The sequence below is a fragment of the Arvicola amphibius genome, chromosome 4 (assembly GCF_903992535.2).
Source record: "Arvicola amphibius chromosome 4, mArvAmp1.2, whole genome shotgun sequence".
NCBI classification, from domain to species: Eukaryota; Metazoa; Chordata; class Mammalia; order Rodentia; family Cricetidae; genus Arvicola; species Arvicola amphibius.
In genome coordinates, this window is record NC_052050.1 from 51,661,150 (window position 1) to 51,730,943 (window position 69,794).

The window sequence follows — 69,794 nt, forward strand, 5'->3', positions numbered from 1 at the left end:
GCTGAGACTTTATTTACAGTTCCCTGGGAAGTCTTACAGCAGAGGGGCCATCTTTATTGCTTTAGGTTTATTGCCAGGAAGAAGACTGTAGTCCTCTGATGCTGCTTCCTAAATCCAGTTCAAGCCCGTGTTTGCCCCCAGCCCTTGACAACCACACGTTTCTACATCCCCCAATCACTTTGTTTTCTAAGGACCACCTTGCCATTTCTGCGATACAGCCATCAATTTTCTTTCAACCTTCGGCAACATTGTCTTCCCCACCTTTATCCCCTCTCTGCAAGCACAAAGTGTGGCTCTAGTTCCAGATTTAAGTCCTCCACCTCCAGGCAGGAGGCAGGATTCTGGTTTTCCCAAAGATTATCATTTACTTTCTGCCAGGACCAGCCCGGCTTCTATTGAACAAATACTACGAAGTATGGCCCATTTCCCGTGTTCCAGTTAACACAATAACTCACTAGGTTCTTGCCACCTTGATGACATTTCAAGGCCCATTTTTGAAGTACTCTCAATGTTTCTTTTTTTCTGCTGGACATTTTCTGGGTTTCGGCAATAGGGAAAAGAAACGAGCGAGGCCAAAAGGCTGAGAGAAGACAGCTCATGCCCGGGATTAGCGAGAAGGCCTAGCCCTAGGACACACAGCAGGGGCGTAGAGGGTGGGTGGGAGATCTACTTTCTCTCTCAAGGCGAAAGGATATGGCTTTGTTCATGCGAATCGGTACTCGAAGCCGGGACTCGTAGCCGGGACTCGTTGGTGGGCGGGGCTACCCTGATTCTGCCGCTGCGTGGGAGCAGGGTTGGGGGCTGGGAGGAGAGATCCGGCACTAGAGGGCCCGTTGCTCGAAAGTGGTTTTCCGGCAGGTGCAATCATTCCGCGTGGGGACCCCGCGCCCCCAAAGAACTATTTCTTGGAATGCGACTTGTTCCCCAAAAGCGCATCTATTTCCATCACCGTTTGCGGCGTCAGCTGACTCAGCACCTTGAGAATGGGTAGTGGAGAGGACAGTTTTTGCTGGGACACTGAGGAAGGGCATGATGAAGGCCACAGTGGGACCCAATGAGAAAGTTTCCAGCGGTTTGGCCCTGTCTCCCTGGACTTTGCAGGGACAGCTCTGTAATCACTTCAGTCCATTCAGAGATAGGCACTATGTATGGCCTTGACTCTAAGGTGAGGGGAGTCTGAATCGCCAACTCACCTGTAGGGAGCCCAGATGTTCCATCAGCTGCTCTGCACTGGACACCCCCAATAAGACTGAGCTGACACCCTCACTTCGGAGACACCAGGCTGGGACCAGAGGAGGAAAAAGAAAAGGAACTGATGTGGATCAGTGTGGGCACTCAGAGTCCAGAAGTGTCTGAAGGGGGTCCTGTCCTGGGACACACTTGTCTAGAAATAGGTGTAGGAAGCCTCACGGGGAGGCAGGCCCCTGCAGGGTCTCACCTATCGCAAGCTGGGCCACGGTGCAGTCTAACTGGTGAGCGATGGGGAGAAGGTCCATGACTCTGGCTTGTTGCTTCTTGCCATCCTCACTCCGCACTTTTTCCTTGAGCCACTGGTGCCCCTGGAGACCAAGGAGAATCAGTCAAGACCCGACTCTCTTCTTGACCATACAGCAGCCTAGACAGCCCAGACCTGCCTCCCTGAGCCACCAAATCTCACCTTGACAGTGGCCTTGCAAATATCTGGAACTCGCCCATCATACTTGCTAGTAATGAGGCCACACGCCAGGGGAGACCAAGTAACGGAGCCAACACCTAAGAGCAAGAGGATTTGGTGTGGGACGGGGACCTATGTCATGGGTGAAACGGGAAAGGTGGGGATGAGGGTTTGCACACCAATCTTGTGGTAGAGCTCAGGCAGCTGCATCTCCACCTTCTCCCTCTGAAAGAAGTGGTTGTCTGCTTGCTCACACACAGGCGGGATCAGGTTGAACTGTCGGGCCATGGAGTAGGCCTCCTGGGTTGGTGTGGAAAGGAGACAGGGTCACAGCAACCCTTCCATTGTCTGCCTTCTCAGAACAGTGAGGTTTGGGCTGGTCCCAAGAAAAGGGAAGCCGGTGTGGGGTGGGGAGTCAGAGTCACATACCATGATCTCTGCAGCACTCCATCTGGATGTCCCCCAGTATAGGGCCAGGCCCTGGTTGATGACATAGGTCATGGCTCTCACAATTTCTAGGTGCACAGGAGAGAAAAGGCCTCAATGTCTGATCCATGGAACCCTAAATTCTGTCCACCCCACCAAGACCCGGGCAGGTCTGTAGTTGTATCTATTCTTCACCTCCTTCCTTGTTTAGGTCCTAGGGTCTGAGCCTCTGCTATGGAGATTGGGAGACTTTTGAGTGGGGGAGGCTGGCTTCCCAATGCCAGTTTGAGAAAGTGCCCAGTTTTGAAGGGCTGTCAGGTTTAGGGATTCCTGTTTTACCCTCCATAGGACTGTTAGGGTCTGAACGATTGGCGAAGACTATGTCAACGTATTCCAGCTGAAGGCGGTCCAGGGATCCTTGCAAGCCTAGAAGTGTGGGGGGGGGGGGAAGGTAAATATCTCCCCTTCAATTTTCTAAAAATTCAGACCATACCTCCTGGTTATGGTCAACTTCTCTGGCTTCCGTGCCCACCCACGTCAGCTTGCCAGTCACCAATCCTCACCTTCAATGATGTGTTTGCGACTCAAGCCTCGCTCAGTTTCTGCCCTGTATGAAAAGGCTACTGTCAAGGATGAGGGTTATCTGAAACTATGAGAAACTGGGATGGCATGAATCCTCACGGGCAGATGGGGGGGGCAGGGGATGACATGGGAGAACAACCCCTACTCCTATCCCATATACCACATATTCTTTGTAAGTTTTCTCCCCAGTTACTTACTGTCCTCCCCAAAAGATCTTAGTGGTGATAACATAGCTTGATCTCCTGGAGAAGACAGAAGGAGAGTGCCAGCGGGAATACTTGGTTGATCATGTCTCCAGAAACCCACAAAACCAGTCTCACCTCCAGCCTTTGCTCTTGAGGATGCTCCCTAGGGTTCTTTCAGCCCTGAAACAAAGACAAGGTAAGGACACTGATCTCTGCAGGACAGACCGACTCCTTCCCCTTCTCCCAGCTTGTCCCCTCTAATAGAGAGAAAGGGGAGTGGGGAAACAGGAGCCAATTTGGAGTCTCAGATTCGTCTTGGACAAAGGGAAGGGGCTTCTGAGCTAGCAGTGTAGCCATATAATTTTTTATTCATTCATCCATGTTGTCTATCAACTATGTACCAATCCCTATTGTGGGTGCTTAAGGGGTAGACTATAATGGGGCAAGAGAAATAGACTTGAGTCAGGGAGGACACTGCCTTTTCTGGTTCCAGTCATCTGGGCTGTTCTCTCCTTCCTCTGCCTCTGTAAAACACCAGGTGTCCTTCTAAGCCCAGCTCTGATTCTGCCAGCGAATGCCAGGCTATGATGAACCCTTCTCACCAGCTTCCATAGCCTCTTCCCTCCCCCTTTGGGAAAGAGGGTCTCAGTTTGTAGCCATGTTGGCCTCAAATTCTCAACGCTCTTCCCCTAGCCATCCAATGCTGGAACTGCAGGCGTGTGCCATCACGGCCAGCCGACACAGTTCCCATTAGCACACAATTACGGGCCAACTTGTGACAAGTCTTAAAGTATTGAAACACTCTACAGCATTGGGGCTCTCACGTGCCCCTTGTTCATCTAATCACTTAGGCTGAATCCTTTTTAAGGTTATGTTGACCTCGTCCCTGAAACTGTGAGTGCTTTGGTGATGGCCTCTCTGGAGAGTCTTGGGAAGATGGGTTCTGTGGAGGTGGAAGCCGCTGAGTTGAGCAGCAAATGTTGTATAAAGCGGTTGTTCACTTTATGTGAGAAGGTAGTACGGAGTGTCATGGATGCTCACAGAAGGTTATGACTCTGGGCAGCTGGGGAAATGCTGCTCAAAGGATTTGACATTTGACTTAAATCTTGAAGAAGAATGTTTCTCAAATAAAGAGGCAGAGTAGGCCATCCTGGATTCTGGCTACAAAGTCAAGTCATAGGCATGACGTGATGTGGTGTGTTTGAAAATACAGCTTTGTAATCTTAAGGACAGAATCGTTGGCTTTATGTTAAAGTGGCTGCACAGTATGTCTGCTGACCTCTGGAGAGGGAAGCATTGTGAGAACTATGAACTACAACTCCCATAATACATGGTGGTGGTGTTATGAGCCTGAAAGTTGAACTTTAGTATTCCCAGAATTCCTAGTTTTTTTTTTTTTGAAGGAAACAAGAATCCCTGATTTTCTCCCTGACTTCCAACTCTAACTTGACTCTTTCACCCTGGTTCTTACTTTCCAGCTGCGTACACTTCAGCAGTGTCAAACAGGTTTACACCGTGTTCATAGGCTGCTGTCAGCACATCTTCTGCTGTCTAGGTAGGCGAGAAAACATCACAGATGAACGGCTGCCCCCAGTTACTTCCCTCCCTGCACCCTAGCCCAGCACTTCAGTCCTGGTACCCCCACTTTCTCTCCTTTGCCCATCCTCCAACCTCAGATCTCATACCCCCCCAAGCTTGTCCAAACCCTATCCAGATCCACTTCTTCCTCTTCTTACCCCCTCTTCACAACCACCTCTACCCATCACTTATACCTCATCTGAGATCTGAGAGCCAAATGTGACCCAGGTACCTGCAAGACAGAAGTCGGACACATGAGAACTGCGGGAGTCGGACTATAAAACAATGCCCCTTTTCTTTAATGTCTCTCCTAACTTACCAAGGCCAAGACAGGACACCCGGAGACCAGACTTTCCTAGGTTCCTGCAGGATACAGAAGCAGCGGGGAAGGGGTGAAGCCTCCACTGGGGACTTGGATTATCAGTCCCCAGCTCCTGTCCTTCCGAACTGAGAAGCCCTCAAGGGTCCCAGTCCAAAGACAGCAGACCCAGTGGGCTGATGGAATAGGCAGTGTTACCCCCATAGCAGAGGCCCTAGGGTATTATTGAAAGAACAGTGAACAAATAGTGTGATCGATTATAACTCGAGGGCCACTGTCTGGCACCTCCGTTCCTATCGTCTGTTCCTTCTGGGTGAAGTCCTGTCTGTGTCTGAGCCATCTCTGGGATGTGTGGAGTAGTGGGCTTTGAAAAGTGTGGCTGATTGTGGTGAGTTTGAGAATAAGCCCTCCGTCAAAGAATGCCACTCTAACGGGTGACGATAGAAAGATGCAAACCAACTCCAGTTCAGGCGCTTGACTAGGCACATAGATGAACTCAGCCCCAGAAAAGGCTGATGTGGGTGGGGACTGGTAAGGATTTGATGGGAAAGTCTCTTCCTCTCTTCATTGACTTCTGAGGCTTGAACTAGAAATCCTCCTCCTCCTCCTCCTCTCAAGGCACAGAAGGCACAGATCAAACAGTCACCGTTACTTCCTAATCAGGGCTGCTACAGGGGAGGGCTGAATACTTCTGGGACAAAGGCAGGTCACATCAATGACCTCAGCATATTCCCAAGAAGTGCCCCCCAACCCCATTTGAGTTCTGAGAGTCTCTAGCCAGCAGTCCCCCAGCCCTTCTCACCCAACTCTTGCCTTACAGCACGGGATGAAAGATGTGGTCTATCCCCCTTCCCCTCTCCTGTTCTGACCTCACCCTAGAAAGGTTGAGTGAGACTGGCCTCAGGGCTGATGGGGGCAATATCTGGGTCAGGCGCCCCAACTGGCCAGAGTGAGCTGCTATTTCCTTCCCTCCTCTCCCCAGGACGCCAACCCAAGGACACTCCATTGGATGGGGGGGGGGGAAGCAGCCTGGAGAGTCAGGCGTTCCCCGTTTTTTTACGGATAAGGAGGGCAGTTCAGGAACACTGTTTAGGTACGACAGGACTCTGTCAACCTTAGTAAACTTGGTCTCATAGTTAGAGACCGAGTGAGGGAAAGAAAGACCAGTGACAGAAAGAAGAGGGGAAATGAATAGTGGCCTTTTAAGCTAAGTTTGAAGGGGTCGTGGCGACTAACCCAGAAAGCCTCAGGAATCCCGAAAGGGAAGCGAATAGGTAGGCTGCCTGGCCATCCCATACCTGTATTTCATGCCAGTGCCTCGGCCGGTGCTCTCTCGAAGGGCCCCAGCGGGTGCTGGGGGTCGGGGGACCAGCGCAGCTCGTGACTTGGGTCCACCCCCCGGAGGGTTCCCATGCCCTCCGCCCACTGGCCCTCCATTACCGCCCCCAGGACCCGGCCGGGGTCCACACAGACGGTCCTCACTGCTCCGGCTGCGAAGGTTCTGCTCGGTACACGCGATAGACACCTGCATACCGGCTGGCCAGCCAGGGCGGGGGAGGGGGCTCTGGGGGAGGGAGGAGGGAACTGGGAAGTCCGAGGGCAGACACTGGTGTGGTAGTAGCGCGACCCTGAGAGAGCGGGAAGGTTGAGGAGGCTGCAGCGAAAGCAGCCAACCCGGATGGGGCCGCGGGGGTGGGCTGCTGGAGGTCGCGGGGGTTTGCGGCGGGAAAGGAAAACCGTGCGGGGTGCCAGGAGTGGTGGGTATTCAGATGCCGGGGGCTGTGATGCAGGGAGCAGGAGGATAAACGGATAAGGATAAAGATAAAGTCGAGGATGGTCTTCAAGGATAGAGACCCAGGAACAAGGGGTGGCGAAAGACGGGTGCCACTTCAGCTGGAACCGCTGCGGGACCGCTGTGCTCCCAGCCGAGTCGGCAGCGAGCCCAGCTCATCAACATGCAGGCCCCGCCCCTTCATCTGCATGGAACCACCCGCCTCCCAGCCGAACACGCTGCCTTATCTGCATAAGCTCCGCCCGAGGAAGGCTTCTGAACAATCAGGGTGCCTTGGTCAGAACTCCTGTTTTAGGAACGTGCTTCTCACTTTCTGTACTTGAAATATGTCAACATTCCTCCCGGTCAGTGGTGTGCATTCGAAAGGGGCTTTTTGGTCCCTCAAAAACCAAGGTTTGGAGACACTGATGCTGACAACTAGAGGTGAGGCAGGATGCGTGGACTACACCTAGCAAGTGGTAGCAAAGGTTGCCGCTAAAATCCTAAAATGCAACGAAGAATTATCCAGCTGATAAGATGTGAGCAGTAAGAGAGTGGCGAAATCTGCTGGGAAAACCTCTTACTGCTCACATCTGGGGATGTGTGGCTACCCGAGGTCTCATCTTTGTGTGAATCACACTTGGAGGGGCTACAGGAACTCACACGCAGGCAGCAGAGGGTGACAGAAAGTTTATTCTGTTTCTCGTGGAGTCAAGCAGGGGATAAAACTGTCAAGGACTCCTTCGGGCTTCACTCTTATGACTTGAAGGCAGTGGGCGGTGGTCCTTCAGGTTGAAGGGGAGACAGGGAGGTGGAAGGGCTCACAGTGCCACAAGTCACAAGGGTCCAGACAGTCACAGGTTCTTCTGAGGGGTGAGGTAGATGTTTCAGCCAGCTCGGGCAGAGAAGAAGGGCAAAGATCGGACATAGGAGTCTAGCCGGGAGCGAAAGAGCTCACTTTGCACAGTCTGTCCCAGCGGGCACAGAGGATTCTTCACGACCAACTCCACGTACAGCTGTGGAGAGGAGGGTGTGTGAGCCAGATCTGGGACACGTCTCACTTTCAGTCTCAAACCTGGTATAACCCCAGGGATGTAAGAATACACAAGAGGGGGCTGGAGAGATGGCTCCACAGTTAAGAAGGCACACTGCTTTTGCAGAGGGTAGCCAGTGCCCAGCACTCATGGTGAGCGGCTCACAACTACCTGTAATCCAGCTCCAGAGAATCTGTTACTCTCTTCCACCCTCCACAAATACCTGTGCTCACACGCACACACCTCCTCTACACAATACATATAATGAAAATTAAAAATAAATCGTTAAGAGCACTCAACCTCTCCCTTAGGAAAGCTATCACAGTTAAAGGAGCTGAGGCGCTGAAGAAAACAGTTCAATAGGGATACAACACAGAAGGGTTGGAACTCCTAGGACTCTGGGAGAAGGGTTCCTGGCTGACACTGACCGCACTGTAGATGTGGTGCAGCACATCGCGGATAGGGCCCACGCCCAAGTCAGTGTTCATGACAACCTTGATTCCAGTGGGCGTCTCGTAGTAATGGAGTTTGTATCGGCTAGTTTGGAAAGACAGAAAGCCATCCTTCCTGCAGAAACGGGTATTGAAACAGGAGTGGAATCGCTCCCAAAGAAATATTTGTGATCCCCTCAAGGCCAACTCCTTCCTATTCATTATAAACAGGTGGTTTGTAGCAGCCTCATTGAATAAAACACTTAACATAATCTCCATCATCCCTCGACTTAGTTGCTGCTCCTTCGCCGGCCCCTACTCTCAGACTCTCCCTGCAGACGCTCCTGCCAGCTTCAGGACTCTAGTTCCAGATTCAGCCCCCCCCCTCTAATATTCCCCTCCCCTCTCTGGGGCCACATGCCACTTCCATTTCAATGCAGTATCTCCCACACTCAAGGCTAGTTAGCCTTCCCTTCAACACCCCCTCTAACAGGACCGTACATGTCTAGCGGGGACATCTTGCTGACAAACGAACGAATGGAGAAGAGCATCCCATACATCAGCTTGTACTCCTGGAGGAAGAGGGGGTAGAGTTAGAACTCGGCTATGGAAGGAGACAGGATGGGAGTGGGAAGGAACCTGGATTTGGAGAAAAGGGACTGGGATGGGATCATGTGCGTTTGGGGGTATGCCGGGACTGTCCGGTCACCTCTTCCTTAGGGATCCCCGCTTGCTTCTTGCGGTGCCACTCGCTGTAGTGGAGACACACTCCATTCCGGTCAAATAGGTACAGATTGTGGACAGTCATCTGCAAGATAAAGAGCCTCGCTCAATGGCATGCACCCAACTCTGCAGAAACGGGTCCTTCAGTTAGGTGGGAACCCCACCTCCGGACTCACCGGAATTGCTGCGAGTGAGGGTGACAAGCTACTTCCGGTTTCCACAGCCCAGCTGGGTCGCAAGCCTCACCAGCCGAGCATTAACTCCGCCCCGATAATCTTACCAGACTCCGCCTCTCTCCCGCAGCCAATCCCTGCTCAGCGACGCCACGCGCATGCGCGCCTAGGCCTCTGAAGCCCTGGGAGGTGTGGGGAAGCGTGGTCTCGCGGGCGGGTGACGTAACTCGTGAGAGGCGGAGTTGCAGGCGGTGGGCGGGAGGTTGCCAACGGTTTTGGGAGCCGAGTGTCGCGTCAGGAAGGGGGGCTGGTCTTTGGTTTTTCTCTGTCGATGTTATGGGGTAGGGAGACAGCTCTCTTCATCTTGGCAAACTAGGGGCCAACTTGCTCAGAGCAGTCAGAACCAGGTGGTCGCGGTAGAGGATCCCATGCGGGCCGTGCGGGGTGGGGGGTTGCGTGTTTTCTAGGACCTTTTATAGAGCTGTCTTAGGGTAGGCTAGGGAAGAATTCTTGCGGCCCTCTGCTGTGGCTTTCTTTCCTGGCAGGGTTGGAGGAGTGGAGCAGGTGAAGTAGGGGCGGGAGGGTGGTGTGGCAATGAAGTCTTGCCTCTTTCTGCACTAAAACCAACCGAGGAACAAACATTGTGCCCGATTTGGTTTGGGGTTTGTGTTTAAACATTTTGAGTGTGAAAAAGAATTATCCAGTTAGCTGTTGCTGAAGCTGATCCGCCGCCTCCACCACTCGCTCAGGAAGGAACTTTAGCGGTGCCCTTGCGCAGCAGGTCTTCTGTCCACTACCTCGAAAGCCTTGCACATCCTCTTTACGCGACTTCCAGAAGGGATGTGTTTGCCCTCTCCATGGCCTCTGGAGCCAGTGGACACTCCTCTAACCAGAAAGCCCTGATACCCTTATTTACTGAGGCTCCACCACGGGGTCGTCTTACAAATCTCCCTTCTCCGTGAACTTATCCACAAGTTCAGTCAGGAGTTCCCAGTTTCCTGCTGTGTCCAGTTGTCTCTTCACTGCACATGGCTACAGCAGCTCCCAGCCCCAGTTCACCTCTCCAGCCGGAGGACCTCCTGAGCGATTCATCAGAGCCTCCCGGGTTGAACCAGGTGTCCTCTGAGGTCACCTCCCAGCTCTATACCTCTTTGCATCTCAGCCGACAGGCGGAGGCGACAGCCCGAGCCCAGCTGTATTTAGCTTCTGCTTCCTCGCCTCCTAATGAGGGCATAGACAGCTTGGCTCAAGAACTGAGCCGCAGCTTGTCCGTTGGACTGGAGAACAACCTGAAGAAAAAGGTGAGAGAGGTAGGTCTTAGAGATCGGGGTATTAGAGAGCATTAGCTCTGCTGTTTCAGGTTAGCTTTGCTGTGGCTTGAATCTATTATTAGATGTAAATTATCTCCTAAGTACACAGGTTTTCTTGCTCTCATCTCCTAGAAGATGCATTTGAGGGAATGGCGTGAAACAACAGATTTAGAAATTGCCATGGTTTCTAGTGTTTTGTTTTTACGTGGTCAGACATCTGCACTGTACAGTGGTTGGTGCCCTGGAAGTGGAGATTAGGTTTCTTGAACTCAAGTGAGAGCTGGGGCAATTTAAGGACAGCAGCAAAATATAAAGGTCCTCTCAGCTGGAACATTCCAGTGTGTGGCATACGAGTCATTAAACATGCCTGTTCTAGAGAAGGCAGTTGTACCAATGGGAAAGGTACCCTGATGGGCAGATAGCTTAGGTCTTCCCGGGTTGGAATCCAGTAGGGAAGCTGCGCCAGGCTTCAGTCAAGGCCTTTGCTCTACAGTTGACAGCAGTCCCCCCCGCCCCAGCTTTGTGTGCTGGCTGCTGCTTTATTCACTGGCTCTCCTTTCTGGCTTCTGTAAACGTTTGAGTTTTGGGTTCAAGGTTAAGATCTTTTTTGTTGTGTCTTAACTGCTTTCCTCAATTTTCTAAGGCCTATTGGAAAATTCTGCCCTGGCAGTATGAAGACTATAGATTACACGGGTTAAATGTGACTTCTGTGGGCTTTGCTTTTTCTCCCCTAGGATGGGTCCAAGCATATCTTTGAGATGGAAAGTGTTCGGGGTCAGCTCCAGACCATGCTCCATACCGCACGTGATACTGCCTATCGTAAGTCAGCTCCTGCCTTAGAGCTCTGGAGGAAACTGAGGTGTAGGGGCAGGAGACGGGATAGTAAGGACACAGGCCTCTGAGGCAAGACTCGAGACAAGAGAAAGCACCCATTCTCTGGGAAGGGGTTTGGGGAATGGAGGCCCACTTTTCTTCAAATGGCCTCTGTTCCTGTTCCTACTTGATCCTTACTTTGGGGTCTCTTGGGCTGCAAGCAGGGGATCCCCTCATTCCAGGAGCTGGCTCAGAGAGACGGGAAGAGGACTCCTTTGACAGCGACAGCACGGCTACCTTGCTCAAGTGAGTGCTCCTTGGAGGGTCCCTGGCCTTGGAGTTCTTGTGGCTCACTTGCTTTGTTCCACCCCCTTGTTCCCTCTCACCACTTACTTTCTAGGGAAGCCAGAAGCTCGCCCTGAGTTCTCATCTTTTTCTGTCTATTCCTTCTGGAACCTGAGCAGTAGCTATCTAGTACTTAGCTCTCTCTATCCTTAGCTCATCTTCCCCTTGAAGAATATTCTTGTTTCTGCTGTTATTAGCCCTCACTGTAGGAGCTGTGATACGGAGGAAGGAACATAGGAGCAGATCACAGGCCTCTGTGCTGCGGATAGCTCTACTTAGCACTAGCTTTATGTCTTTGGGCAAGTTCTGATGTATAAAATACCACAGTAGGATCAGTGAGTTTTGACATTATCTGTTTTGCTCAGCACCCGGCCTCTGCAAGACCTCTCTCCAGCCAGCTCAGCCCAGGCACTGGAAGAGCTGTTTCCCCGCTATACCAGCCTTCGACCAGGGCTCCCCACCAACCCTCCAGATTTTCAGGGACTGAGAGATGCGCTGGACTCAGAACTTACACGCCGCAAGGTGAGAAGCAAAGGTTTTCTTCTTTAGAAATTAGGATTCTTGGGTGGAAAAGTGGGCATGATGGTTTATAAACCTGAAGGGTGGGTCTTCAGCAAGGCCCTCAGTGACTGTCCTGTGGAGTGTGTGCCACCTTCCCTGACTCCCTCCGTAAGCTTATCACACATACACATCTTGTTGGTTTTCTTCCCTTTAAATCTAAGCTCTTCAAAGGTCAGTACTTGTCCTATTCAGCACTGGCTCTCTAAGGTCTAGAATACACCTAACACAGAAAGAAATCCCCTGTTTGTTGAATGGTCAAGAACGTCATTGGCTTGCACGGAGCTCTAGGGCTATGGGTGCCGTGGTGCTCTTTCCCTCCTTGGCTGTCGGCCTTCATGTCTGGAGGATCAGAGAGATGAACAGGAATGAAGAAAAGGCAGAATCACTGGTTGTCAGTTTTGGAACTCCCCCCATCATTTTAAATGCTGGGCTATGAATGAAAGGCTTTCTGCTTTGTGATCAGTGAGCTCCTTGGAACAGGAGTAACGTCCCACACTTTACAGTGTAGGTTGATGCTGCACCTCTGCCAAATGGTTTATAGAAATTCCAGGAAAGGGAAGAGCGTGGAAGTTAACAACCATTTCCTGAGCTAGTAGAAGAAAGTGTTTGGAGGTCTTGGGTCTTAAGATTCCTGCTCCAAAATTCCTGATTCTTTCTTTTCAAACAGTTCTGTTTTGGGGATCCAAGCTTCCTGCCTCTGGCCCATTGCTCCTTACGGATCTGAACTGTCTAGTGCTCTGTTCAGAATAAGAATGAGCAGCATCCACAGATCTCATGTTTCTTTCCAGCATTGTGAGCGCCACATTCAGGGCCTGCAGTCTCGCGTGCTAGAGTTGCAACAACAGCTAGCGGTGGCTGTGGCTGCTGACCGAAAGAAAGATATCATGATTGAACAACTAGATAAGGTGACAGGGTAGCGAGCATTGGTGGGTCTCCCCATGGAGGGCACTGTGGAGGTATAAATGGGGTAGTGGGATCTCGTTATATAGTCTTCCTTTGAGCTTTTCATGGCCATCCCTGCTCAGCCTCCCAAGTGTTGGGATTACAGGTATGAACTATAATACTCTGCTTAACCACTGAGTGTGCATGCTAACAGCAGGGAGAGATGGACAGGCTTTCTGACTTGGGAGAAGGATGTGGCTAATGACTTATAGAAAAGAGGGCAAAAGACAATTCTGAAATTCCATTTTACTTGCCTTTCTTGAGACCCTGGCTCGAGTGGTCGAGGGCTGGAATCGGCATGAGGCTGAGCGGACAGAGGTGCTGCGGGGACTTCAGGAGGAGCGCCAGGCAGCAGAACTCACCAGAAACAAGCAGCAGGAGGTGCGTGACTGGCTCATGTGGCATTAGAGCCTAGGTCTTAGACATCTAGCTGGGGAGAAATGGCTTTGGTATTAGAGTTCCCAAAAGTCTGGCCTCTGATTGTCGTTGCTGATCATCCTCCCCTCCTCTTTCCTCTACTATTACTGCATCTACTATCAGATTTATATTAGAGGTGGCTTCCCGGTTTTCCCTTCCTCATACCGTCTTCTCTTTGGTGCCATAGGTTGGTTAGTTAACACTGTGGCTTCAAGTTTACATTGCTGAAGTAGAGGCATTTTCCTCATTTTCATTGTTCTATGTTTTTCTCTCCTGAAAGACAGTAGCCCGGCTGGAACAAAGCCTGTCCGAGGCCATGGAAGCCCTGAATCGTGAGCAGGAGGGCACTAGACTGCAGCAGAGGGAAAGAGAGGCACTGGTGAGAAGGCAGCTGGCTGGTTGCAGTGGAGGAGGTGATCGTGTCTAGGGGCCTTTGGGTTGTCTGGGCGATCTAGAGGAATGTACAGTTGAGTGGCCCTGGGCGGTGCTGCTCAGGTGCATCCTCAGAACACAGTTCTGCTGGCATCCGCTAGATAGTCTACTGAGAGCAGCCCTGCCGCCAGGCCAATTGGAGAGACTGAAAATTATATCCTTATTAAAACAGTAAACCCATCTGAGGACCTGGGTGTGGTGTCTCAGGTCTTTAATCTTAGCACTCTGGAGGTAGACAGAGGCAGGTAGATCTCCATGAGTCTGAGGCCAGCCTGGTCTACATAGAGAATTCCAGGCCAGCCAGGACTATACACATACATTCTCTCTCTCTCTCTCTCTCTCTCTCTCTCTCTCTCTCTCTCTCTCTCTCTCTCTCTTTCTCTCTCTCTCTCTCTGTCTCTCTCTCTCTTTCACACACACACACACACACACACACACACTTTCCCTAGAACACTTCCCCCACTTTTTAAAAATAGTTTATTTTATGTGCATTGGTATGAATGAGTGTGTCAGAACCCCTGGAACTGGAATTATAAACAATTGTGAGCTGTCATGCTGAGAATTGAACCCCAGTCCTCTGGAAGATCAGCCAGTGCTCTTAACTGCCGAACTATCTCTCCAGCCCCATTCTCCCCACTTTTAAAAGCTAGAGGACCCTGGAATCTTAGAGCCTTACACATGGTAGACAAGAGTTCTACCGCTGAGCTACACCCTCAGTTTCTTACCCCTGAGACTCAACAGATACGTTGTGGGTTTCAGAAATTTTCTAGGTGATTTTGTTCAGTCAGGTATGGAACTCTGATCTAGGTTACATAGCCTAAAACTGTAGGATGAGACTCATTTGGGATTCCTAGAGCTGGAGTGGTCACGTGAATACCTGTGTGAGTTAGTAGCCAGCCTTGGAACGTGTTGCTTTCATGACACATGCTTACTACATGCAGATGGGTACTTGTGTTCTTACCAACTATGTCTGGCGGTGCGGGTGATGGAGCCCCTCGGCCAGCTTCTGAGGAGGCTGGACTTTTGGTTTTTTTTTGATAATGATAGTGGTAGCTATTCATTAAGTACTTGCTAGGTGCCAGACACTGCTAAATGCTTTATATACACTTTTTACTCTAGTCCTCACAAGGCAAACGATGTGATTATCTTCCTTTTACAGGTAATGGTGTGTATCTGAGGACACACAGTATGCTGGGCATGGTGGGATACACCTGTAAACACAACAGCACATCTGGGAGGCTAAGGCAAGAGGGTTGTGAGTTTAAACTCAGCCTGGCTATATAGCCAAACTGACTCAAAACCACAGAGTAAACACACATGAAAAGTAGGATTCAGGCTGAGATTTGAACCCAGGTCTACCTAATATACTTATTATTTTTATCTAAAAAAATGTCAGCCAGCACTTGAGAGGCAGAGGCAGACAGATCTCTGTGGGTTTAAGACTAGACTGGTCTACCTGCTTCCAGGACATCTAGAGCTACATAATAAGATTCTGTCTGAAAAGAAAATTAAAATTGTATTGAAGATTTCATAAAAAGCAGGGTGTTTGTATCACTGCCCACAATATGTTGTCTTCCCTTGTCCTTGTGTTCCCTTTGCAAGCTGCATGAGGTCTTCCAGCTCCTTCCACACACACCTGCATTAGTGTACTCAGTCTCAGTGTGGAAGGCCGCTGACTGGGGCATTATATAAGTTTCTCTCAAGCTGTGAGGCTACATGCCAGGAGCAACGTGCTGGGAAGGCTGTTTCTGGCTGTGAGCGGGTAACTTCTAACAGCACCCTCACTTGGTAAAGGCAAGGTGTGTCTGCTTTTAAAATAGAATATCTTTTATTTATTCTTTACCAGTCTTGCACATATAAACAATGTGTCTTGATAAATACACCCAAATCCTCACGCTCCCCTAGAGGGCCTTCAGTATGTCTCCTTCATGTTCTCCTTTTCTTTGGGGATAACCCACTTAGTCCAATTGGTGATACCTTTTCAGTTGTTGTCTGATCTCATTGGCTTGATTACCCACAGATCTTCTGCAGGTAACCATAGCTGCTGTGCTCATGAGTGCAATTGCCATTCCATGCATTCTTCCTGATGTTTCCTGAGCCTTGGGAGGGGGTTGATAAAGATATAGATGCCTCCATTTAGGGATGAGCCCTCAATAGTTAACTTGTTTGCAATAGTGTTGCCAGTTGAGTTTCCAAATTGAGTGCTTCCCATCCCAGAGTGAGAACTTTCTCTGACCAAGGTTGAGAGCTCCACAAATATATGTGTTTGAACATGAATTTAAAATTTTTATTTTATGTGTATGGTTGTTTTGTCTGCGTGTATGTCTGTGCACCACGTGCATGCCTGGTACTCACAGAGGCCAGAAGAAGGCTTCAGTTCCCCTGGAATTGGAGTTACAGACAATTGTGAGCCACCATGTGAATCCTGGTAATTGAACCTGGATTCGCTGGAAGAGCAGCTGATGCTCTTAGCCACAAAGCTGTCTCTCCAACCCTTCAACATAAATATTTAGGGGACATTTTGACATCATGTTCATTTAACAAGACAGTAGTAGTAGCTACCCACCCCCATATTCGTCAAGCTTTGGGTTTCTGCTAGGTTTACAGTACCAGGTATGCACTCCCTCCTGTGGAGCAGTGGCATGGATTTCTTACCCACTGTATTATAATCATGTGAATGAGTCAGCTGTTATGTTTTTAGTGACCATAATTCTTGACACTCACAATGTATGGGGATGGTTTGCCAGGTTGCTGGTCTTTGAGGGCATGCTAAAGAAATCGGCTTTCTCCTGGGGCCTTAGGAAGAAGAAAGGCAAGCCCTGACTCTGAGGTTGGAGGTGGAGCAGCAGCAGTGCCGGGCCCTCCAGGAGGAGCGGGATGAGGCTAGGGCTGGGCAGCTCAATGAGCGCTGCAAGCTGGAGGCCCTTCAAGTTGCTCTAGAAGAAGAAAGGCAGGCCTGGACCCAGCAGGAGCATAAGCTGAAGGAACACCTTCGGGCTCTGCAAGAGGAAGGCCAGACTCAGCTGGAAAGAGAGAAGGTAGAAGTGGTAATTGGAAGAGTAGGGAAGTGGATGCATGGGTTGTGGAAAATTACTAACTAGGATGAGATGCCAGAATATGGAGGTTAACAGGGACCAAGGACAGAGAATCAAGAGTTTTGTGTGGAAGTTGAGGGCCAGTGGGAAGGTCTGGGGACAACAGGTACATGGCAGGCCAAAGCGTGACAATAAACAGGGATGGGGAAACAGGACAGATGGGAGGAGGGAAAGATGGAGTGTGACTTGGGATCCGTAGCCAGGAATTAGGAGGTGAGGCATGCCCTGAGACTGGATTTCCCTTCTTAGGGGAACAGCCAGAGGGAGGCCCAGGCAGCTCGGGAGGCCCAGCAGCAGTTGGTCCAGCTGCAGTGTGAGGTGCGGCGGCTGGAAGGGGAGCTGGATACAGTCCGGAGAGAGAGAGACACACTGCAGCTGGAGATGAGCTTGGTCCAGGTGAGCAGCAGGTTCTTAGGGGTTTCTGTAGTTGGAAAAGCAGGTCTGAGCACATACCGTGACTTCCTGGGAATTGTGGAAGACTTGCCCATCCCAGGTATCTGGGACTTACCACTGGTTAGTTTGGTAATACTGTCTTAGACTCTACTGTTTCCTCACTGAAAGACAGTTTCCCACAATGTGGGTTAGCTTACTGTTACTCTTAGGCCACCCTGGTTTAAATCTGGGATACCTTATACTGCTGTCAGATAGTCCACCCTGACTGCAGCCTCCCCTTACACTGCCCTTAAAGAGATGATAGAGACCCACCCACTGCGTGTGCTGACTGAGCAGTTGGAAGCTTTTGTCAGACCTGACTCCAGTTGGTAATGGTCTGCTTTGTATTTATCATTATTTTATTTATCTTTTTAAAATATATAATTTGTTTTTATTTTGTGTTCATTAGTATTTCACCTGCGTGTATGTTTGTGTGAGGGCATTAGAAGCCCTGGAACTGGAGTTACAGAAAGGTGTGAGCTGCTCTGTGGGTGCTGGGAATTGAACCCCGGTCCCCTGGAAAGCAGCCAGTGCTCTCTACCACTGAACCATCTCTCTAACCCCTACTTTTATCTTTTAAAATTATTTATCATTGTATATGTGGTATGTGGGGGGGGGTAAATATGCACATGTGTAGAGGTCAGAGAACCTCTAGTTTTGCTTACATTTTCCACCGCTTAGAGGAGTAAGCTCAAACAGAATTGAGCTGACAGTCCCCTCTTCTTTTACTCCCAGGCCCGGTATGAGAGCCAGCGGATCCAGATGGAGTCAGAGCTGGCTGTACAGCTGGAGCAGCGGGTGACCGAGCGCCTGGCAGAGGCTCACGAGAGCAGCCTGCGGCAGGCCGCCTCCCTAAGGGAGCATCACAGGTACTTGGAATTTACGAGAGAAGTGTTTCTCTGGCAGCAGCAAATGTTATTAGCTTCCTGCCCATGTGCTCAGAGCCTTTTATCCTCTTCCGGTGTGACTCCTGCCATACTTTGAGTCCTGCCTGTAAGATCTTAGTCCCTCTTGGGAGAGTTCCATGAAGTGCTTGTGGGGAGGCCTACGGGATTTCTCTCCCATAAGGCATAGCCCTTAGCTGGCACTGGGGACAGGACAGTGCTGAAGTGTGTTGTCCACAGCGGCATGTGGCGAGCCTCCTTCCCATCCCAGCCTCCTCTCACCCCAGCCCTCATCCATGCGCCCTAGAAGAGCTTCTTTTTGTTTGTATTGGTTTTTGTTTGTTTGTTTATGACACAGGGCCTCACTATGTAGACCATACTGGCCTGAATTCACAGAAATCTGTCTGTCTCCTGAGTGCTGGGATTAAAGGCATGTGACACAGCACTAGGTGGAAATGCTTTCTATTATGTCATTTTCAATTAGGCATGGATTACAGTCCTGTAATCCCAGTTTGGGTGGCTGAGGCAGGAGCATTGCAAATTTGAAATGAGCCTCAGCTACACAGTGAGATTCTGTCTCAAACAAACCAAACCAACCTGATTAGCTGATCTATTGATTTCCCATAAATCCCTACTACAGCGTTGCTCCTGGGGAAGACATTTTGTAGCGTCAGCTTTATTCTAACCTGTCCCTTTTCTGTGACTGGGCCAGTTGATTGCAGCTGTCTCCCTAACCTGAACCCACAGGAATAAGGGTCCCTAAAGGTGCAGAGTTGAGTGGGAAGACAAGGGATGAAAAATGAAGCAGCAGCTGGGACCAGCAGGTCTCGCCTAAGTTGATGACTTAGTCCAAGCAAGTTTATTAAGACGTACAGCATCTCTGGGTGGGGGTGGCACACACCTTTAATCTCAGTACCCAGGAAGCAGAGGCAGGTGGATCCCTGAATTTGAAGCCAACCTGGTCTACAGAGCAAGTTCCAGGACAGCTGGGGCTACACAAAGAAACCCTGTCAAAAAGAAGAAGAAGTACAACATCTTATATACTATTTGTGGGGGTGTGGCCAAGGTCAACGGCGAGCTAAGTCAGACCGTATTGGCAAAGAGAATAGGATCCCTCAGACACAGCTGATACTTGGGGACTGATAACCACAGCCAAGGGGGAAAAGTCAGGTCCCCAGAACCTACAACCTTGACTCTTGACTGTCTGAGGAGACACTGGCTCCAAACCTAGACTGGCCTCGCCAAGTCTACAAGGACAAGGACTAAAGCTCCCTTTGTCCTTGCATTGGGCCTCTGAGAAAGTCTTAGTTGGTCAGGCTCCCCACATCTCCCCTTACCTACACACATTCTGTCTTTTTCTCGTTGATCACATCTTTCTGTTTAACAGTGGCTTTATTTTTAATTACATAGATACACACGTGTGATGTGGGATTCCTCTCTGTATGCTGTTATTACCATTGGTTAATAAAGAAACTGGCTTGGCCTGATAGAGTAGAACAGAGCTGGGGTGGGGGGGGGAACTAAACTGAATGATGGGAGAAAAGAGGCGGAGTCAGAGGGAAGCCATGGAGCTACCACCTGAGATAGACAAAGTGAAATTTTTTTTTTTACTTTTATTTTTTGGTTTTTCGAGAAAGGGTTTCTCTGCAGCTTTTTTTTAGAGCCTGTCCTGGAGCTAGCTCTTGTAGACCAGGCTGGTCTCGAACTCACAGAGATCCGCCTGCTTCTGCCTCCCGAATGCTGGGATTAAAGGCGTGCGCCACCACCGCCCGGCTGACAAAGTGAAATTTTGCTGGTAGGCCACGACCTCGTGGTGATGCACAGATTAGTGGAGATAGGTTAAATTAAGATGTAAAAGTTAGCCAATAAGAAGCTAGAGCTAATGGGCCAAGCAGTGATTTAAATAATATTGTTTCTGTGTGATTATTTTGGGGCTGAGCACCTGGGAACCAACAAGCGGCCTCCTTACAGCACACGTGTCTGTGTTTAGGTGTGTGCGGGTGAGTACAGATGCCTGTGGAGGAGACAGGGATCTGGAGTCCCACGCCGATGTTAGCTGCCCGGTTTGGGTGCTGGGAACCAGACTTAGGTCCTCTGCAGGAGCAGCACGTGGTGCACTCTTAAACCCTGCGCCCCTTTTCCAGCCCCCGGTGGCATCACCCTTCTGTCTTCTGTCTTTCCCCCCGGGCCTTCCTAGGAAGCAGCTACAGGAACTCAGTGGACAGCACCAACAGGAACTGGCCACGCAGCTGGCTCAGTTCAAGGTAGAAATGGCAGAACGGGAGGAGCGGCAGCAGCAGGTGGCTCAGGACTATGAGCTCAGGTACTGGTCTTGGGTTCCTCTTGCAATGGGTAACACCCAGATTGGGGATAACAAAGAATGGCCTCTCAGAGGATCGGGCCTCCTCTAATGTATAAATCCTTAATAACTTCAGAGGTCTGGTAGGGTGTCCTGGCTCGTGTCCTCTAAGCTCTGTTTCCTTAAAATCCCTAAGTCACCTCTTTAATGTGTGTGTATGGGGAGTATGTATATGTTCCTTTGGGTCATGTGTAGGCCAGAGGTCAATGTCAGATCAGATGTTTCCTTCACCTTATTTTTTGAGACACTGAACTTAGAACTTACCTGTTTGGCTAGACTGTCTAGCAGTTAGGCTCTTGGGATCCCTATGCTCACCCAGCACTGGGGTTCCCTATGTGCTGTCACACCCTGCCCTTACTGGGGATCCTAACTCTGGTCGTCGGGCTTCTACAGCAGACAGGCTATGAACTGAACCATCTCCCCAGCTGTTCTCTTTTCTTCAGACTGGCAAGGGAGCAAGCTCGAGTACGTGACCTGAAGAGTGGCAACCAGCAGCTGGAGGAACAGCGGGTGGAGCTGGTAGAAAGGATCCAAGCCATGCTACAGGCCCACTGGGATGAGGCCAACCAGCTGCTAAGTACCACGCTCCTGCCTCCCAACCCTCAGGTAGGCATTGCCCCAGAGAACATCTGTCCTGCTCAAATAAACTGTTTTTTCCATGACCGTAGCTCACCATACTAGCCCCAGTCCATTGGACATAGTTCGGTGATTCCAGTATTAAGACATGAATGATGAATGAATGAATATGTGATACTAGTTTGGTGAAATAATGGCTGAATTAATTATGGCAATAAGTTGTTGCTAAGGCTAGGGAGAAAAATTGCTTTGCAAGCATGAGGAGCTGACTAAACTTCACTAAAACTGATGTTAAAACCCATAGCTGGGGGGCTGGAGAGATGGCTCGGTGGTTAAGAGCACTGGCTGCTCTTCCAGAAGTCATGAGTTCAATTCCCAGCAACCGCCTGGTGGCTCACAACCATCTGTAATGAGATCTGGTGCCCTCTTCTAGTATGTGGGCATATATGGAGGCCGATGCTGTGTACACAATAAATAAATAAATAAATAAGTAAATCTTAAAAAAAAAACATAGCTGGGCATAATTGCTTGAGGGGAGGTGGAGGCAGAAGGGCTGAAGTTCCAAGTTATCCTCCAGCTTTATAGTAAACTCAAGATAAGCCTAGGCTGCATGAGGGCCTGTCTCGAAGAGCAAACACAGCAAATAGACAAACAACCCAACAAACAAAACCAAAACCAAAGTGACTGCTTGAGAACTACACTCAAGGTTGACATCTGGCCTTTACACATACGCGCACGCGCGCACACACACTGTTGCTAAGTCCTGCCCTAGACTAAAGTAGGGGCCCTCACTCCTAGTCTTTCTTCTGTTGGCATCTCTTACTTTTTTTTTATTTGTGATATGATTATTGGCTAGAATGTTTTAGAGTTAGTAACATGTATGTGGTAAAAAAAAAAAAAAAGTCTAAACAATAAAAAAAGTGTAGAGTAAAAAGTGACCTCCACCCTACCCCAGGACCCAGCCTCTGTGTCCAGGCCCCTTCCCCAGAGGCAGCATGAGCTGGTCTTGAGCGGCTCCCCTCCCCCCTCAGCTCTGTCACCAGCTGCTGCTCTATGCCTGTGGCTGTATAGCTTTGTGTGTGCCTAAGCACATATTCCTGGATACTGAAATAGTTTTCTGTATTTTATATTTATAGTGTTACAATAAATATTAAAATTCATGTATTATATAATTTGACTATAAAATTTCTGGAAATAGAATTGTAATATGAAAAACAATCAGTTTAAAATTTGATGGAAATTCAATGCTACCCAGCCTCCTTGAAAGAAATTCGAGTAGCTTGTACTCATATTCAAATGCCTGTAGTAAGACTTTGAGCCCACCGGGCTGTGATCTTGCTTTCTTTCTCTCTCCTGGGCAGGCTCCTCCCGCTGAGCCTTCTAGCCCTGGGCCTCTGGAGCCAGAGAAGGGGGAGAAGAGGACCTGGGCTATGCCTCCAATGGCTGTGGCCCTGAAACCTGTGTTGCAGCAAAGCCGAGAAGTGAGGGATGATCTGCCTGGAGTACCTTCTGTTCTCTGTAATACCTCCCCAGATCTTAGCCTCCTGCTGGGACCCCCTTTCCAGAACCAGAACTCCTTCCAGCCCCTGGAGCCCAAACCTGACATGGCTCCACCCGCAGGTAACCGAGGGCAGAAGCCACTGGTGTTTTTCCATGCATGAATGGCTTCTTTATCTAGCTTCCTTCTGATGTCTTAGCAGAAGCTCCTTCTGTAAAGGGAAGAGGATATCATAGGAATACATGGAATTCTGAGGACTGTAGTCAGAAGCGGGTGACGGCAGGAGCAGTGGCCGTGTTACCTCTCTGAGAATATATTTCTCCTGCCTGCCTTGCTCTACACCCTTGCTTCTTTCTGTAAAAGGCTACCATTCTCTCTGATCTCTCACACTAGTGGCTCTCTTTCCTATAACCTTGGCTTATGTATGGACTTGACCAGTCCTGACACTCACTCTAACCTAGGCTCTTGACACTTAATAGTTTCTTAGGTCCAGTTTGAAGAATCCAGGTGGTAGATGGTACTTACCTATTGATGTGCTGTTCCGATGGTGGCTGTCCCTGGTGTAGTGAGCTGTGACTTGATGAATAGGGTTTCTTTGTGGTTCAAACATGTTGATTGATTGTGACTTTAGAATGAAGAGTGCTGATGTTGGCAGCTTAGCTGTCAGTAAGAGTGCTTGCCTAGCACATGTGACATCCTGGGTTCAACCCTCAGCATCACAGAAACCACCTGCTGGGTCGTTTGCTGTCTCCAGCACTCAATGGGTGGAGACAAAAAGATCAGAAGTTCACGGTCATCCTTAGCTGTATAGTAAGGTGGTTTTAAAATTGTTTCTATTACTTTATGTGTGTGTTTTGCCTACATGTATATATGTGCTCCACGTGTGTGCCTAGTGCCTGTGGAGACCAGAAGAGGGCACTGAATTCCCTGAACCTGGAGTTACAGATGGTTGTAAGTCATCATGCTAGTACTGGGAACTGAACCCACATTCTATTTAAGAGCAACAAGTGCCCTTAACCACTAAACCATCTCTTTAGCCCTACATAGTGAATTTGAAGCCAGCCTGGGATACATGAAACCCTATCAGAAAAGGAAAAAAATAGTAGATCCAGGAATAGTGGCGCATTCCTGTGATCCCAGCACTTTGGAGGTAGAGGCAGGAGGATAAAGAGTCCCAGGCCTTGGCTGAGGCTGTAACTCTGTGGCAGAATGTTTGCCTCTCATGTGAGGTTCTAGGATCAGTCCCTAGTGCAGCAGAAGAGGGAAGTGTGGGCTTGGCTGGAGTAAAAGCCCTCGCTCTGTATGCACTAGGGCCTGAGTTCAGACCTTAGCACCCGTGTGAAAGCCAGTGTGTGATCATCACTGATAACCTCAGCCTCTGGGGGGCATGGTTTGTGATGGCTACTCTTGGTTGCCAACTTGACTCTACCTGGAATGAACTAAAATCCAGCAATGGCGGGCACACCTGTGAGAGATTTTCTGCTTGGTTTGAAGTGGGTGAATCCACTTGTAGTCTGGACCTTTGAAGTAGGAAGAGAGTGAGAGACACTGGGCTTGGCTTGAGCATCTGAGACTCAAAGCCACCACCAGTGACACAGTTCCTCTAATAAAGCCACACTTCCTATGGGTCTGTGGGTGCCATTTTCATTTAAACCACTACAGGGTTGGGGATGACTGAGGCTTATAATTCCAGGTTGGTTCAGTAAAGGGGACCCATGTCCTCTGGCCTCTGTACACTGCACACATAAACTGTAATTTTTTTTTTACCTTATTTACTTGTTCGTGTGTTACAGGCACATCCCTGCCATGGTATTTATGTGGAGCTATGGGAATTGGTTTGTTCTTTATATCATGTGGGGTCCAGGAATCAAACTCAGGACATCAGGTTTGGCAGCAAGTCCCTTTATTGGCTGAGCCATCTTGCAAGCTCACAAAAAAAAAAAAAAAAAAAAAAAAAGAAGAAGAAGATGGGGATTGCCTTGGATCCACTATTATCCAAGTGTGTGACCTTGAACTCTGATCTCAAATGCTGGGATTCCAGGGGTGAACTGCCACATCCAGTCTGTGGAGCTGGGATCAAACCAGTACTTCGTGTTTGTTAGGCGAGCACTCTGTTCGCCACTTCCCAGTCCTCAGAGTGTGTCTTTTGTTGTGTTGTTTAAGGAGTTTATGGTAAACTGTGTAGAGTTTAAGCGACACAACTTTCTGCTTCTGTCTGTATTTCTGTCTTAAAATTCAGCTGTGTGATATTCCAGACAAGTCCCTTCCTCCCTCTCTGGCTCTTAAAACCTCTCAGGTCATCTAGCTGTGGTGTCCTTCTTACATTTATTAATTTGTTTAAAAGATTTTTAAAAATGTGGATCTTTTCCCTGCCTTTATGTCTGTGAACTACATGTATGCAGTGTCTGTGAAGCCCAGAAGAAGGCTCTGGATCCCCGAAACTGGACTTAAGACGTTTGAGAGCATGTGGGTGCTAGGAATTAAACTCAGGTCTTCTGGAAGAACTTTTAGCCACTGAGCTAACTTCCAGCCCCTGCTCTTCTATAGCCTTTTCTTTGGGAGCATTTGGCAGGTTCGTGTCTGGAGAGACTTCTTTCATATACAGCACACGTGCATGCCAAGGCATCTGTCTCATTTTACAGCCGGACCTTTCTCTGCATTGGAGGCCTTCACCACTGACCATAGGGCAGAACGACCATTTCTGGAGGAAGACCCTGGATCTGATGGTGATGGCTCTCTAAAACCAGGGTTGCCTCCTGCTTCTCAGCTCGAAGGCCTTAAGAATTTTTTGCAGCAGGTAAGAGCGATTCTACCTAGAACTCCATTTTTCTTACCTACTGACTCATTTGTTCTGGATTAGCATCCAGTCCAGATCTGTGTCCCTCCTGCCTCAGCCTCCCAAGAACAGGAATCACAGGGTTGTCACCGTGCCTGACTGAGTCCTTGCCTTTGTCTGTATGTGTGTGTGCCTGTGTGTGGTGTATACCTGTGCTTGTGCTTGTGTGTATGTGTGTGTGTGTGTGTGTGTGTGTGTGTGTGCACATATGCATGCTTATGAGGTGTGTGAGCAAGAAGTCAGTGTCAGCTGTTTTATCCTATAGGTCCCACCCCCCCCCCCTTTATTTTTGAGACAGTGTTTCTGACTGGACCCTGAGTTGACTGCTTGGCTGGAGTAACCGACCACAAGCCCTCAGGACTAGCCTGGCTCCCTCTTCCCTCCCTCCTAAGTGCTGAGGCTGCAAAATGATTCCACCTTACACCACACCTGGCTTTTTTTTTTTTTTTTTAAAAAAAGACAGGACCTCAGCCTGGCAGTGGTGGCGCACACCTTTAATCTCAGCACTTGGGAGGCTGAAGCAGGTTGATCTCTGTGAGTTCAAGGTCAACCTGGTCTACAAAGTGAGTTCCAGGACAGACAAGGCTATACAGAGAGACCCTGTCTCAGAAAAAGAACAAAAAAACAGGGCATTACTATATAACCCTGGCTGATCTGTGACTTACTATGTAGATCAGGGTGGCCTCAAACTCACATAGATCCTCCTGGCTCCCAGTGCTGGGACTAAAGACATGTGCCACCATTGTTAGTTGTGTCTGGCTTTTATGTGGGTGTTGGGAATTGAACTCAGGTCCCCATGCTTGCTCAATATGAATTTTAATCACTGAGCCATCTCCCCAGCCATTTCTTTGCCTTTTTATTTTTAGGACCAGTTATTTATCTCAATGTTAATTTGTCTCATTCTTAGCCCATGGTTCTCCTCTGGAATTTAGGCCCCTACCCTAGACTCCCTGTCCCCTTGGGCCGTAGGTTTCCTTCTGCCAGTTTCCTAGGAGAACTTCTGTCTCATTTCCTCAGCTGCTGGAGACAGCGCCTCAGAGCAGTGAAACCCCCTCTGTTGACCCTAAGTCTGGTGAGTCCCAACTGTGAAGAATTGACAGTCTAGGATGAAGCAGGAGGTAGGACTTGACTCTGCTTTACCTGTCTTAGCATAGAAAACAAGTCTGAATTAAACACAAGGTCACAGTCGTCTTCTATAGAGAGATTTTATATACATTTATTTGAATTTGGATTCCATTTCTTCTGTTGTTGTTTGACTGTTTTTTGGGACAGGATCCATTCTGTAGTCCAGACTGGACTCAGACTTGCTGTTACTCAGATTGAACTCACAGCAGTAGCCTTCCCTGGCCCCAGACACTGGGTTTACAGGACTGAGTCACAGTGCCCGGTTTGAATTTGGGTTCCATTTCTAAATGAATTTATATTTTACCTGGTATTGTTAGAAATAGTAACTTCTGGCACTTTGCAATATATTAACAGCTAAACTAATAGAGCTAAATTTAAAAGTTCTCACTTAAATGTCCAGACACCTATGCTATAATACATAGTGATCACTGGATATCATACTTGCTATTCTTTTATTACATAAAACCTAGGACATAGAAAAATGTGATTGGAAGAAAGGATTGCCATTTTCTTTCTGAGATAGAATCTCACGAAGTCCGAGGCGACTGTGGACCCTGATCACGTTGCCTTTACTTCCCAGGCACCGAGAGTGTGGATGTGGGCCTCCATGCCGTTATATTTGTGCCAGGGACTGAACCCAGGCCTCTGAGCTGCTCTCTGTGAGCTGTGCCCACATTCATTCTTACGTCTTTCCTACTGCTAGGCTCTCGGACTGTCTCATCTTGGGAGGAAGCCCCTCAAGTGCCACGCCTTCCACCTCCTGTCCATAAGACGAAAGTTCCCATAGCCATGGCGTCTAGTCTTTTCAGGGCCCACGAGCTTCCCTCACCCCATTCACAAGGCAGTGGTCTCAACACTGGCTCCCCAGAGAGAGGTAAGCAGGCCAGGGTTTGCCAGGAAAAGAAAAGGAAATGCTTGGGATCCTTTCCTTCAGACCATTCCTAGGGAAATGGAATGAAGGCTGGGAGAGGAGCCCTCCGGTAATGGTGTCCACTCGCCTCTCAGGTACAGAGGGTTTCAACTCCCCGAGGCAGCAGATGGAAGTGTCCGAGTTGTTACGACTGTACCAGGCTCGGGGTTGGGGTGCTCTGCCTGCCGAGGACCTGCTGCTGTACCTGAAGAGGCTGGAGCATGGCGGGTATGAGCCTGGGATGGGGAGGAATTTGGGTTGGGAAGTGATCAAGCCCTGTGTATCTGCTGAGTGCAGGCCTTTGTCCTTGCGGGGGTGGGGACACAGAGGGATGAGGGATGAAATGTAGACTCACAATTTCCCCATCTCTTTGCTCCATTTCTACTGATTTTTCTTCTTAAACTCCCACCCATGTATCCGCACCCCAGTTTTCTTTCCTCTCTACCCAGAAGCTCAAAACTCAGAATCCTAGGAGTTTTTATTTATTTATTTATTGAAGATCTTCTAAAACTTTTTCCACGTGGCCCTTTTTACCTGAGAAAATCTTTTTTAAAAACAAATCAAACATTAATTCATAGTAAATCATAAGGAAATTTTCTTATTTGTTTATTTATTACATATTTTTGAGACAGGGTCTCAATGTGCCACCCTGGCTAGCCTGGAACTCACTATATAGGTAAGACTGGCATCAAACTCAGAGAGCTCCCTGCCTGTGCCTTCCAAGTGCCGGGACTAAAGGGACATATGTGAACATGCCTGCCTTGAATTTTTTTAAAATTAAAGTTAGCAACTCAGACAACAGTTTTTTAAATCAGACATGTGAATGCAACCCAAAGATATGCTAATTTGGTAGATGATGAGGAATGGCAGTGTTGGGGAGACAGCTCCTGTGGTGAAGTGCTAGCAACACAAGAGCTGCATGTGACCCCAGAACGCACAGAAAAGACAGGTGGGGTACACACTTGGAATACCCTGGGGCTCACTGGCCTGCAGCCAGCTTAGCCAAATCACTGAGCCCCAGGCCAATAAAAGACCCTGACTCAAAAACTAAGGTAGCCAAACAGTGGTGGTGCACACCTTTAATCCTTGGGCTGCTGAGGCAGGTGGATCTCTGAGTTTGAGGCCAGCCACATGGGAAGACCCTATTTCAAGAAGAATTAAGATGGACAACTCCTGAGGAGGCTGTCCGTCCTCTAGCCTCCACATGCATGCGCACATATATGTGTGTACCTGGTACACACGTACAGAAACACAGTCCTTGTTTTCTGTAATTAAACCGTTGTGCCCATGAGAGCAGAACACTCCTCTGTACAATAAGAACACTGTGATTACAATGTGCAGTAGGACCGAGTTAGAGCCAGCTGTTCCAGGCAGTGTTCGGTGTAAAGCATGTGTGCTGTGTGCTTAGCACCAGGGCTGCAGTGAAGTCTCACAACACAGCTGCATCCAGAAACACCTTGTATTCATTTGGGACTTGATTTTGAATTAAAGTTGATTGTGCCTTGTTCAGAAACCTTTCCGTTTCCAATTCTTTACCTTCATCTCTAATTGTACCTCAGTTTAAGTAACTTGGGCTCAAGCCTAAGCTGTGGTGGCGTGCACCTTTAATTCTAGCAGTCGGGAGGCAGAGGCAAGCAGATCTCTGTGAGTTTGAGGCCATCCTGGTCTACAAAAACTATTCCAGAGAAATCCTATCTCGGAAAACCGAGAGAGTGGAGGGGGGGAAGGGGGGAGGGAGAGAGGGAGGGAGGAGAGAGGGAGAGAGGAAGAGAGGGGCAGGCTTGGGTCCAGAGTAACTCATTAGGTCCTACCAAGTCTCCTCCCGCACAGTGTCCAGTTCCATTCCATTCTCATTTCTCTTTTTGTGACTGGTGATTGGACCTTATGCTGTCAGGTTGAACACTTCCGTCTGAGACTCACACTCTTAAGAGACCATGCAGAGCTATAGTCCTCACTCTCACCCTTGATCTGTTCTGTATGGCAGGACCGATGGCCAAGGGGAGCTTGTCCCCAGAAGAAATACAGACTCCCGCTTGGGTGAGATCCCCAGGAAAGAGGTGAGGGAAAGGGAAAGTCAGCCGGGACCAGGGGAGAGCAAGGCTCTTGTCTGACTGGTCCTCAGCGCTCCACACTCCCTGGCTGGCCTGCTACCCCACCTGGCTCCTCCACTTGTACCCCCCACTGGCTAGCACATGCGCCTCCTTCCCTGGGCTCACTGCTGGGGCCCTTCTGTGGGGGAAGTGAGGGTATATAACGATGTCTTTTCTTCTTTCCCCTCGGTTCTCAGATCCCCTCCCAGGCTGTCCCTCGACGCCTGGCTTCAGCCCCTAAGTCTGAAAAGCCTTCACGGAAGAAAAGTGGGCATCCTGCCCCTAGCAGCATGAGGAGTAGGGGAGGCATCTGGAGATGAGCCCCGCCTTTCTCCCCACTTTGTTCTCCCTCTTTCACCAGTCATGTTCATAAATGCTCCATAGTCTCTGTCTGTATTAGAGGACTGGGAAAATGGAGAATTTGTAGGAAGCTACTTTGTAAAAAAAAACCTTTAAAAATACTGTTTGAGTATTTTTAAAAAGTATCTTTGTTATTTCCTATGAGAAAATGTATGGAATCTTTGATGTGTGACCAGAAGGATGAGTGGGCTGGGTTCAGTGTCTGCTTGCAGTAGTTAACCGATAGTAGCAAAATTATGAGTGGCTTTTTTTTAAAATATACATTTTGTATTCTAAAATAAGTATGTATTACTTGGGTAATCAAAAACTTATAAACTTAATAAAAGTAAATTATTGTGTAAAATGTTTGAGAGAAACTTTTTATGCTGGGGGAAAGTTTTGTCTTTTAAAACGTTTTAGATTGTTTTTATGTGAAATTTAATTGTTTTCTGTTTTCGAGACTAGGTTTTTCTCTGTGAAGCTCAGGCTACCTGCAAATATATAGCCGCCATCCCCTCCCCCCCCCACCCGCTGCATACTTGTTGGGTTACAAGCATATGCCAATGTGCATGGCATTTCTGCTTTCTAAGATCATATGATTCTTTTGGGTGGCACTGGGGATTCAGATTCACAGGCCCTGTCCAGCCAATAGACTTGTTTGCACAGTAAACTCAACAGCTCTAAATCACATAAATAAGCCAGGCAGTGGTGGCACACACCTTTAATCCCAGCACTGAGGAGGCAGAGGCCAAGAGGATCTCTTGAGTTTGAGACCAGCCTGGTCTACAAAGCAAGTTCCAAGACAGCCAGGGCTATACAAAGAAACCCTGTCTTTAAAAAACCTAAATAAATAAATAAAACATTTAAATAAATTCTGACAGTCATTTTCAAAACCTTCCATCCTCATGCTCACCAACATGAACAAGGAGAAGCTGTTAGGGACTGTGAAATAACAGCTGGCCAAGGTGACCTGTGCCTGTAATTTTAACACTCAGGAGGTTTAGGCAGGAGGATTGCCACGTTTGAGTTCAACCTGGGTTACCTAGTTCCAGGCCAGCCTGGACTACAGAATGAGAATCACCTCAAAAACTAGCAGAATGAGGGGCTGGAGAGATGGCTCAGTGGTTAAGAGCGCTGCCTGCTCTTCCAAAGGTCCTGAGTTCAATTCCCAGCAACCACATGGTGGCTCACAACCATCTGTAATGGGGTCTGGTGCCCTCTTCTGGCCTGCAGGCATACACACAGACAGAATATTGTATACATAATAAATAAATATTTAAAAAAAAAAAAAAACTAGCAGAATGAAACTTCTTAGTTGAGGCACCAGTCTTGGTGGTTAAGCCCAGAGTTAAAGAGAGTAGAAAGCAGGCAGTTGGAGTCAGACTGAAAGAATGCTGGAAGGCCTGCCGGCAGCGCTCTGCACCCCTGCACAGTGGTGATGCAGGGGCAGACCAGCCACTCGGGGCCCTGGAGGAACAGTGCGCTGGCTCCTCTTTGACCCTGAGTTATTTGATGCCCTCCAGCATAGCCATGCCGGTGGATAGCTTCACACTGTGAGTACATTTGTTCTGTCCCCTGCCACCTGGGCTTCCTCAAGGGGCAGGGGATGGGAGCAGATGTGTGGCCCTGCTCATTGCCATCTAGGCTACTGGGTCCTCAGCTTGGCTCAGGACTTCTGATGTGTACAAGCAAGGAAATAAGAGGCAAATGGCTACAGGGACAGCACCAGGCTCGGGCTTCTCTTTAGACCCACCTTTAGGAATGTTTAGTTCCACCAAACTGATCTGTTGGCTGAACTAAATAAATAAGAGTTGGTTTGACACTTTTTAAAAATATTGGCAAAATGAACGTTCAGTTCATAGCTCATTATCTCCAGACTCCAGCCTGCCTCCGTCAGCCAACATGCCCTACATTTTTCTTGACGTGCAGGCTGGAGATTATGTCCCTAAAAGAGCTCACAGAGAGAAAGGGCACAGCGCCGACTTAACCACTCTGGGAGGTCATCCTGGCAGGACAGCTTTGATTTTTAAGTTCACTTTGTCACTGAAGGAAGTTAGGCGGGAGGAGGAAATCAAGGCCAACTCCCCAACTCCCACCCAACACCTCCATCCTCCATGACTATCTTGGGAAAATACTGAGAAAGGAAACAGACAAAAAAAAAAAAAAAAAACGAAAGAGTTGAAGAAAACTTCCATGCTCAGGCACCTGGTGTGGATGGGGTGTTGATAACAGGATTTTCATCTCAGAACATTCAGGGGCATGGGCTGGAGGGGCTTAGGGGGCTCTGGAGGGGGCTCCACGGGGTGGAAGCCAAGCTGCTGCCCCAAACCAGGGCCTTTCACACACTATTTCCCCTTGATGGTCTAGAGCAGTGGGGGAGGCTGAGTCACGTGTTCTCTGAGGCCTGGAGCCCACTGTCTCGCTGCTCCGCTCTGGCACCGTTCACACAGGTGAAGCAAGAGGAAGATCTGTAGGCTCCTTTGTCCTGAGACACAGCTGGAAACACGATGCGCCAGCTTTTGCCGCTGTTTCAGCGGCAAGGTGGTCGCCATTGGCTACATCAGGCTGCAGAGGTCTCAGGTAGACTAACGGGGGGCTGCCGTGCGTGCCGCAGTTGCTGTGTGACGGTGATGGGGGGGGGGGGGGAGTGGATCTTGGTCGGCCTAGCGGTCGGCCTAGCACTCGGCCTTACAGAAGACTGGCCCTTAAGGAAACTGAAAACTAACAAGTGGGAGGCAGAGACAGGCCGACCTGTGAGCTAGAGGCCAGCCTGGTCTACAGAGAGTTCCAGATTAACCAGGGTTTGGTGAGACTTGCCTCAAACAAACAAACAAACAAACAAAACAAAAAATAAAAATGATTTTAAAAGGAAATTGGAAACGTTTCACGGGGAAGATGGCCCAAGCCAATAGTTAGTAGCTACCAACTGTGAGACAATGAGAAACTCACTTTAGAGGCAGACAAGACCAATCAAGTGCAGAACTGAACTGGTCTCTCCAAAATTAACGCTGGGAAGAACCTCTCTAAGCAGTTTTGTTTGCCTTTCTTTCTTTCTTTCTTTCTTTCTTTCTTTCTTTCTTTCTTTCTTTCTTCTTTCTTCCTTCCTTCCTTCCTTCTTTCTTTCTTTTCTTTCTTTTTTGAGAAGAGGGAGATGCTATTTAAAAGAAGCAGTCATACAAGCAAGTAGCAAAGCAGCAAGGGAATGAACTCGGGGCTGGAGAAATGGCTCAGTGTTTAAGAGCAATTGCTGCTTTTGCAGAAGACCCAGGTTTGTCTCTGAGAAACTCACAACCGACTATAACTCCAAGAGATCTGATGTCCTCTCTGACATCCTCTAACCCCTGCTTTCACATGTACATACACTCAGACACACACACACACACACACACACACACAGGCACACACTATACATACAGCTGGGCATAGTGGTCATATCTTTAATTCTAGTATTTGGAAGACACAAGCAAGCAGATCCCTGTGAGTTCAAGGAAAGCCTGTTCTACATTGTGAGTTCTAGGACAGCCAATGCTATTTAGACCCTGTCTTAAAAATAAATAAACCACAGACACACACATACACATTCCACATATGCAAATGGTTTTTACTGAAAACTATGTGTGTTCCTTAGGATAAAATTTTTTGAAACTCTCCCAAGTTCACAGAAAAAAAAAAATGGAGGGCCAGAAATGGTGGCTTGTGCCTGTCAGGAAGCTGAGAAAGGAAGATTGCCACAAACTCAAGGCCTGCCTAGGCTACAAGGTGAGACCCTGAGACAGCGTCTCAGCAACAGCTAAAGTGTTATGCGCTGGCAAGAAAAATAGCTTCAGATTAAGGTGGGAGCCCAGAGTGGACTGTGGAACTAGTGAAGCTGGCTTTCCTTTAAGAATAACTCTAGAGTTGGATCCCACAGAGGTGGGAGCAGAGAGAAAGAGAACGTGTGTGTGTGTGTGTGTGTGTGTGTGTGTGTGTGTGTGTGTGTGGTGGTGGTGGTGGTGGTGTTGCATTTATCCCAGAAATAGGAAGGTAGTTTAACATTAGAAATCCAAAGACTCAAGTATCATGTGCTCATGACCATGAGGACAAAAACAGTGTGGGTTGGGTTCTGGGAACCTGAACTCCTGTTCTTACACATGGGGCAAGTGCTTTATCCACTATGCCTCTCCCCAGCCCTGCAGACATCATTCTTAATAGGGAATGCTAGAAATGTTCTCTTGGCCAGGGGTGGTGGCACACGGCTTTAATCCCCCCACTCAGGAGACAGAGGCAGACAGAGCTCTGAGAGTTCAAGGCCAGCCTGGTCTATAAGTGTTCCAGGGACAGTCAGGACTACAAAGAGAAATCTTGTCTCAAAAAAAAAAAAAAAAAAAAAAAAAAAGAAAGGAAGGAAGAAAAAAAGAAAGGAAAAGGAAAAAAGAAAGAAAAAGAAAAAAAGAAAGAAATTTTAAAAAGAGAGAAGAGAAGAAAAGAAAAAAAAACCATTTTCTTTACAGCATACAGCATACTCTTTAGGGACTGGAGAGACAACTCAGTGGTTAAGCTGCCCTTGTGAGGACCTGGGTTTAATTCCCAGCACCTACATGATGGCTCACAACTGTTACATCTCAAGGGATCTGATGCTATCTTCTGGCCTCCTGGAGAATCAGGCAGGAATATGGTGCATATACTCACGTAGCAAGCACACATAAACATAAATCTTTTTAAAAGTGATAAAGCATCCTCTTGGAGTAAGTTTCCCTTACTGCCTCTATTAACACTGGAGTCATTCCCAGTGGCACAGGATCAGGAAAGAGAAAACCAATAATTTACAGATTAAACAATCATTTTCATGACATACTAGTTTAAATGAATATCAGATGATAGACTTAAAGTATATGACATACTTTCACTAAATAACACCAAATTGATATGTATATTTCAAATGTTAATACTATGATAAATAGCACATTAAGATTTATAGCAAATTGCTCAATTTTTAAATGTCAATGTAAAGCTTAGCTTAGCAAAAATGTTTAAAGTAGGGCTGGAGAGACGGCTCAGCAGTCAAGAGCACTGACTGCTCTTCCAGAGGACCAGGGTTCAATTCCCAGAACTAACATGGCAACTCACAACTGCCCATAACTCTAGTTCTAGGGGATTCAACAGGCACCAGACAAACACAGTACACAGACATACATATAGACAAAGAAATCATACAGAAGAAGATAATTTAAAAAAAATTAAAAGAGAGATATCAGCAGGCATTTTTTTTTTTTAAAAGAGCAAGCCCAATGAGTCAGTTAACACTGGGAGGGATGCTCAGTCTCATGAGAAGGACAATACAAATAAAATCAGATTTATATGTTCTTTTGCCCCACCAGACAGGCAGCACTTTAAAGATTTGAATGCATCGTCACTCAGCTATGGGCCAATAGCAGTTCTGCAGGTTCAAGAACCAGGAGGGACAAACAGAGTATTTGGGGAAACATTTGGCAGTGCCTGATGATGCGGTGAAGCCACCCCTGGGGACCTGCCCTAGAAAAACTGCTCTGTACTAGGAGGCAAGTCCATGCCTGCCTCAGAAAGAAAAAAACAAAAACAAACAAAGAAACAAACAAACAAAACGAAGCAGACAACCAAATGTCCTTGCACAGAGGCAGTTCACAGCAGGAAATACGACCCAGCAGCTCAGATGGGTGAGCTGGTTCATAAACATGGCGCTGAGTGAGGATGCAGATCGGGCAACACAAACTGCTTACATAATGTTAAAATCCGTGTGGAGCAGCCCAGGCCAGCACGTGCTACTAGAGGCAGCGGTGGCTGAGAAGGAACCCACACAGGGACTCACGGACTCACTTGGCTCAGGGGGTTGGAAGTGAGGCAAGTGTCTGTCTGCCAGAACAGACGGACAAGGGAGTCAGAACAGCGCCCGGTGAGACAGGGTGACCAAGGGAGCATATGGGAGGAGGCGACCAAATAATGGGAGCCAAGCTCTTGGAGAAGAGGAAACAAGCCAGTTCTGCTACTGCAGTAGATTGGATGCATCATGGAGTCAATATGTGGAGATAAACATGGATGCACACGTGAATGCAAGCTGTGTGTAAGTCTGTCAACAGCGTGTTTCCTAGCAGAACCGTCACTTGCCCAAGACTGCTATAACGAATGACCGTAAACTGGGAGGCTCTAAGGGGCAGACATTACTTTCTTACTATTCTGGAGGCCGTAGATCTGAACCAAGGTGGGGGCAGGACCATGCTCTCTGAAGGCTGTGAGGAGAGTCTCCTCTGTCTCCGTGGCTTCTGCCCGTGCCTGCCAACAGCCCATGAAGTTCCTTGGCATGTAGAATGTCATTTCCGCCTCTTTCATCATCACAACATTCTGTAGTGAGAAGCGGCGGGCTGTGTCCCGCCACCCGGCTAGCTTTACCCAAAATAATTACACGGAAACTGTATTTTTATAACACTGCCTGGCCCATAGTTTCAGCCTCTTATTGGCTAATTCTCACATCTTCCTTTAACCCATATTTAGTAATCCGTGTAGCACCACGAGGTGTGGCTTACCAGGAGAGATCTTAACCTGCGTCCATCTCGGAGAGGAGAATCATGGCGACTCACTATGGCGAATGCCTGAAGCGTCTGCCCCACTCTACTTCCTTGTTCCCACAATTCTGTTCTGTCTACTCCACCTACCTAATTTTCTGTTCTCTTAAAGGGCCAAGGCAGTTTTCTTTATTAATTAACCAATGAAAGTAACATAGACAGATAACTCTCCTCCATCATTTCCCCTTTTTCTGTTTAAACAAAAAGAAAGGCTTCAACTTTAACATAGCAAAATTACATATAACAAAACAGTTATCAAGCAAGTATTACAGTTACAATATTTAAATCTATTTTATCTTTTATCATAACTAAGGAAAGCTATAACTATCTATTTATTCTTCAACTCCATCAAAGACTCCAGAAGGATATAATATTACCTAAGTAAACAAGTCATTTGCAACTTTCAAACTCTAGAAATGACAGAGACAACTCGCTGCCTAGACAGTCACCCAAAGTTCCTCTGTACCATTGGGGCATCCATCTTCAGCCTTCAGGCCCATAGTGTCCAGCAGACTTTTTCATGAAGCAGGAAATTCCAAAGACAGTTCAGTCACTTTCTGCTGTGTCCTGCAGAACGTCTCGCAGACTCTTTCATGAATCTGAACCCCGAAAGACCATCTCACCTTTAGGCAAGTTCAGCAGTCCTCTCTCTGCGGGTTCTTTGTGTCCAGTTTATGCAACAGTCCAGGCAAGAGCAGTTTCTTGCCCAAATGGCTAACAAACTCCATAAGTAGCCTCTTCGATGCCCATCTTCCTCTCGAAGTAGATTGGTGCTGCCAGGAGCAGACGTGTCTCATTGTCATGAAAAACCCTAAGTTATTAAAACATTTAAAATGCCATATTCTGCAGTCTTTGAAAGATATGAAGAATGTCTATCTAACTGAAATATATCTCTACATATCTAGAAAATCTAATAACATGACTACAAGCTTAACTATTATCAATGATTATCCATTAACCTATATTTCCTAATTATACATTACATTCTTAAATGAACTACACAATCACAATACCTAATCAAAAGCAGAAATACATATACATATAACAAAATTGACCTTAAAATCTATACCAATGCAAATTCATATCTATATCATCTCCCCCTTTAAATGTAAAAGAACATTTATAAACAATATTTGGGAATGTGGGCGCAGTTATTTCTCTCCAAACTGCTTCCTGCTGAGTGGGGGCGTTGTTATTTAGGTCTTTCATGGTATAACCTGTGTGCTAGGTTCCTCTCAGTTGGCAGTTGAGTGAAGTAATTTTTTGAAGATGTTCACAGCAACCTTTCAGGAGGGCGTGGTCTATCATACCATATTGGGATAGAAGCAATCCACAGAGTCTCGTCCTCTGTGAAAACAAAAGAAGAAACTCTTTTCCAAAGCATCATGTTCTTAGATCCAAATCCTGAAGTCATACCGTTAAGATGTCCATTCTGGTCTAGCCTGGCAGCCCATATAATGAAATGTCTCTCTGTACTTAGCTCCTTTACAGTCAAAAAAATCAAAGAAAACACAACAAAATACATAATCCAGACTCTCTGTGAATTTTCCATTTTTATGCGGCTTATTTTCATTCTATCACTTTACTTTATTCTGTCTCTTTAAAGACTTTAGCCTTTTTTTAGGCATTAACTTTATTTTTTTTATATTTTCTTCTTCTCTCTCTCAAGCCTACATACATTCATCCAACACTGTGACTCATTTAAAAGTCTTTTATGTCTGAATCTGTCCTACTGTGAATCTGTAATTTTTTTACTGTCGAGAAACATGTTTGATTTGCGCCTTTACATAGCTAAACACTTAAGACTCTAAGCTGTGACATTCCTAGGTTAAAAACAGGTACTGTGTGCTTGCCCCGCCCAGTCCAACATGGCGGAGCCACTTGTGACTCTAAATCAGTTGCACCTCTGAGCTGCAGAGCCGCTGGGCTGTTCTAGATGTTGGCTCCACCTCTCTCCAATTTCAAAATGGAGGACGTACCATTTTCTGCTAGCTCTGGGGCCTCCAGGTAGGAGCCACACTCAGCACTTTAATTCTGAGACTGAGTGTGCGGCACAGAAACTCTTTTCATCCAAGTTGCGCAGCCTGGAAACATCGGCAGAAATCCGCCATGTTCTCCCGCTCGCCTAAGCCTGATTCCGCCATCTGCCCAGGTGCAGGCGGGGAGCAGTGAGCCACTGGCATGGTCTCAGAGCACTTTCTTTCCGATCCCAAGCAGGCACACAAACATCCAGTCCATAAAAGCCACTGAAATGCTTTAAAGCCAGAGTTCGCACTGGCAGCACAGCATCAGGAAGCCGCGTTTTAAAATGACTCAGCTTTTTCTCTGCCGCTATTGCCGAAACAGGAAATCTCTCTAGGGCACGTCCAGGCAAACAGCAAAAAGCTGTGTTAAACTCTTTCTCTCCTTTATTTAAAGCAAACTCAGGTTTTTAAGTGGATTTAGTCACCACGTTGGAGCGCCAATCTGTAGTGTGAAGCGGCGGGCTGTGTCCCGCCACCCGGCTAGCTTTACCCAAAATAATTACACGGAAACTGTATTCTTTTATAACACTGCCTGGCCCATAGTTTCAGCCTCTTATTGGCTAATTCTCACATCTTCCTTTAACCCATATTTAGTAATCCGTGTAGCACCACGAGGTGTGGCTTACCAGGAGAGATCTTAACCTGCGTCCATCTCGGAGAGGAGAATCATGGCGACTCACTATGGCGAATGCCTGAAGCGTCTGCCCCACTCTACTTCCTTGTTCCCACAATTCTGTTCTGTCTACTCCACCTACCTAATTTTCTGTTCTCTTAAAGGGCCAAGGCAGTTTTCTTTATTAATTAACCAATGAAAGTAACATAGACAGATAACTCTCCTCCATCAACATTCTTCCTGTGTCCCTGTGCCCCTCCTGGTCTTTTTATAAGGACATTATACTTACTGGATTTAGGGTCAGCCTAATCAATCCATTATGACTTCATTTTAACATTCTTCAAAACAATTTCTAAATACGGTACACCCATTTATAAGCAGTTTGGCTTTCTGGAGTTTGGGGTGTCCACTGTCAGCTGCTGTTGACTTTCTATAGTTTGGGGTGTCCACTGCAGTCTGACCATATGAAATGGAGGATTCCATCAGTAAACAGTGTGAGTGTGCTATTGTCATTTACAAATGGGGCTCCTGGACTCAAATGATCCTCCTGTTTCAGCTGGGACCACAAGGTCATGTTATGAGGGTTTTGCCTGCATGCACATGTCCTTGTCTTATGACTGCCACAAGAGGGTATCAGATCCTCTGGAACTGGAGTGACAGACAGTTGTGAGCCCCCACATGGGGGCTGGGAACTGATACTGGGTCCTCTGGAAGAGCAGCAAGCTCTCTTAACCAATGAATCATTTTTACAGCCCTGATTTTCATTTTTAAAATGCATTTACTTTTATATGTATAGGTAGGTAGTCTGCCTGTGAAGGATGTATGTGTACCATATGCGTGCAGTGCCTGCAGCGGCCAGAAGAGGGCGGTAAATCCATGGAACTGGAGTTAAAGACAGTTGTGAACTACTGTGTGTGCTGGAAATCAAACCTGGGCCCCTGGAAGAGCAGCCAGTGGTCTTGATCACTCATCTTTTATTTTTTTTAAAAGTAGTTGAAATTGGAAAAATCTCACAAGCCAATAAACAAGACAATTATGAAAAACAGTGGGGCAAAGGGACCTGCACTTGAATGGGACTTCTGCTGAGGAGAAGCTTGATGCCGTGTGTGTGTGTGTGTGTGTGTGTGTGTGTGTGTGTGTGTGTGTGTGGCCACTCGAAGAAGGTAGAAGTCACACCATATGTACATATATGTGGTGTACTTGTGCTGGTCAGAGTCTGGTCTAACCGACCGCGTCCCCTGAAGCTGAGCAACATGGCGGCCTTGCAACACCCACAGGAGAGCAGGAGCCTCTTTCCATGGTTTTCTCCTAGAAGAAGGGAAACCTTTAAGGAACGCTTCTATCTTGCTAAAGCCTCACTACAATTCATTCCAAACCAGGCTCACGGAGGGCAAGGGGTCCACCTTTTCCACATCAGGAAAGGAGTCTGTAAGCCAACCAAAGCCTTCACGCAAATGACTTCTAGAATGCTCACCACAGGAAATCCTGACACACGCCTGACTTCTCATGTGGTCCACAGGGAAGAAAGCACCGGAACGAAGGCCACAGTCAGGTCTACCCTCGTCACAAATCAGTGTGACAAACAGCTTTATTGATGCTCTACCCTCTCCGGCTGGGTGTTGTGTGGTGACCTGAACTCCCGCACCCGGGAGGTGGGGACAGCAGGATCAGGAGCGTTAGGCTATCCTCAGCTTCATAGTGATCCTCTCTTCTGTTTCTCTCTCTCTCTCTGTCTGCTCTTCACCCCTCCCTTCCATAACCCACTAAATAAATATCCAACCTCACTCTGCATGGCGTGCCTATCTATGTCTCTGTCTCTCACCTGCTGCCGTGTGACTCCCTGCCCAGGACCAGCTGCTTTCGGAGACCTTGGTGTGGTCTTGTGGCATGCCCATCCCTCTGTCTCTCCTCGTGGCCTGCCGCAGCCACTCAGGGAACTGTGCCATCCCTGCCCAGGACTGGCTGCTCTCTTGACCGGCAGTGTCTCTGCCGCTGCAGCCACTTGGGGATCCAACACCATTTTCACTAATCCATTACAGTAGTGATCCAAGGCCTTGGTGGATCACCTTGGTGAGTGGGAGACTGTGGCGGGTGAGAGACAGATGCCATGTAGAGAAGAGAGCTTGGAAGGAAAAGGGGGAAGGGGAGAAGAGGGAAGAAGTGAGAGAGGCAGAGAGAGATAGAGGTGGGAGGTGGGGAGGGAGAGAGAGAGAGAGAAAGAGAGAGAGAGAGAGAGAGAGAGAGAGAGAGAGAGAGAGAGAGAGAACAGAAGTTACCTCTCCTCGGGAGAGAGAAAAAGAGAAGAAGATGGAGGGGGCAGGATATCTGCTTCCCTTGGCAGAAGGGGAGGGGTTGGGAGAGGGTGGGCTTATCTCTTAAAGGGACAGTGTACTTAGGTGACAGACCAGGCCAGCAGAACATGACAGACATAGATATTGAGAACTCCAATGTCCTCTTGGCAGATGTTCCCTTTGATGAGTATATATTGTCCTTTCCTATCTCTTCTGATTATTTTGGTTTGAAGTCCATTTTGTCAGATATTAAAATGGCTACACCAGTTTGCTTCTTAGGTCCTTTTGCTTGAAATATCTTTTTCCAACCCTTTGCCCTGAGTGTGGAGGCCCAAAAATGTAAGCCTAAGGTATCCACTTCTTTTTATCATGTCTTAATACCAAAGATTATCTCTTCCATCTTTTGTATTTTGTTAATGAAGTCTGCCTCTGGCCTCTGTGGTGCCTGCTTGAGTTCCTAAATTTTTCATTTCCAGATTTCCCTCAGTTTGGGTTTTCTTTATTGATTCTATTTCCACTTTAAGGTCTTGGACGGTTTTATTCATTTCCTTCCACTGTACATTTTCCTCTCCCCCCTCCCTCTCCCCCTCTCTCCCCCTCCCTTTCTCCCCTCCCTCCCTCCCTCCTCCCTCCTCCCTCTCCTTCCTTCTTTCTTTCTTTCTTTCTTTCTTTCTTTCTTTCTTTCTTTCTTTCTTTCTTTCTTTCTTTCTTTCTTTCTTTCTTTCGAGACAGGGTTCTCTGAGTAGCCCCAGCTGTCCTGGAGAACATCTGAGAAGCATCTATCACAGACAGGCTCAGGCCCGTGAAACAGAGCTTTTTATATGATTTTTGTTTCTTTGTCTCCCATGTGTGGCAACTTAGACTTTCACTGGCCATTGGTGGGATTCTAAAGACAGACAGGATACCGAGGAAGGGAGGGCCATGTGGCTGGTGTGGTGGGATCTCTTAGAAGCATTTGGCAGGGATTAGACCACGCAGTGGCTCCTTGCCTTTCCTTCAAGGTCTCAGGGAGGTTATTAAGGAGTTAGAAGCAGGGGAGATATGGTCAAGTTTGTGTCTATTCACAGACACTGCTCAGCCGCATGGCTGTTCGTTTTTCTTTTTCTGGCTCTCAGGGGTCCCGCCCACACTTTCAGTCCGGCCCCCTCTCTGTTACTGTTCCTGTGCAGTTTGTCTCTGCATTTGTTACTTCTGTCCTGTTATGAACAAAATGCTCAAGGGAAATAATTGATGGGGAAAATGGCATATTGGGCTCATGGTGTCAGAACTTCAGTGCATTATGGCAGGGAGGGCACAGGGGGGCAGGGAGCAGCTCCCAGGGATGCTTAGGAGCTTCTCTGACTACACACCGGTAAGCAGAGAGGGCAAGATGGAACTGGTGAGCAGGTACAAGCTTCCGAGTCTTGCTTCTCAACCTCACGTCAGTCAGGCTCTGCCTCCTAGTCTCCACAGCTTTCCAAACCTAAGCCTATGGGGGCCATAGCCATCACCGGATTCTGTCAGTGGTTCCTCTGGAGCCTCTCTGGGCTTCTGGTCTACACTGACCTTCCTTCCCAGCTCTCTCCGTGCATTCTACTCGATAAGACCTTCTAAACCTAGAGTCCCATAGTCTATAGCTTCGTGTCCCTCCTCACCTTCAACACATCACATCCATTCACCTGAGTGTCCCTGCTGGAGCCCTGGATTCTCAGCCCACTGGGGTCTCAGGGCCTGTGACACCCCTGGGAACTGCCATATCCCCTGAGATCCCAGATGGCTGCACGTGGTGAGACAGGGGTTCCCTAGACCTTTGGGGTTCTTTTGCAGGCTGGACTTCCAGCACCTCTTTGGAGTCTGCCTCAGAGCCCCGGATCTGAGCTCATCGTCCAGCTGTTTCTACTCTGGGATCGTTTTCCATCTTGCGTTTTGCCCCATACCAGCCTGTCCCTGACCTTGGGTGTTGACTTGAAGACTTCCTCCCTCCTCCCTCCACCAGTTCTGGGGACCTGTCCTCTCTCATACCTTATTGGCCAGACTATTTTCCACAGGGGATAGACTTTGGAAGTTTAAAAGCTGTTGGATTGTCTCATTCCATTCTTTTTTTAGGTAGTCAGCTGTGTCCTCTGCTCCCTGGAGAGAAGTGTGACTCAGGCCTGCAACCCCAGCACTTGGGAAGTGGAGGCAGGAGGGATCAGACTTTCAAGGTCATCCTTACCTACTTAGTGAATTTGAGGCAGCCTGGGTTGCATGAGATACTCTTTAAAAAAAATTAAACAAAAACCCAGACCAGCATGAGTGAAGAGAGAGAGGCCTACTGGGAAAACGGGGGAGGGGGTGAGCTGATAAAACTTCAGAATATTACCTTTCTGTGTGAGTAAAAAGACAGCACAAATTATCACACAGTGGCATGCAGTTCTGAGCGGAGACATTTGAGAAGCAGCCGTTGTGAAGAGGCTCAGTCCCCCCTACCTGCTCTGTCTAACAGATACTTCGGGGCATTAAAAGAGCTGCAAACCCCTCTTTGTGGTAACTTCACATCCATGAAGGAGAGGAGAGTGATCCACCAGCAGCCCCACTCCGGACTACTGACCCCTGCGCAAACAAATCCACTGCACACACCTGTCTGTTCTCCCGCAAGAGGCTAATTGCTGTGGTCAGAGAAATTCATTTGTTCTTCCCACAGATACTTCCTGTTAAATTAGGCCTACAAAGTTTACTTCTTGGTATTGTATGTATACCTGTGTTTTCCCTGAATGTATATATGCACACCGTCTGCATGCAGCACCCAGGGAGGTCAGAAGAGGGTGTCAGGTGCCCTGGAACTGGAGTTAGGACAGCTGTGAGCTGCCTTATGGGTGCTGGGACCCAAACCCAGGTTCTCCGCGAGAGCCGCCAGTACTCTTACAGGCCAAGCCTTCTCTCCAGCCCCATAAGCCAGGTCTAAGTCCCCACCTGCAGTGAGGGAGGGGCCTGAGCTGCACGTGGAAGAGAAAAGCTTTGTTCTCTGTCCAGCGTCAGCTTTGTTCGTAGCCCCCAGAGGAGCGTGTAAGAGTCCTGGAGGAAATGATTTCCTTGCAGACACAGCGCCAGGTTGACTCTTCTTCCCCCTGTTCCTGTGGGGAGATTCTAATCCTACCCCACGGAGGTCAGGGAATTTCTATTAAACATCCTAACGAGTTTGTTGGCTTGAAGCCAAGAAAGCTCATCGCAAGGAACTATGGGGTTTCAAAGGCTACAATGCCAGCTCCAGGCAGCTCTCTCTTCCAACGCTTGGTACGAACAGGAGTGCAAAGCCTTTGCACAAATGCCTTGTGTTTCCAGGGCCAACAATACAACAGCATTATGTCTCCTTTCCCATATTTGGTATTTTTCCTATTCTCATACATTTTTGTTTCTGTACGACTGGACTGACACATGGACATACAGCTGTCACTTAAACCTTTACTTACCTTGTTTATTAAATATAAATTTACATTATAAGCAATTATTTTTGAACCATTAGACATTCATTTAATGTATTTGCTTGCTTGTTTATTTTGGAGGTACGGGGGCTCACACCAAAAGGTTTGCCGGTGCTAGGCCTGTGATCTCTCGCAGAGTCCTATCCTCACCGTGCATCCTAGATGGCACTAGATATGAGATACATCACATGAGTTTATCACGGAAACAGTTGATGCTAGTAAATCTGAACCAGGCCCATTTTATGTGATCAGATTTTTCTTCAATGGTTTGCAAGTATGTTTTATTGTTACATTAAATGTCTCTGGATAGAACTATTTCAGCTAGGATTATTTCTTTAACATGATATCCTGGAGGTAAAATGCCTGATAAAAAGATATACATACTTTTAAATTTTTTTGATTTTTTGTTTTTCTTTAAAATTTTAAATTTTTTTTGATTTTTATTGAGCTCTATATTTTTCTCTGCTCCCCTCCCTGCCTCTCCCCTCTCCCCTTCGGCCCTCTCCCAAGGTCCCCATGCTCCCAGTTTACTCAGGAGATCTTGTCTTTGTCTACTTCCCATGTAGATTAGATCCATGTATATCTCTCCTAGGGCCCTCATTGTTGTCTAGGTTCTCTGGGATTGTGATTTGTAGGCTGGTTTTCTTTGCTTTATGTTTAAAAACCACTTATGAGTGAGTACGTATGATAATTGTCTTTCTGGGTCTGGGTTACCTCACTCAAAATGATGTTTTCTAGCTCTATCCATTTTCCTGCAAAATTCAAGCTGTCGTTATTTTTTTCTGCTGTGTAGTACTCCATTGTGTAAATGTACCACATTTTCCTTATCCATTCTTTGGTCGAGGGGTATTTTAGTTGTTTCCAGGTTCTGGTTATGACAAACAAAGCTGCTATGAACATAGTTGAGCACATGTCCTTGTGGCACAATTGAGCATTCTTTGGATATATACCCAAAAGTGGTCTTGAGGAAGGTTGTTTCCTAATTTTCTGAGAAATCACCACACTGATCTCCAAAGGGGCTGTACCAGCTTGCACTCCCACCAGCAATGTAGGGGTGTTCCCTTTATCTCACAACCTCTCCAGCATAAGTTGTCATCAGTGTTTTTGATCTTGGCCATTCTTACAGGTGTAAGATGAAATCTCAGAGTTGTTTTTGATTTGCATTTCTCTGATGACTAAGGATGTTGAACATTTCCTTAAGCGTCTTTCAGCCATTTTAGATTCCTCTGTTGAGAGTTCTCTGTTTAGGTCTGTACTCCATTTTTTTTATTGGATTATTTGTTCTTTTGATGACCAATTTCTTGAGTTCTTTGTATATTTTGAAGATCAGACCTCTGTCTGATGTGGGGTTGGTGAAGATCTTTTCCCATTCTGTGGGCTGTCATTTTGTCTTGTTGACCGTGTCCTTTGCTTTACAAAAACTTTTCAGTTTCAGGAGGTCCCATTTATTAGTTGTTTCTCTCAGTGTCTGTGCTGCTGGGGTTATATTTAGGAAGTGATTCCCTGTGCCAATGCGTTCAAGTGTATTTCCCACTTTCTCTTCTATGAGGTTCAGCGTGGCTGACTTATGTTGAGGTCTTTGATCCATTTGGACTTGAGTTTTGTGCATGGTGATAGATATGGATCTATATTTATTCTTCTACATGTTGATATCCAGTTATGCCAGCACCATTTGTTAAATACGCTTTCTTTTTTCCATTTGATATTTTTTATTTTTTATTGCTTTATAAATACCATTCAAAATTTCCACTTCTTCCCCTCCTCCTACTTCCCTTCTGCTCCTCTACTCTCCCTCTTCATCTCCCCCTCCAGTCCTAAGAGAGGGCAGGGTACCCTTCCCTGTGGGAAGTCCAAGGCCCTCCCCCCTCCATCCAGGCTTAGGAAGGTGTGCATCCAAATAGACTAGGATCCCCAAAAGCCAGTACATGCAGTAGAGACAAATCCCAGTGCCATTATCATTGGCTTCTCAGTCTGCCCCAATTGTCAGCCACATTCAGATGGTACAGTTTGTCCCATGCTCATTCAATCTCAGTCCAGCTGGATTTGGTGAGCTCCCATTAGCTCAGGCACACTGTCTCAGGGGGTGGACCAACCTCTCGCGGTCCTGACTTCCTTGCTCATATTCTCCCTCCTTCTGATCTTCAACTGGACCTTGGGAGCTCATTTTAGTGCTCTGATGTGGGTCTCTGTCTCTATCTCTATCCGTCGCCAAATGAAGGTTCTATGTTGATATTCAAGATAGTCATCAGTCTGACTATGGGACAAGGCCACCCTCTCCTCCACTGCCCAGGGTCCTAGCTGGGGACATCCCCGTGGATACCTGGGAACCCCCCTAGAGTCAAGCCTCTTGCCAACTCCAAAATGGCTCCCTTAATTGAGATATCTTCTTCCCTGCTCCCACATCCGTTCTTCCTCCATCTCAACCATCCCACTCCCCCAAGCTCTCCATTTGATATTTTTTGCTTCTTTGTCAAAAATCAGGTGTTCGAAGGTGTGTGGATTAAGATCTGGGTTTTTGAACATTTAAATTTTTAATTGTATTAAGAATAAATTCCAGGAGGCTGGAGCGATGGCTCAGAGGTTAAGAGCACTGACTGCTCTTCCAGAGGTTCTGAGTTCAATTCCCAGCAACCACATGGTGGCTCACAGCCATCTGTAATGAGATCTGATGCCCTCTCTGGCATGCAGGCATACATGGAAAGAATGTTGTATACATAATAAATAAATTGTTTAAAAAAAGAATAAATTCCAGACTGAAGAGATTATTCAGCGGTTAAGAGCACTGACTGCTCTTCTAGAGAACCCAGGTTCAATTGCCAGCACCCACATGGCAGTTCACACCTATCTGTAACTCTAAGATCTGACACCCTCACACAGACAAACATGTAGGCAAAATACCAATGCACATGAAATAAAAATAAATAAATTATTATTATTTTTTTTTGGTTTTTCGAGACAGGGTTTCTCTGTGGCTTTGGAGCCTGTCCTGGAACTAGCTCTTGTAGACCAGGCTGGCCTCGAACTCACAGAGATCCGTCTGCCTCTGCCTCCCGAGTGCTGGGATTAAAGGCGTGCGCCACCACCGCCTGGCAATAAATTATTAAAAAAAGATTAAGTTTCATGATGTGGCATAAATCTCTTAAAATTTTTATGTTTAAGCTTATGGTGTGTGTTGATGTGTGGCTGTGTACTTACTACATGCGTGTGGCTGATGTTGGGCATCCTCATCTATTGCTCTCTACCTTATTTTTTTTGAGGCAGGATCTCTCACTAATCCTGGAGCGCAGCGATCTAGGAGGGCTGGAAATGAGCTCTAGAAATTCTGTTCGGTTCTGCTCATCCCAGAGCTGCTCCACCTTTATGAGGTGCTGAGAATCGGGTCCTCATGAGCACATTCAGAGCGGCTCCATCTTTATGTGGCGCTGAGAATCAGGTCCTCACTAACGCATTCAGAACGCATTTACTGACTGAGCCGCCTCCTCAGCCCCCATAGGTGTTTATTATTTTTAAAATAATTTATTTACTTGGTATTTTGCTTACATATATGTCTGTGTGAGGGTGTCAGATCTCCTGGAATTGGAGTTATGGACAATTAGTTGTGAGCTGCTGCCTTGTGGGTGCTGAGAGTTGAACCTGGGGTCCTCTGGAAGAGCAGCCAGTGCTCTTAATCTCTGAGCCATCTCTCTGGCCCCCAAATGTTTTTGTTTTTTAAAAATATTTAATTTTTGATTTTTTTGTGGGAGTGGGACAAACCATTTTATTTAGATTCTGGAGAGAAGGACAGAAGAGGTTCATGCTCCCTGATGTCCCCAGCAGAGGAGGTCCATTGCGCCCTTATGTCCTCAGCAGGGCAGGTCTTCCTGTCCTTGTCTGAAGGTTTTATGATTTTATTATTTATTTAATGTGTATAACAATTTTGTCTGCATGTATGTGTGCAGCACATGCATACATGTAGTGTCCAGAGAAAACATCAGACCCCCTGGGCCTGGAGTGACAGTTGTCAGCCACTATCACCATGTAGGTGCTAGGAACTGAACCTGGATCCTCTGCAAGAGCAGTCAGTGCTCTTAACCACTGTGCCTTCTCTCCGGCCCCCAATGCTTTTATTTCTATTTATGTGCATATATTTGTGTCTGTGTGGATATGAAAACATGAGGGCAGGTAGGTGCCCGACCAGATGAGAGTGTGGAATTTCCTGAAGCTTGAGTTACAAGCAATGTGAGCTGCCCAGTGTGGGCACTGGGAACCAAATCGTTCTCCAAAGGAACAGTACACACTACAAACTGCTGAGCCGTTTCTCCAGCCCCATTATTACTATTCTTGCCAGTGGTTTATTTATTTATTTTTATTTAATTTTTTTTCTTTTTTTTTTAATATTTATTTATTTATTATGTATACAGCATTCCTTCCATGTATGGCTGCAGGCCAGAAGAGGGCACCAGACCCCATTACAGATGGTTGTGAGCCACCATGTGGTTGCTGGGAATTGAACTCAGGACCTCTGGAAGAGCAGCCAGTGCTCTTAACCTCTGAGCCATCTCTCCAGCCCCTTAATTTTTTTTCTTAAAATAGATTTTGGCTATGATTTTCCCCTTTTCTGACTCCTCCCAGTCCTTCCCACCTTCCTACGCAAACAACTTTTTGTTCTTTCTCTCTCTCTCTTTTTTTTTTTTTTTGGTTTTTCGAGACAGGGTTTCTCTGCAGCTTTTTTTTTTTTTTTAGAGCCTGTCCTGGAACTAGCTCTTGTAGACCAGGTTGGCCTCGAACTCACAGAGATCCGCCTGCCTCTGCCTCCCGAGTGCTGGGATTAAAGGCGTGCGCCACCACCACCCGGCTGTTCTTTCTCTCTTTTAAAACAAAACAACACACACACAGAAACCAAAAATCAAAACTAATAAAAACCAGTATGACAAAAAAAATTGTCAAAATGAAACAAAAGCCTCCCCCTACCACAACAATGGGGTCTGTCTTGTGTTGGCCAACCACTCCTGAGCATGAGCTTGCTGTGGAGAGGTAACATGCCCAGAGACACTCCACTTGAGAAGACGATTTCCCCTTGCCAGCAGGGATCAGTTTCTTGTTTAGAGGCAGGACCCCATGTCTGCATTCCCCTCTCAGTGCTGGGACCCCATCTGTGATGACAGAAGACACAAAATAATCCCACTAGTTCAGAATTATGTATAATAAAGGGTTATTTATTTAGGGTAGACTCACAGATCACAATCCTCTGCAGTAACAGGGAACAGGAACAGAGTGTAGCAGCTGGAAGCAAGAGCCAGAAGCAAGAAAGCAAGTGCACGCTTATAGCTACATTTACAGTATAAGAGACCATGCCCAAGTGGGCTGGTATCTTAAAGGCTATTGGCTGAAGGAGCTGAAGGAGCTCCCACAGCACCTCCCCCTTTTGTTTAAATAAGAGAGTTCTAAACCCAATACAAAACTATATACACTAGGAACATATATCAAGTATAAGATTAGAATTACAACCAGCATAAACAATATTAGGCAAAGAACATATCCTAATGTTTTAACAAACATTCTATCCTAAGGAGTGTAAGTTTTGTATTGGAAATGGCTTGGCTAGATCATAAGAGGACGGTAACTAAGACTATCTAATTTTCAACCCCATCGAAGGGAGATAATATTACTTGAGTAGGCAGGAAGCACAGTCAAGCAGCTTCTAAAATGTGCAGTAGAGGACAGAGACAACTGGCTGCCTGAGCAATCACCCGAAGTCTCATTTGCAATATTGAAGCAACCAACTTTGGCTAAGGCCTAGAGTAACTGACAGACCATTTTCAGAGGCAGGAACATTTTCAGAACTATCTTGCCCTGTCTTGGCAAGGTTTGGCAGTCTTTTTCTTGTATCCTGCTTGTCCAGTCAGGACATCGTATACTTTGTCAGTGGTTGAGGCATGGGCAGTTCCTTGCCCAAAGGCCAGTTTTGCCAAGAAGAAAACAAGCTCCAAGTGGAGTGTCTTCGATGCTCAACATTCTCTCTGGAATAGATCAGTGCTGCTAGGAGAAGTTATGTCTCACATCAACAGAACCCTAAGTTATTTAAATGCCATGTTCTACAGATCTTTGAACTGGTTGAAGATTATCTATCTATAAGGAATACAATCTCTGTGTATCTAAAGAATCTTATTAATCTGACTAAAAGTATAACAAACATGAATGACTATTGACCTATAATACTTAATACCTATATAACTTCAATATTAACACTTCATATCAGAATATTAAACAATCTTTAAACAACTGTACAATAAAAGAGGACAATAACATCAAAATGTAAAAAATGTATAAATATCTTGATCAGAGGTAAAGTATATAATGCAATATGATAAATATATCCTAAAATTGTATCAATATAAAAAATGTCTTAAACAAAGGTAGAAACATGCATGCATACAATCTGACAAAATAACTTTGTATAGGTGTACAAATATTGTATACAGAAATAGCAGTTTATTCAATATAACAAATATTATTTGAATTTGTATCAATATGCAAAAATCGATATCAATGCAAATTGTATATAAATAATAGCTCACAAGTATTAACTCTATTACTCACTATTATTATTATTCATGTGAATAAGTTCACACTAATGTACCTATTATCCCATTCAGTTTTTCCTCTTTTTTTGAGATCTCTAGGCCTACATAATTCCACCCCAACCCCCAACCCAATGCGAGTAATAATTGACCCCAAAATGGTGCCCCTAACCCTGAGGACAAACTTTGTTGGGAGAGGGGTTGTCCTCTTCTAGAATTGCTTCATGCTGTCATGGGGGTGATTTTTTTTCTATGGGATCCTGTAAAAGTAAAATAATGGTTAAGTTTCAAGACTGCTGTTTTGTATAATTGCAAATAGTTTCTGAGTAGTCAATAGGGTTTTGTTGTTGTTTGTTTGTTTGTTTGTTGAAATTCTTATTTGGAGTTCTGGCTAGAACGCTGAAAGAAGGCGCACCATTTCTGTAGCTGGTACCCAAAAACCAGTCTCATAGCTCATAGTAGCGTTATCAGCATCATGACATCATATCAGCCAGGTGGAGTTGTTATGGGGCCCCATCTTCTTCCTGGAAGCTTCAAAGACTGCTGCAGGAAAATCTACTGTTCATTGTGGAAAACTTAAACATTATTCATATTGACATATTCAATGAAAGATAAAATATAGACAAAATGGGAATGGAGAAAAGTAAAATATTTTCTTAAAATCTGTCTTCTTTCTCTCATACCAGATGGCTCCTGACATCTGAATTTTTCTTTTAACAACAGGCTTGGATTTAGAGAAGGATAGCCATTGTCCAACTCCAAAGTCAGCTCTTATTTTTAAGTAGAGATGTATACATGTCCAGAGAATCAAATTTTACCATGCAGATCGTAAGTCAGATTTCTTTTTGTTTGTTGATTCTTTCTGTATAGCTATCTTTTCATCTTTAGGCATCTAGAGGTCCAAAGTCTCTCAACTCTTTGAAGTTGAATATTCTCCTGCAAAGACAAGAACAGAACCCTGGCCCAACCCTTATGAGGTTTTTGTGCCATTTGTATGGTTGTCACCTCTGTGGATGACTGTCATTTCTCTCTCTCAAGAGGTTTCCCTTTTTCAAACCGAATCTTTATTAATTTTGATGGTATCTACAGCTTTTCTTCTCCTGTGGGAACAAGAGCAAAACCGCTTCCCCAATGTAGCACATCTCCTGGTTTCCATTGTGAGGTAGCACATCCTTGAAATACACCAACTGATTTAATTCAGAAGTTTTTTCCATTGTTCAATGTCCCTCTGCTGCCATTGTTCCTTTCTTATCAACAGTAAGAAAATTCAAGGTTAATAAAGCATTATACAATCTATTTCTGGGGGTATTTTCTATCCCTTTCTGTTTGTTTTGCATATCCTTTATAGTTTGATTTGATCTTTCTATAAATGCCTGACCTGTAGGATTGTTTGGTATACTGTAATTTTCTTTATATTAAAATAAGCAAAAAACTGTTTCATTTTCTTAGATACATATGCTGGAACATTGTCTCTTTATTTGTACAGGTATACCCATGATGACCATGACTTCTACTAAATGTGTGATTGCTGAGTCAGCCTTTTCTGAGCTCAAGGCAGTTGCCCATTAAAAACCTGAATAAGTGTCAATGGTGTGGTGTACAAATTTTAATTTTCCAAATTCTGTAAAGTGGAACACATTCATCTGCCAGATCTCATTCTTTGAGTACCCTTTGGGTTACTCCCTGCAGGCAATAGTGTTTGGTTATAGAAAGAGTAAGTAGAACATTTCTTTATAATCTCCTTAGCTTGTTGCCATATAATAGAAAACTCTTTAAACTTTTGCTATTGACATGATGTTTCTTATGAAATTCTGAAGCCATCAGCACACTTCCAATCAATAATTGATCAATTTCTGCATTACCGTGTGCTAGAGGATCTGGCAAACCCATATGGGGTCAGATGTGTGTTATGTATATCGGACAAAGCCTCTTCCTGATTATATCTTGAACCTGTATGTATAATGAAGTCAGTTCTGTATAATCTGGTGTAAATTACCAGTTTCAATATGCAAGACAACTCTTTCTGCATATTGTGAATCAGTAACTATATTGAGAGGGTCTTTAAAATCTCTTAGTACCATGAGAATAGCATATAATTCTGCCTTTTGGACAGAATCATAAGGGCTTTGTTCTGCCTTACTTAATTCTTCTGATTTGTAACCTGCCTTCCCTGATTTATTAGTATTAGTATAAAATGTACAGGCTCCAGTTTTGGTGTGTCACATACAGTTTGGGGAAGAATCCAAGTAGTTCTGTTTATAAGATTAAGTCTATCACTTTTGCGATACTTGCTATTAATTTCTCCTAAAAGATTAGCACAAACTCTTTGCCATGGTTCATTGTCTTCCCATAATTTTTAAATTTCATCAGCTGTAAAATGCACTATAATCTCTGATGTGTCTATTTCTGCTAGTTGACAAAGTCTCAATTTTTCTTTTATAATTAATTCAGAGATTTTCTCCATATAAGTTTTAATTTTTTATTAAGTTTTATGTGGTAAAAAGATCCATTCTAAAATAATATCTTCCCTTTGCATTAAAATTCCTGTAGGGGAAATTCTAGAAGGCAATATGACTAGAATACAACTAAGATCTGGATTCACTCTATCTACATGGGTTATTTATTTAGGGGGTAGACTCACAGATCACAGTCCTCTGTAGGAATGGGGAACAGGAACTGAATCTAGCAGCAGGAAGCAAGAGAACGAGCGCACACTTTACAGCTACATTTATGGTATAAGAGGCCACGCCCAAGTGGGCTGGTATCTGAAAGGCTATGGCTGAAGGAGCTGAAGAAGCTTTCACAGCACATCTGACTTCAGTCCTTATTTTTAGTCTCTTGTCTTCATTTTAAAAAGGCTAGTGATAAAACTGGGGCCTTGCACAAGCTAGACAGAAAGTGCTGTGCCTCTGAGACGTGCACCCAGCACACGTGCACAAATCCTAATTTTTTAAAGATTTATTTATTTAATGTGCTCTGGTGTTTTGCCTGTGTGAGAGTGTGAGATCGTGTATGTGGGTGCTAGGAATTGAACCAGTGCTCTTAACCACTGAGCCATCTCTCGAGCCCCCAACAAATCCTAATCTTGATGAAGGTTTGCATATGTGAATGCCCAAGTAGCTGCTATCCAAGCTAAATACATACTTCCCTCTCTAGCACCCAGAAAACTCACGAGTGTTCCCTCTTGGCTAAGGTTCACACACTCCAGATGATCACTACGACCATCTCCATGAATGTTTTTTAATTAAATCAAATTGTGTGTGTGTGTGTGTGTGTGTGTGTGTGTGCGCACGCGCGCACATATTCATACTTGAAAGCTCACTGTGACTTGCATGTTAGGTCACAGGACAACTTTCGGAAATCAATTTTCTCCTTGCAGTGTGGCTTCTGGGCATTGAACTCACACAAGCATTTTACCCACCAGTAAATATGTTTGCCTTTTATTAAACTTCACATAAACTGAATCATCAGTATATAGTCTCATGTCTGGTTTCTTTGTCACAACACAGTATCTGTGAGATTCATTCATACTGTTCCACACACGAATAACCCATCCTTTCGGTTTACAGTTTGTTGTTTTTTTGTTTGTTTTTGGTATTTATTTATTTATTTATTTATTTTGAGGCATGCTTTCCTCTGTGTAGCTCCAGCTGTCCTGGAACTCACTTTGTAGACCAGGATGGCCTCTAACTCACAGAGATCCGCCTGCCTCGGCCTCCCGAGTACTGGGATTAAAGGCGTGCACCATCACTGCCCAGCTACAGTCTGCTGTTAATGCACCAAAATGACCTGATCTCTCTCCTTTACTAGGCATTTGAGTTATATCTAGTTTGAGAATATTCTCAATAAGGCTGCAATAAGAAATGTTAAATTCTCATGCAAGTTTTTGGTGGGCATGTGCAGTTATTTTCTATTTCTGTAGGGTGTATAGATGGTAATGAAGTTGCTGGTGAATCTAGGTTAGCTTTAGTAACTGTCAAACTTTCCAAAGTGGGTGACCTAACTCCTACGCCTTCCAGTCATGTGTGAGAGGTACCAGTTGTTCCCCATCCTAATTCATAGTTGGCATCATTGCGACTTTTCATTTCAGCTACTCTGGTAGATAAGTAGTGCTATTAATTTTAATTTTTTTTTTGAGGCAAGGTTTCTCTGTGTGTAGCCTTGGCTGTCCTGGAACTTGCTTTATAGACCAGGCTTCCCTCAAATTCTTAGAGATCCACCTGCCTTCACTTCCTGAGTGCTGGGATTAAAGTCATGGGTCATCACTATAAGCATTGCTACTTGGAGGGAAAGGGATCCTGGCAATTGGGATCCAAGGAATACAAGTGGTAGAGCTTGGATGGAAGAATGTTCTGGCAGTTGGGAACCAGGGAATAGCACAGGCCGTGGTAAGCACAGCAGTTTACAGCCCTGCTCCAGGAAAAGGTTTCCCCAGTGTATCAGCTCTGCCCTGGCAGGACAAGGCTTCTCTGGCGAAGCTGTTACAGCTCGACTCAGATGCTCAGGAGTGTAGCAACTCTAAGGGAATGTTTCCCCAGCCAAAGTCTTTACGGCGCTGGTCTGCTCTGATCCTCTATCTCTAGCTCCCCCAGTAAAGGTGTTACAGCCCTGCTTCACTCCGTCTCTGTTAGGGAGAAAAACAGTCTTCACCCAAACCTCTTTCAGATTTATTGGAAGGGAAGAATCGAGGAGAGTGGGTTCCTCTTCCGGGGTGGAAGAAGAGCAGCCACAAAGGGAGCAGGTGCAGGGTTTATTTAGGGCTTCTTAGGGGCGGAGTTTTCCCAGGGAGACGAGGGATTGGTTAGTTTTTCCCTGCTCAGGGATTGGTTAGTTTAGTTGGTCAGGGGCGGAGATAGCTGATTTCAGAGCCAAACACTTGTTTCTTTCACTGGCCCTTTTTAACCTTTTGGCTCTAATTTCAGGGCCAGGGCATATTTCCTTCACTGGCTCTGATTCTATGGCCAAAGTGTGGGTTTTTTGGCACTAGTTTCAGGGTCAGGATGTGTTTTTTTGGTTCTGGGTTCGGAGCTAAAGATTTATTACACTGGCTCTGGTCTCAGAACCAGGGTGTGTTTCTTTTGTTGGCTCTTTCCCCCTACAACCACCACCTAGCAATTAAAAAAAAAAAATTTCTGCTGTGAGGACCAACCTTCAGCCGTTCAGGGATTGAGGGGGAGCCACGAGTTGGCAAACTAAGCACTCAACTTTACTGAGGGAGTAAAACTTAATTCTCAGTGGAAAAAAGGGAAACACACACACACATACATACACACATAAAGTGGGAAATCTGGGGACTGTTTTACCTTTTTAAAAATCAAATCCACACACAATGGCTACAAGACAGGAGGAGGAATCGGGTCATGTCTCCAGCTGCCCCGACATCCCACCAGGGGACCAGCTCTCCGCCCCGCCCGTTGTGCTGTAACCCCATCCCATAAGGCCAGGGGACTCCAAGCCGTAACTCTGCTATGTCCCACACTGCCGCAGAGAGAGCTCTCTGCTTGGTCCTCAGTTCTTATGTCATGTAGACCCAGAGAAGACCATGCCCATAGAGCTTAGTCACCCCGGTACCATTGACTTATTGGACCGAATTCTACACACACACACACACACACACACACACACACGCACACACACGCACACACACGCACACGCGCACACACACACACACACACACACCTCCAACATGTCAGGATCTCACCGAGGGTGCTGATGAATGGCAGGCCTTCAGCGGGTCAGAGAAACTAAAGAGGAGATGCAGAACGGGTGAACTACTGGACAGACAAACAGACACATGAGGATGATTCTGAGGGCCAAAGCTCTGTTCTTCATTTTATTATTCTTTCTGCTTGTTCCACTCTATTCTTTTTCCGTTCCGTCCTTCTACCCTGATGTTTCCCTTTTGTCTATTCTTACATTTTCCTTCTAGCTAACTTTATTTTTTTTCCCTTACAGCTTACATATCCCAGCAAAATCTTCAAGCAGCGTAAAAGTTACAAAGTGGCTACAATATACTTTTTTAAGCGAAAGATTACAATGAATACAAGTAAAAAAAAAAAAACAGCATGTTTTCCATTTCCCTTACATGACTGAACATTTGACAAATTCCAGGTGAAAAACAAGCTGTTCCAAGAACCCCCATACATTCACACCCAAGCAGCTTGCTATAGATTAACAGAGTGTAAGCAAGCAAGGTGTTTTTCTCAGCCAGTTCTTTTACTGGCAGGCTGCATTTTTGCAGTTACAAAGAAAGAATCAATCACTTTATTATCTCAAAAGATAATCTCATAAGAAATCTTAAAGTAATCACAAATCTAAAGCTTTTTACATGAAAAACAACCAGTCAGTTCCACTCTAAATCTCAGGGTGCAGACCTGCTCATCAACAGTTTTTATATCAGGAAGCTGAGGGCAGAAATGTTACAGGAATTAATCATCACCCTTGATCACCAACCCATCCTAGCAAGAAAGGCACAGCAGCCAGCAGTAGCCAGGCTGCCATTGTCCTTGTTCCCTGACCTCAGTGAGTCCTCTCTTAACCTTTAAAAATGTGTCTTTCTAAATGTTGAATTGTTCCCCAAGGTTTTCTACCTCAAAGTTATTAACAAAAACACCTTAACCCAACCTTTTAACAATTCTACATGTCTAAATTCTTTCTAAGGGTGGTGGTTGGCTCGTTAATCTGCTCCAGCAGCTATGGTTGGTAAAAGTCAATCACTATTATTGGAAGTACCAGTAACACTGCCCAGTGAGGGGCTAGAGACCCCCTGAGAGTTTTCATACAGCCCGTAGATTATGAGGGATGTGGTGACCTTGAAGCCAACAATCAGAGCTATGCTCAATAACAACATGAAGTCCTCAGGAGACATAGTCCTTGGGGTCCTCCCTCTCCAAGGCTCACTCTGGCATGGCTTTGCCAATTGTCCAGCATGTCCCATGAGGTCCAGTGCTGCCTGTGTGTCCCCTTGCATGGCCCCAGGCAAGTTTTTTTGCGATGGAAATAATGTATTTTTTTTAGATATAGAAATTTAAAAGCACAAGAAAGATGATGGTAGGGGCTGGAGAGATGGCTCAGTGGTTAAAAGCACTTATTGCTCTGGTTCGATCCCAGCACCTATGGAGGTTCACAGCCATGCATAACTCCAGTTCCAGGGGACACAATGTCCTCTTCCAGTCTCTGTGGGAACTAGTGGGTATTCACATATAAAATAAAATGAATAAATCTAAAATAAATTTTAAAAAGAAATAAAAAACTAAAACCATTCTTACTTTACTACCTCCCAACTTGATTGGTTGTGACCCATAACCACTAAGGCTGAGCCCTCTCTCCAGCCCCCAGCTTTATGGGATTTGTGGTATGCATGGACATCATTTTTAAAATTTATTTATTTATTTAATGTACATTGGGGTTTTCCCTGCATGTATGTCTGTATGAGTGTATCAGATCCCCTGGAGTTATAGACAGTTGTGAGCTGCCATGTAGGTGCTGGGAATCGAGCCTGGGTCCTTTGGAAGAACAGTCAGTGAGTCATCTCTCCAGTCCTGTATGGACAAGTTGAAAGTTTTACTGATTTATATTCCCACCGTGCATGAAAAAATTAGTTTTCTTGAACTGAGATTATTTTGAAAGACCAATTTTGGTATTTCATTACAGCCTTTTTTTAACCCCCCAAAAGAGGCTGATTAAAGTTTTTTTTACTCTTTGTATCACATTTTAGACAGGTTGTTCCATTTCCTTTTATAAATCAGGTTTTTCTTTTTGGAGAAAGCGACTCCTATAGCCCAGGCTGGCTTTGAATTTGTAGCCAAGGATGACCCTGAACTCCTGATCCTCCAGCCTCTACCTCCTGGGTGCTAGGATAGCCAGGAAGCTTGGCTTGTGCAGTGCTGAGGGTGGACTCGGGCTTCATGCACACTGGGCAAACAGTCGACCAGCGGAGCCTCATTCCCAGCACACAGCGCAAGGTGCATTTTGATTGTCAATCACATTTCACAAGATAATATTTAAAAATAAGTTTAGCTGTGGTAGTACAAGTCTGTAATCCTAGCACTAGGGATGCAAGAGGCAGAGGCAGGAGGATTACGTTAAACTCAAGGCCAGCCTGGTGCACATAATCAATTCGGGTTTAGCCCTGTCTCAAAAAAAAAAAAAAAAGCCAAAATAGACAAAGATATGTGTGTGTGGTCTTCTCATGAATGGATAGATATGCAAAATGAGGTTTATACAGTTTTAGCAGTCACAATATGATGTAACTCTTTTCTCCTTTTTTGTTAGTTCTTTGAGAAGTTCATAGTGTATTTTGGTCGTATTCACCCTTTGCCACTCTTCCTCATCAACCCTACTTCCCTACCCACCCGACTTTGTGCCTTCCTTTATTTTTTCTTTTTAACCTGTCAAGTACAGTTGGTGCTGCCATGGACTCGTGGATGTGTGGCTTCCAGTAGAATATGGTCAACCTACCAGGGGCCTCACCCTTAAAGAAAACTGACTCCCTGTCTCCCAGCAGCCAGCAGTTCCTTCTTTAAGGGTGAGCTTTTGTGGGCACCTCCCTCCCGCTCCTGGATTCGGTCTGGTTTGAGCTTAGGCAACACTGCCCACACTGCTGTGAGTTCACACGCGCTGATGCCCTGTTGTGGGGGACACACCGTTTCTTTATACCCATCCACCACCTTATGCTCTTTCTGGCCCTTCTTCCACAATAATCCCCACGCCTTGGGAGGGGAGATGTGTGATAGAGATGTCCCCTTAGGGTTGAGCATTCTGCAGCCTCTTATTCTCTGCATCTTGACCAGTTGTGGGTCTCTGTGTTAATTTCCATCTACTGCATGAAGCTTCTCTGATGAGGGCTGAGCGATGCACTCAATTGCAGGCATAATGACAGGTTATTAGGAGCCAGTTTAATACTGTGTTCATTTATCAAGTAACAGTAGCGGCTTCTCCTTTAGGGCCTGGGATCTGTCTAGCTGCAGGTTTTGGGCCCTGGTATCAATGCCATATGTGGGGCACAGAGCGTAAAGCAAATCAGAAAGTGGTTGCTTACTCCCTTGACCTTTGTGCCACTATTGTCCTCGATGTCATGTCTTGCCAGACCACTCATTGCTTTAGCTTGGACGTCCCCAGTTGGATAAGACTGGCAATTCCTCTGGTCGTGGGTGTAGAACCTTCCGGCACTAAGAAAGCTAACTAGAAGGGATAACATTTCCAGGTGAATATCAGGTCGGTTTGCCTGTGTTCTATGACTCTGGCACATGGCGTTGTCAGCAATGGGGATTACTGTTGAGTAATCCAAAGCACTGGCAATAGCTTGTAATTCTTGGGACCTTACTAGCCAACAACTCCAAAAGAAGAAACCCACTCCTGGCATTCGGCTTTAGTCTGCGGTGTCTAACAGGGCAGCCACCCTGTTACAGGGCAGCTGCCTTTAGACTCCTTTACTTCTGCGTCTGTATCCACTTTAGGACTTTTCTATAGTAGTAAGCTTTTCCTGCTGCTTTTCAAAAGGCCTGTAGTGTTAGCTCCCTCCCAGGTCCCTCTCTCCCCTGTCCTCCCACCCCATTTAATCCTTCCTGTTCCATTACTCCCCTTCAACCCCTTATACCACTGCGTCCTAGACACCTTCCTTTAATGTAACTTTAAAAGGAGCATACTTATTACTATTTCTAGTTTTTTCCACTCCTAAAAGCGCAAGTGTTAGCATAACCAATAATACTCCTGGGAAACACTGTAAAAATACATATGGTTATTTCTATAAATACCCAAAGGGGATTCTTCATTGACATGCTCCCTCGAAGCAATAAAAGGTTGTCTCTTTAACATGACAAAAAGACTATTTAAAACCAAAAGTCAAAATTACACTTAATGGGGAAACATGAATTATTCCTCTTTAAAACAGGGCCAAGACAAGGACAATCACCCCTATTTAACTTGGGTCTAAAAATTCTAACAAAGCTTCTGGAGTGGGGAGGGAGGAAGAACAAGATAATCAAAGAGAAGGGAGAAAGCAAGCTTTCACGCCCCACAATTACCAGAGACAGTCGAAGCCTGAGAGACCCAGGGTGCAGCTCAAATGACCCCAGGTTCATCTCCCCAGCCGCTAGCTCACCACCCTCTCCTCTGCAGCCTTTAGGGAGCCGCCATGATTTTACTGCTAAGTCCTTTACATGCCTTTTTTTTTTAAAACATGTGTTTCCCTGCACACACACAGGTGCACCACGAGTACCTGGTGCCTGTGGAGGACCAAAGAGGGTGTCAGATCCCCTGGAACTGGAGTTGTGAACCCAGAATTGAACCCAGGTCCTCTGCAAAAGCTGCAAGTCCTCCTAACCACTAAGACACCCCCCAGTTCCATACTTTTTTTTTTTTTGGTTTTTCGAGACAGGGGTTCCCTGTAGTTTCTAGAGCCTGTCCTGGAACTAGCTCTTGTAGACCAGGCTGGCCTCGAACTCAGAGACCTGCCTGCTTCTGCCTCCCAAGTGCTGGGATTAAAGGCGTGCGCCACCACTGCCTGGCTTTCCATACATTTTTTTGAAGATTTCATACAATGTATTTGTTCAACGGGGTCGTACTCCCATGTTTTGGAGAGTTAATGAGCGTATTGGCAATAGTTTATAATTCTTGGGGGTCTGTTGGATCCCATTGATCAACAACTCAAAAAGAGATAAACATTCCTGGTAATGGAGACTTTGTTGGCTAGCGTGTGGTTCAAGTTGGGATATTGTCCCCCCTTCCTATGTTGCCCATATATCCTTATTAACATATAACATAGCATAAAAACAATATAATTGTTTTTGTTTTCAATCATTTATAAATACCAGTTATTTACAGTCACTAACTACAGAGGTCATAGAGGTATGTCACATGGACATAGCATTAAAGTCCTGTTTAAGATAGGTAGGAACGTATTTTCCAATCTGCATGGCTAGTCCCATTTTCTACTGTTCCTTTATCTCTCTCTCTGTCTTTCTCTCTCTCTCTTCCTTTGTCTCCTCCTCCCTCCTCTCTGTCTCCCTGACCTCTTTCCTTGATAGAATCTTCTCAAGAAACTCATGCTGACGTCATATTTGGATGCTTGTGTGGATGTCTTCAGTATTAGAGTTCCAAGCATGCGCCATCCCACCCAGTTTCTTCATTTTATGACGTCCTAAGCCAGGTACCTGCCTAGAAGGTGAATTAAGCAGTTATAAATGCAGGCGATGCAGCAAACGCACGGGCCCTGGTATAAGACATTAGACCAGGGATGATTCGGGCAGGGTCTTTACCCAGCCATACCTTCTGCCTTCTGGTGACCATATTGCTGCAGTTAGACGTTGCTTTATTACAAACTGCCCAAACGTAATGGCTTAAACAAAATTATATCGCTGCTTATGATTCCGTGGCGAGTGGGCCTATATGTAAGCACTGTCACTGGGAATTTACACTGGAAATTTACTGGAGCCTCGGCTGTGCTGAATAGTGGGTCAGTTTTTGGGACTGAGGCCTTAGCTTGTGGAATCTGATGCTATCTACAAGCTGAATTAGAAGACTGGATTAAAGGACACCCAACTGGCCCTTTGGAGAATTGGTTTATCGGGTAAAGGAAACCAGCATCTCGCACGCCCCCTGGTGTTCAGAGCCTGAAGTGTCGCTCTTTCCTGTCTGAGGCTGTCACCTTTGGAGACAATGGCTTTCATTCCAGCTGTGGAGCAGTATGCAGGCGACTCTAAGCTGGGGGGTTCAGTGACCCAGCAGCCAGCGACATAGCTCTAGTTTTGTTAGGACACCCTGGTGTTACAGCTCTGGGCAGCTTCTCGACAGCTGTTTCCAGGACAAGGGTTTACCGCTGGCCATCAGTAGTCTCTCAACTTCAGTCTCGGCCCTTTACAGCCTTCTATCTCCTGAAGTCTCTACTCACTGACATCGCTCTCCTTTGCTGCACCCCAGCAGTCCTTCCCAGCTTCAGCTCCCAAAAGTCTCTGCTCACAGTTGTTCACTGGACTCTTTTGTCCCCCACTATGGGTGGCTTGTGTGTCTGGGATTAGCAGCCCCTGCACGCAACTAGTTTGGTCTGCTCTACCTGTGATAGAAGACAAAAGAAAGCTAGATAAAACTCCATCTGTGATATATATATATATATATATATATATATATATATATATGTATGTATGTATATGTATGTATGTATATATATATATATATATAGAGAGAGAGAGAGAGAGAGAGAGTTTATAGCAAGGAGGGCCCCAGAATGCCAGTGGAGCCCCCAGAATGCTAGTGGAGCCTCCGGAATGCTAACCAAGCCCCCAGAATGCCAGCCAAGCCCCGAGAATACCAGCAGAGCTTCCAGAATGCCAGTCAAGCCCCCTTCACTCAGCCAGTCCTTTGCACTTGCTGTCAACATATTCCTCATTCAATTAGGTTTGTCATCATGAAGGCTGAGGCACGTGTGGGCAGGGACATGGGAAGATTCAGTGGATATCGTCCTCTGAGCATCACCTGAAGCTGCCATGGCCTTGGCAGAGGCTCCCACACAGCTCAGCCTTAGGGTGGTGGTCAAAACAGCTGCGTCAGTTCAGCAACTGGCTGAAGTCTCCTCCTGGTGTCATTGGCCAGATTTTAATCTCCTGCAGGTGGCAACGAGGGTCTAAAAACTGTCAGTGATTGTCCTGTAAAGTCTGGGTAAATAACCGAGGCTACTGGATTGGCAGCTCCCACAGCCTCTGTGGGAATGGCTGCAAGCCCTCTAGTCACAGCGGCAATATTGCAGACTCGGGAACTGTGGAGGCGACAGCTGGGGACCCTGATTCAGCCTTCATCTCTGCAGTTCTGGGTTGGTGCTTGGTTTGTCCTTGTTAACTGTAGCTTCAGCTGGGCCTTGGGAAGGCCCGACAGCTGCCAATCAGGTCTCCCACCTATCTTTTGAAAGGAGAAGTGTGTAAGGGGCGCTTGTGACAAAGATTTGACACACAGTTCAAGACTTTTTTCCAGCAATTTGTTTTTTCTGATAATTTTTAACCTTAAGCCAAATAACCTTAGAGAGGGTCAGGGGCTCCTGATCTGTGTTGTCTGAAAACTGAAACTGAAAACACCCCAGCTCCTTTCTTCTAGCCTTTTGCAATATTAGTGTGTTGTTATTGTCTAAGCACCTACCACACAGCCAGAGCGTCTCACGGCTGCCTTACTGGAACTTAGTCCCCAAGGATCAGCCAGCCCCACCTCTCCCCTGGCCGGTGCTTTCTTACTGAGTCATATCGGGAGCCCTGCAGAAGGAGAAACGGTTAAGTTGCCGACTCGCGAGAAGCTCGCTGACTTTGCACTCATTTCCAAACTCGCTGTTGAACAAGGCTGGACTTTCGTTCTGTTCTGGTTCGTTTCTTTTCTTAGAATTGCACTTGAATGAGAACGCAAAGCAAACTTCAAAACAGGCATTTCCTCTGTCCTCTGCTCACTAAGGCTTGCCTCCCCCAAAACGTCTGCAGGGTCATTTAAAGTAAGAGTCTTGACACCTGAAGTAAATGCTGGGAAAGTCTGGGGCCTCAGCCCAGAGAGCCCCAGGCAAACAAGGACAGTATGAATGGCGCCCAGAGTCCATCTCTGACTCAATTAGGAGGAATCAATCTTGTCACTGAGTTCCCAAGGAAATTCAATTACAGGGTCAAGTGTAGGAAGCTGGCTAACTGTGGCTTAAGCAGCAGACATGACAGGCGGTCGATAGCTGCCTGGGGATGAGTTTGACTTCAAAGCCCCTGAATCCGCCGTGAGAAAAGACAGACGTGGTCGCAGGAAGAGGCTCCTAGAGGCTGGAGCTGACCCCCAGAGTCCAAGCCAAGAGTCCAGACAGGGAACTGCGCAGGAACCTACCGCCTCTAGTAGCTTAGTTGCCACTTATGATGGCTGACTCCCGGGGGCTCACGGGAAAGGCCATCAGGGCCCAGGGGGGACCGTCAGGCCCAGTGTGTGCAGTCTGTGTGGGAGAAACCATACCAGACACAGACAGTGCGCTGGAAGAGAAGTCTAAACTCTTCTAAAGGAAAAGGGCGCGGTTGGGAGATGTTTTTCCTCTGTTAAACTTGGAGTCGTTCCCCCTCTAGTGGTCACATAGATGTTGGCAAAGGCATGTTTGTAAGTTAAAAAAAAATCCAGAAACCATAAATAAAATGACTAAATCCATTACATAAAAAACTAGTTTTTGGCACGGTGTGGTGGCGCATGACTTTAATCATAGTATTCAGGAGGCAGAGGCAGGTGGAACTCTGTGAATTCGAGGCCAGCCTGGGCTACATAGAGAGACCCTATCAATAGTAAATAATAATAACAATAATAATAACAACAACAATAATAATAATTAATAATAATACCAGGTGGGATGGCTCAGTGAGTAAGGACACGCCTGATGACCTGAGTTCGATCTCTAGGACCCACGCTGTGGGAGAAAAGCACTAACACTTGAAAGTTCCGCTCTGAAACACACACACACACACACACACACACACACACACACACTGAGGGGGAGCGCTCAGCAGAATAAATAAATAAATACGTGAATATTAAAAGGTTAATTAAACACATGAACAGAAGTAAAATAAAAACCCAAAGAGAAATGTAAGCTAAAAATAAACCGTTTTTCGGCTTCTTTACAGACTGGTGGGGCTCCCCAAACCCAAAGTTGGACAACAGACTCTGACGACGAGTTTTCGAGAAGCCGATAACCTTGCCCCCCACCACCACCACCACCACGACAGCACAAGGACACGCTGTAAGGAATGCACACGCCTATGCAGAAGAGACAGTCACAGCCGTAGTGTGGAAGTAACCCAAATGCCCGATACTGGGAGACCGCGTATGTGCGAGTCACGTGATGTGCTAAATATAACGGGGAACTGCGGAAAGGGAGAAGGGAGTGTTCTAGGTACTGATCTGAGTTCCTGATCTGCCACCACTAACTGAAGCACGTCCAGACGGAGACAGTGCTTGCTGCCTCTTTGAAAGAAAGGAGGGACAGGAACACACATTTGCAGGAAATGTCACCTTTACTGGAAGAGGGGAGAGAAATGTCACTTTTACTGGAAGAGGGGAGAAAAGAAAGCAAGGAAGGAAGGAACTGTTTTTCCACAACGTCTTTTTATACTACTGTGATTCTTTCTGTTTATTTGTTTTTGTTTCTTCGAGACAGGGTTTCTCTGTGTAGCCCTGGCTGTCCTGGAACTCACTCTGTAGACCAGGCTGGCCTCGAACTCACAGACATCCACCTGCCTCTGCCTCCCAAGGCACTGTGATTTTTAGAGATATATATCTACTTTTTATTTTTAATTTTTTCCTGAGACAGAGAGATGGTTGGCAGAGCAGAATGGAGTTGAACTTGTCCTTTGGGAAGTGGGAGAACAAGGAAGTCCCAAAGCAGAAGGCATTTCCGGAAACCCTCTCTCAGAGCTGGGATTGCAGAACTCAGCAGTGTCTGGGAAGCCACCTTAACAACCAGCTGGCAGTACCTGGGTTTGTTTTGTGGGAGCTAGGCTAAGATCTAGGCCGGCTCACATGCTAGACTGTGACAACACAAGCCCACTGTTCTGTATTTAAGTGTTTCAAGTTATGCATGTGTTCTTTGTATGTATATCCATGTGTCTGGTGCTCAGGGAGACCAGAAGATGGCATCAGATCCCCTGGGACTGTAGTTACAGACGGTTGTGGGTGGGTGTTAGTAACAGAACCCTGGCCTCTGGATGAACAGTCCAGGTTTTTAACCCCTGAGCCATCTCTCCAGCCCAGTTCTGTGGTTATTAGAATTGTTTATTTTCCACACAGTTCCAGAGAGTGAGACACGAAGGGAGAATCCATGAGTCCACTTACCCGAGGACCCATGGTTCGTTCACTGCGTGAAAACAGCCACCGAAGCCATTGCACAAGGAAAGCTGACCTCTTTTCTGGATGGGTAACAGCCAATCAGAGCGGCGGCTTCTCTAGACAGCTGATGGCCCCACAGCTACAGGGGAACTGGCTCTGAACTGGATTTCTCCATCTTGGTCATTCAGTACCAGTATGGACAGAGGATAGCCTTATTAACTGGCTGTATGCCTAGGTGACAAGATCTATCCTCTTGGTCCTAGTCAGACTGAGAAGGTTCATGGAGCCAGAGGTGTAAAGCAAGAGACCCCCCACTGGCTGCATGATGGCGAATTCCACATTTTACATAATCTAAACCACTTTTTGAGGATTTGTTGTGTGTTTCAAAAGCCCACGCTCACCAGGCATGGTGGCGTAGGGCTTTAATCTCAGCACTAGGGAGGCCGAGGCAGGGAGATATCTGTGAGTTCCAGGACAGTCAGAGCTATATAATAGAGACCCTGTTTCAAATCCACCTCTCTCTCTCTCTCTCTCTCTCTCTCACTCACTCACACACACACACACACACACACACACACACAAAAACCTCACCTTCTTTGACCTACTTCTGCCATCTGGGCCCTTCCTCCTAAAACTGGTCCTACAGCCTGAGAAACGACTCCACCAGGGAGGAACCAAACTCCAAAGTGTGACCCTAACGGGGACTTTCAGATCCAAACTATAAGACTTTTAAGGCAAGTGACACTAATTTACCCAAACACGTGGTTTGGGAAGATGAAAGATGAAGCCACTGATAAGCTGCTGCCTGCTCACCTGTCCTGGCTAATTTTACCAACATGACACAAGCCAGTCACCTGGGTAGAAGGACCTTAGTTGGGAAGAGGCCTCCATCAGATGACCTATAGGCAAGGCCATAGGGCATTAATAATTGCAGTGGGGTAGGCGAAGCCCACTATGGGTGGTGCCATCCTTGGACAAGTGGCCCTGAGTGGTATAAGAAAGCAGGCTGAGTAAGTCGTGAGAGCAAGCCGGTACACAGAGTTCCTTCGTGTCCTCTGCTTCAGTTCCTGCCTCCAGGCTCCTGTCCTGACTTTGCTTCGCTACTGACAACTGAAAGCTGAAATAAACCCTTCCCTCCCCCGGTTAATTTTGGGGATAGTGTTTATCAAAGCACTAGAAAGGAAACTAAGACATCCTCCAAGACATGAAACTGCATCCCCACTGTGATCCGCTAAAGGCAAAAGTGCAGAAGCCCACCAGAAAGGATGCTTCGGACTCCCCAGCGGCCGGATCTTTGGGTGTAAATGAAAACACAAAGCAGAAAGAAACAAGCTCAGTGTATAATCTCTCAACAAAGAGTGCTGGGGTAAATTTTACTGGGCCAAGGCTGTACTTGGGCCGCTCTGAGTCACAGCTGCCAATCTCACAGTGCTACAGAGAGTAACAAGGGTATCCAAATCCAGATATCAGAGGAAGCTAGGCCAGTGTGTGCAAGAGAATGTGTGAATGTGTGCAGTGTGTGCACCAAAGACGCATTATTTGGTTATTGGGAAATGACAGGCACAGGACACTTGCCTTTAGTCTCAGAACTCCATAGTCTGATGTAGGAGGATCGGAAACTTGAGGCTAGCCTAGGCTACATAATGAGTTCTGGATCAGCCTTGGCTCTATATAAAGACTGTTTCAATAACAACAACCCCTCCCCACAATGACATGTATTGGTGGGATCATAAAGTTTTGTTATTATTAAATTTTAGTTACTTATTTGTGTGTGTGCAGTGTGTACCATGGTGTGTGTGTGTGTGTGTATGTGTGTGTATGTGTGTGTGTATGTGCGTGTGTATGTGCGTGTGTATGTGTGTGTGTGTGTGTGTGTGTGTGTGCTGTAAGTTAGAGGACACCGTAGGAGCTGGCTCTTTGCTTCCTTTCCATCACTTGGGCTCCAGGGATCTAACTGAGGTCAACAGGCTTTACCTCTCCAGCTGAGTGGTCTCCTCTGTTCCATGATGTCCCCAATGAATCACACTTTTGAAGTCGGGAGGACCAGGGAGAATCCTTGACAGTCTGCTAACTCTGTGGTGGCCCACACGAAACATGTTAATATGTTTGCTTTTTAAGGCATTTCCCCCTGGTACAATTATTAATGTATCTGTGTACACTAATAATCTTAAGAAATGTTGAAAGCAGGAGGATAAACACACAGAAAAACTCCTGAATTGTCTGAGACACAACCCCACATTTCAATAAAGATCAGGATTTCTGAATGAACCTCACAGTCCCTCTGGGGTGGGGTCCGAGGCCATATGCACTGCGGACACGGTGAAGGGATGGAGAGATGACATTTCCTTAGCACAGGAACATGTGGACGATATTTCCAGAACTTGCTGCCGAGTCCTAGGGGGCTGTGTTCAGCTCAGAGGAACATGTGGGCACACGGCAGGGCTAAGGTGAACGCTTGGCTGAAGATGAGTGTTTGAACAGGCCTTTGCTTCCCTTGCAGGTGAATTCTAGCTACGGATGTCCTGCCTGGGCAGGTGCCCCCAGCCGTGCATGCGTATCCTCTAATCCAATTAATCATATCAAGCAGCGACAATAAAACTGACAAACCTATGCAGGGAGCTGAGCTGGCACAGAA

At 46.4% G+C, this 69,794-nt stretch overlaps 3 protein-coding genes across 9 annotated transcripts; 1 reads left to right on the plus strand and 2 right to left on the minus strand.

Annotated features, from left to right (window-relative positions):
- Window positions 1–794: 794 nt before the first annotated feature.
- Window positions 795–6,316, minus strand: Kcnab3 (potassium voltage-gated channel subfamily A regulatory beta subunit 3). Its single transcript, XM_038327406.1, has 14 exons — window positions 6,043–6,316; window positions 4,745–4,788; window positions 4,620–4,657; window positions 4,319–4,398; window positions 2,983–3,027; window positions 2,860–2,904; window positions 2,644–2,687; window positions 2,420–2,506; window positions 2,084–2,169; window positions 1,834–1,954; window positions 1,658–1,752; window positions 1,439–1,559; window positions 1,194–1,282; window positions 795–976 (listed from the first exon to the last, which is right to left on the minus strand). Exons 1-14 carry the CDS (start codon window positions 6,273–6,275, stop codon window positions 899–901), a joined length of 1,206 nt encoding a protein of 401 aa, XP_038183334.1. The 5' UTR covers window positions 6,276–6,316; the 3' UTR covers window positions 795–898.
- Window positions 6,317–7,190: 874 nt separating this feature from the next.
- On the minus strand, window positions 7,191–8,991 carry Trappc1 (trafficking protein particle complex subunit 1). The gene is made up of 5 exons (XM_038328075.2): window positions 8,880–8,991; window positions 8,690–8,788; window positions 8,482–8,552; window positions 7,978–8,116; window positions 7,191–7,531 (listed from the first exon to the last, which is right to left on the minus strand). The coding sequence occupies exons 2-5, from the start codon at window positions 8,786–8,788 to the stop codon at window positions 7,403–7,405; spliced, it is 438 nt and encodes a 145-aa protein (XP_038184003.1). The 5' UTR covers window positions 8,880–8,991; the 3' UTR covers window positions 7,191–7,402.
- A 133-nt stretch (window positions 8,992–9,124) lies between these two features.
- Window positions 9,125–30,204, plus strand: Cntrob (centrobin, centriole duplication and spindle assembly protein). 7 transcript variants are annotated; one of them, XM_038327867.1, is made up of 19 exons: window positions 9,125–10,186; window positions 10,921–11,005; window positions 11,221–11,305; window positions 11,710–11,866; window positions 12,694–12,810; window positions 13,112–13,228; window positions 13,545–13,643; window positions 16,498–16,734; window positions 17,041–17,187; window positions 17,959–18,092; window positions 20,305–20,430; window positions 20,910–21,072; window positions 22,404–22,662; window positions 25,183–25,337; window positions 26,394–26,448; window positions 27,205–27,375; window positions 27,507–27,639; window positions 29,396–29,468; window positions 29,699–30,204. In XM_038327867.1, the coding sequence occupies exons 1-19, from the start codon at window positions 9,905–9,907 to the stop codon at window positions 29,819–29,821; spliced, it is 2,718 nt and encodes a 905-aa protein (XP_038183795.1). In that variant the 5' UTR covers window positions 9,125–9,904; the 3' UTR covers window positions 29,822–30,204. The 7 variants fall into 7 exon arrangements, with proteins under 7 accessions (XP_038183795.1, XP_038183796.1, XP_038183799.1 ...); XM_038327868.1 differs by having other exon boundaries at window positions 11,224–11,305; XM_038327871.1 differs by having other exon boundaries at window positions 11,242–11,305.
- The last annotated feature ends 39,590 nt before the right edge of the window (window positions 30,205–69,794 follow it).

Excerpts from the sequence above, each read along its gene's own strand:
- Cntrob (XM_038327867.1), top strand. The coding sequence starts at position 9,905 with ATGGCTACAGCAGCTCCCAGCCCCAGTTCACCTCTCCAGCCGGAGGAC. Across the intron at positions 16,735-17,040 it reads CTCAGCTGGAAAGAGAGAAG|GGGAACAGCCAGAGGGAGGC; the intron begins GTAGAAGTGGTA and ends TTCCCTTCTTAG. Across the intron at positions 26,449-27,204 it reads CTCTGTTGACCCTAAGTCTG|GCTCTCGGACTGTCTCATCT; the intron begins GTGAGTCCCAAC and ends TCCTACTGCTAG.
- Trappc1 (XM_038328075.2), bottom strand. The coding sequence starts at position 8,788 with ATGACTGTCCACAATCTGTACCTATTTGACCGGAATGGAGTGTGTCTC. Across the intron at positions 8,117-8,481 it reads AAGATGTCCCCGCTAGACAT|GAAGGATGGCTTTCTGTCTT; the intron begins GTACGGTCCTGT and ends CCGTTTCTGCAG. Across the intron at positions 7,532-7,977 it reads TGCACCACATCTACAGTGCG|CTGTACGTGGAGTTGGTCGT; the intron begins GTCAGTGTCAGC and ends TCCTCTCCACAG.
- Kcnab3 (XM_038327406.1), bottom strand. The coding sequence starts at position 6,275 with ATGCAGGTGTCTATCGCGTGTACCGAGCAGAACCTTCGCAGCCGGAGC. Across the intron at positions 1,560-1,657 it reads TTTGCAAGGCCACTGTCAAG|GGGCACCAGTGGCTCAAGGA; the intron begins GTGAGATTTGGT and ends CTTGGTCTCCAG. Across the intron at positions 1,283-1,438 it reads CGTGGCCCAGCTTGCGATAG|CCTGGTGTCTCCGAAGTGAG; the intron begins GTGAGACCCTGC and ends CTCTGGTCCCAG.